General features: G+C 37.1%; 1 protein-coding gene across 1 annotated transcript; it reads left to right on the top strand.

Moving 5' to 3' along the window:
• Positions 1-15,900: 15,900 nt before the first annotated feature.
• On the top strand, positions 15,901-71,477 carry RRP15 (ribosomal RNA processing 15 homolog). Its single transcript, XM_020982254.2, has 5 exons — positions 15,901-16,094; positions 36,190-36,461; positions 39,607-39,702; positions 45,715-45,918; positions 71,267-71,477. Exons 1-5 carry the CDS (start codon positions 15,941-15,943, stop codon positions 71,381-71,383), a joined length of 843 nt encoding a protein of 280 aa, XP_020837913.1. The 5' UTR covers positions 15,901-15,940; the 3' UTR covers positions 71,384-71,477.
• Positions 71,478-72,089: the final 612 nt, after the last annotated feature.

Below are 72,089 nucleotides of genomic sequence, written 5' to 3'. Positions count from 1 at the left end.
GTGCTTCAGCAAGATAATTTTGATACCTGAGTGGAGGTTGGACTATAGTAAAGAGAGACAAGACAGGGGTTGACCCAAGTATGTTATTAGTCCAATTAGTCATTAGTCATTAGTATGAGGTAATGGAACAGCAGGATGACAATGGCAGAGGAGAGAAAGGGGTGACTACGAATCTTTACATACAGGTGCTATAAAGACATGACAGCAATTAATTTTCTTAATTCTTTTATAAAGAACATTCATAGTGTTAAAAAAAACTTGTCTTCTTTTAAAGAACTGTTGTATTTTAATTTTTTGTTTAACTTCCTGTTTCCCTACCTAATTTTTCTTAATAATGAATCAATAAGTATTTATTTTAAATTTAGCTAATAATAGAAGAGATACAAAAGAATGGTAAGACATGATCTCTGACCTCAAAATCAAAATCTAATTATGGAGATAAATATGAAAATACTAGCAAAAAGAAGAGATAATATGATTAAATGCTAAAAAATTTGTAATAAATAAATTATTTAAACTATATAGTCCTCAGTTTGCCCATCTACAAAATAAGAGGTTTTGAACTTGATGACTTTAAAGTCACTCCCAGCTTTAAATCTATGATCCTAGGAAAATTGCTGGTCACTTGTGGTTTGCAAACTATATTAAGCCTCTTTCAAAGTATTTAAAAAAAAAACTTTTTTAAAAAGCACATTTAGATAGATTTATTTGCATTAAACTGTGTGTGTGTGTGTGTGTGTGTGTGTGCGTGTGTGTGTATTTTGGTCTGGACTTGTGGTTTTGTTGGTTTAGGAAACTCTTCAGTCAATCAGTTTACAAGCATGCCTACCTGTGCTAGGTGTTAGAGATACAAAACCAAAAAGAAATAGTCTTTGTCCATAAGGAGTTTACATTCTAAGAGAGACTTGGAGTGGGCAACAACATTAACACATATAAGAATATACAAAATAATTTCTAGGTAGAGGCACTAGTTGCTGGGATCAGCAGGAAAGACTTCTTTTAGGGGGTGGCATTTAAGCAAAGCATTGAAGGAAGCTGGGGATTCTAGGAGGCAGAGATAAGGGCATATTGTATTCCATGCCTGTATGAAGACACAAGGATAGGACTCTTGGTGACAAAACTCCCTCTTCGTTATACAAATTTGCCACTGCTCTGCCACTTATACTTTTATTTATTTATTTGTTTTGGTGAGGCAATTGGGGTTAAGTGACTTGCCCAGGGTCACATAGCTGGTGAGTGTTATGTGTCTGAGGTCGCATTTGAACTCAGGACCTCCTGACTCCAGGGCTGGTGCTCTATCCACTGCACCACCTAGCTGCCTCCACTTGTACTTTTAGAGAGTTGTCTGTGGCACTGAGAGGTTAGGTTAGTCTACAAGCCAGTATGTGTCAAAGATAGGACTAATTACAAATATAAATTGCTGCGTAACCATTTGGTAGAGCTGTCTGGCAGGGTTTGAAAGTTAGAGGTAGAAAGCAAAAATGAAAAAAAAAACTTCCTTCTCTGGCCCCCAACTTTAGCATACAGGCATCTCTACTTTCCCTGAACTATACCTTCTACCCCTATGAAGCAAACTGACTCCCTATCATTCCTCCATGGAGCATACCCCAGGATGGACCACAGCAAGGCTCATCTGTACCCATTGCCTTCACCAGACTGTGAATAGCTAATCACTAAGGGCACAAAAACTTCATATTCAATTTAATTCTGATTTTTTTGGGGGGGAGGGAAGAGGAGTAAATTTGTCAAAACCACATATTCTTTCTCAAATTTTAAGCACAAGAGCTCCTTGTGCTTAACTTAACAACAAGAATTAAGCACAAGCTGGAGGAACTCTCACTTCAATAGACAAACAGAAAAGTTATATTTTCATTTTTGTGCAACGCAAGCCTGGCTTTTTCTCTTATAGTTTCTCTCCGCCCCCTCCTCCCAACCAAGTTCACAATTAAGGAAATACACACTTCACAGAGAAGGTATAATTTTATATCAAGTGTTAGCTAGCTTACTGCTTAGTACAATGCCTGGCACATAGTAGGTGCTTAATAAATGTTTATTGATTGATTTTAAATTAGTACACATCAGGAATTATGAATAGCTTAAAGAACAAAGGCAAATCTTAGAATAAATGACTGCCATTTTCAGACAGATGGGAAGGGGAGTTAAAACACTTCGCTGACTTTCACAGAGCTCCTGGACCAACAAATCAGCCACGTCCCTATATAGGGATTTGACCGAGGGAGGCAACAAGAGATGACGTGAACAACTGTCTATCACATCCAGTCTCTATTCTCCAGACTCCCATTGCAGAATACTTGTAAGACAGATTTATTTTTACCTTAAAAAGTAGTATTGTAATTACTATATTTAGAGAAAGACTGGGATTTTTGTGCTGGCCCTAACAGAGTCAGTATTTAGTTTTTGGCAGCTCTGCCTCCTGGTTCATTTGCATCAGGTAACATCATAGAAGCATGGGGGGAGGAGTCTCATCGTTTCTGTCCCCACAGAATTCTAGAGGGGTTTGGTTGAGGGAGTCCCTGAACCAGGATTAAGGAATACAGAATGATGAATTTGGATTTAATGGAAGTTGAAAGGAATTTTCTAGCCCCACTTGGGATAATTGGCTAGGGTCAAGGACCTAGAGTGGAGCCAAGAATAGAACCCTTCAAAGAAATAGATTTAACCTTAGTCTGAGGCACTCTGCTGGCTTTTCCTGGTAACCTGGAGAAGTATAGAGACTCACTTCTGAGCAGGGCTGAGAAATGCACTAATAGAATTTAGCTCTCCATTGCCAGGCTTACTAGCGACTATTTCTCTGGAAGACAGAAGAAAAATGCAGCAGATGGCCTTGAACAGGCTGAAGACAAGCAGTTGGTATCAGAGTGGAGCTCAACAGCCACGAGATGCATACTAACAGCCAACAGAAAGCAGAGACAGAATGCCAAGCACAATGACTGTTTTATACCCTCCCTTACTGGTAGTATTGGGAGGAGCTAGTGGCTAGTGGTACTGTGGCTAGATAGCTGGATCTAGAATCAAGAAGAGCTGAGTTCAAATCTAGCCTCAGACACTTAGCAGCTATATGACCCTGGGCAATTCCCTTAACTCTGCTGGCCTCAGTTTCCTCATCAGTTGGACATGACTGAAATGATACAATAACTGGTAGTATGGTAAACTATGAAAGCATGTACCCTTTGTGTACATGAAAGAACTTTTCTTGTAGCTTAGTTTACTATGCTTTTTGATAAAATGTCCCTTGCTTTGAAGTGATGTGCCTTCTGGTTGGCTGGTGGAAGTAAACATATCAGCGGAGGCATGCTAGCTCTGAATTTGAGTGGATGATGACTCACAGAATGCCTTGAACCCAGGAGGTTTTCTCCTGACCACGTAATAAAGAGACCCCAAATTCTACATATTATAATGGTAACATTATATGGCTTCTAGGTGGTCCAAGAGATAAAGTGCTAGACTTGCTGTCAGGAAGGCTTGAGTTCAAATCCAACCTCAGTTATTTACTATGTGACCTTGGGCAAGTCACTTAACTTCTGTCTGCCTCAGTTTTCTCCTCAGTGAAATGGGGATAACTAGAGCACCTGCCTCCCAGGGTCATTTTGAGGATAAAATGAGATATTTGTAAAGTACTTTGTATATCTTAAAACACTATATAAATGCTGGTTATTTTCCCAGTGTTTAGTACAATGCCTGGCACATAGTAGGTGCTTCATAAGTGTTTATTGACAAGATACCATTAATATTATTGTTCTGTTGAAAAACATCATCTGTTTACCAGATGATTAGATTTCTTTTCTGGGGCATATACAGTGTTCAGGGAGGAGTAGCAACTCTAGAGTGTAGGCTTGCTGAATCCTTTTCAGGGCTGCTCATCCACCTTTGGTGTTCACCTTTCACCCAATTCTCACATGTGGCTCCAAGAAGTTGTAACGTGAACAAAGGACACAGCCCAGTAAACCTCATCTTGGCAGATGAGCTAAACCAGGATGAGAGTAACCAATAGGCCTTAAACCTGTTGGTGAGTTAGGGGAATGTCTACCCCAAACATGTAAAGAGTTTCAGCAGTGGGGTGGGTAGAATGGCTGGAATGTGAAACTCTTAGAGTTTAGTCAGGCATCAAAGATTCCCAGGTCATCTACTGTATCCTGAGTCATCACCAGACATCCTGACTTTTGTCCTGCCACTGGACTTTAATGACTCAAGAAGAGAGGGTGAAACTGATGACTTTATATAACTCTGCCTCAATTAAATCCAATTTGTTGCACAAGTTAAGACATCACCCATGATGTCTCTGGGTCATTGGTCCTCTTTGAAAATGAGGGTAACAAGGGTACTGAGAGGCAACCCCAGGGTTACACAGGCCAATATTCATCAGAGATAGGGATTTCACCTAGGTCTTCCTGACTCCAAGATTACCCTTTCTATTCATTATATCTTATGAAACCCATGCGGTCATATGAAATAAGAAAAGATGAAATACCAACATATGAATTGTTGAGAATCAGGAGGAACAGACATAGAGTATTGGACCTGGAGTCAACAAGGTGTGGGTTCAAAAAAAAAAAAGGTGTGAGTTCAAATCCAGCCTTAGTCACTCACTTAGCTATGTGACCTTGGGCAAGTCTCAACCTCTGTCTGCTTCAGTTTCCTTACCTGTAAAATGGGGGTAATAATAGTATCTACTTGCCAAGGCTCTGTAAAACTTAAAGTACCATATAAATGCTAGCTATTATTATTAATAAATCAATCTCAGAACCAACAACGGACATCGTTTGACCTTCACCCACAGAAGCCTTCACATAAGATAGATAGCCATCTTTGTATGCTTCACCTGCCTGAAGATAGCAGACTAGAACTGATGACCACTTGAGATCCCTTCCAACTCTCAAAATCTAGCCCTATGGTAAATATGTGAGTTTGGAAAGGCTTATTGAACTACCACAAAAAGACGGGAGGGTGGTGGTGAATCAATCATGGATAGCTAAGGAAGCTTGTTCTCCCTCAGCGCAAATGAGAGTTTGGCTGGATCAAGTTACTGCTCTTTTCTCTTTTGTTTGCTTGATCTTTCTGAAGAGCTGGGCAAATCCTGTCATTCTTGATGAATTCTACCTAAGAGACTTCTAAGTCCCCGAGTGAGGTGAGTTTCTAAATGGAAAGGTTTTATGCAAGGTGGAATATGTCTCCTTGATACATGATAGTACCTATCTCACTAATGTAGGCTCTGAGACCGGGAGTCCAAGAGTAATTTGTTCAAATGAAATAAAACCTATTACTCTTGCCAGCATTCATCTGCTCCTTTGCTTAACACCAGCTAGATGATGTAATCTGTATCTTTCTTGTTTACAGGGGTGTTTTCCGTTTCAAAGAGGCAATAAAACCTAGGAGCTGCTGTTAGTTCAAAGTACACAGTCTGGCCAGGGATAATGAGGTTACTACCTGGGTTTTAATTATAAAGGAAGTGAGCAAGACCAGAGCCCCATGAAAGAGGTAATGATGAAGACAGAAAAGCTGCTTTCTTCAGGAGTGTTCCAGAAGGACTGAGAAGCTTACTCTATCAAGAATGAAAGCTCCGGGATTCAGGGCTAGCCTTACGAAAGGACTAAGACATTTTTCCTCTTGTAAGTTTCACACTTTCCTTCAGAGTACAAAATTACCTTGTCTGTGAGAAAATGACTTTCTGGTGACTTGAGCCTTAATGGATCTCAAAAGCCTTTAGGTGACACACATGAAAGATTATTACAAGCAATTTCTTCTGTCCTAAGGGTTAATATCCAGAGGAGACCCAGGACACCATATAGTGTGTCAGAATCCCATAAGCCCTTGTTTCTTTTAAGAAAGGTTATTTGCTGAGTCCAGAGCCATATTATCTAGACAGAATTTGGTTTTCATTTTAATTTCAACATTTTAAAAATTATGTCTCTCAGGAAAAAAAAAAGAGGCACTCTTTTTTTTTTTCAGTCAGATACTTTGAAGTGTATAGGTCTATTTACTTCATTAAGGATTAAGAGTGCCTGGCTTTGGAGGGGGTGAGGGATAGTGTGCTCTGGTAACAGAAAGCTGTTGCGTTCATCTATTTTTTTGTATAGAATCATCAGTTTCAGAACTTAATTTTAAATATTATTTAGTCTAATGCTTTCATTTTGCAAAGGAAGAAACTGAGGTCGGAGGTCTTGAGTATCTTTTGGAAGATGAGAGAGCTTAGCAACAGAGCTAGGACTGGAGCCCAGGTCTCCCAACACACAGATTAGTGCTCTTTTCATGTCAATCTGAATGACAGTTATGTCTCACTACTTCATGGATTGTACTCATTTCATTGATAGAAATCACAACCCCTTTTGAGAGCTTCTATAGTCAAAAGTACTCATCATCTTTTTTATCCTGTATAGCTTTTCTTTGTATATATTTGTTGGCTGTTGTCTCCCTCATTAGATTGTAAACTCCTTGAGGGCAGGCACTGTCTGAAATAAGTGTTTATTGGTTTATGATTGATTTATTCTGTGACCAACCCAAAGTAAGATTCTCTGAATTGATTTAGGCTAGTTCTCAGGTGGCAAACATACTGGCTGTCACATTATTTTCCAGCTTTGTAGAAACTACCTGAACTTGTCCTCCTGTAGATGAGCCTCTGAGAACCCAGAGAGCCCTCCCTCCTATTATGTGTCTTCAGAGGAGGACTTTAGAGGAAAAGGTGACAGTAATATATAAGGAATTAGAAAGAAACACCAGAAGAACAAGTGGGAAGCAGTGTGGATATATAATGGGAAAAAGCCCTGGATTTGGAGTCAGATAATCTGGGTTCAGCTTCCAGCTCTGTCACTTCCTTCTGTATGACCTTGGGCAAGTCACTTAACCTCTCTATGAACCTCAATTTCTCATCTATAAAAAAAGAGAATTGGGCTAGATGACCTTTAAAGTCTCTTTCACCTCTAAGACCTATGGGCAGTGAGGTCTTTAATTTTTCCCACTTCTAGTTTATTGTGAACAAATTTTCTGCCTCAGTCCCCCCAAATTCTTATTGTGGTTCCACCCTTTCCTGAATCTTTCTTTACTGCCTTAATGGGGATAAATAGGTTAGGTTCATTTTTTTTTTTAGCTTATCTTACTATTCTCATCTGGCACATGGCTATTGTATTGTGTTGTTTTGTATTGTATTGCACTTCTTAGTGAAATGACTTAAGTGCACTGAAGATTTCTTATGAATATCACTACAGAGGCAATATTGCTATTCATAAATTTCAAACTTCTTTTGAGCAGAACTCTGGGTTCTAAACCAACCCTTTTTTCCTTTTATTGACTGCCTTTCTTTTCTTGAGTTGTTCAGCTATTGTGTTCTCTTTTATTTACATTATTATTACTAGTATTTGAACTATGTTATTTCAGTAACTTGCTTAAAGGTTTTCAAGTCTGATTTCTAAACGTTAGGAGCTTTCTAAGCAGAAAAAAAAATATGTCTCATCTCACTCCTGTCACTTATAGCTACAATTCCAATTTCTCTATACTTTAGAATCCCTAATGAAAGGACTCCATATTCTAAAATTTATAAGTGTTGCAAAGACATGTTAGTATTTTGTTTTTCTGCATAGTTCAAAATCAAGTTGGGGAAACCATTTATTAAGTATTGCTATTGTTTTCAAGGTACTCTCTTAGCTGTTGGGGCTGCATAGAGCCTCCCAAAAAGCTAGTCTTTACTCTTAAGGAGCTTACATTATAATAGAGAGATTATCATGTACACAGATGAGTAAATACAAGGTTCTTTGAGAAGAGAAAGAACACCATTACCTAGGAGGAGGGGGGTGTGGACCAAGGAAGGATTCATGGAGAAAATAGTATGTGAACTGAGCTTTGAATAATGATGAATATTCTGACAATCTTTGGTTAGAAGTGAGTAATAGTTAATGAAAACTATTATGAAGGCATGGAGGTGGGAGATTCATGTCAAGTTTGAAGAATATCTAATATTCCAGTTTGGCTATGATATAAAGGTGTGCCGGGGATCAGTAAGAAATAAGACTAGAAATAAAGGCTAGAGCCATATTGTGGAGAGATTTAAATGACCAGTTGGACAGTCTATATCTTATCCCAGAAGCAACAGCAAGTGAATAAATGTTTTTGAACAGAGTAGTGATATGGTCAAATCAACACCTTAGGAAGATTATTTTGGTTGGTGTGTGGCAGATGAATTGGAGAGGAGATGGAAGGGGAGGAAAGCAATTTGGAGGCGATTTCAGTAGTCTAGTTGAGTGGTGAGGAGGATCTATACTAGGCTATTTGCCTTGTGAGCATAGTGAAGGTGACAAATATGGAAGACGGTGGGGAGATAGATTGGCCAAGATTGAGAATGGATTAGACATGGCAATTGATGGGGAAGGAAGAGTCAAGCATGATTCTAAGTTTATGAACTTGGATAACTTGGAAGAGAGCATTGTTTTCAATAGAAATAGAGAAATATGGAGAAGGAGAAGCTTGCTAGTGGAAGATGATGAGTTCTGAATTTAGACAGTGAGTGTGAGATGTCTCAAACATCTAAGTGGATGGATAGGCAATTGATGTCATGGGACTGAATTCAGGAGAGAGACAGATGCTGGATATGTAAATCTGGGAACTGTCTTCATAGAGCTGACAATTAAAACCATGGAAACAGATGACGTTACCAAGGGTTCTCCCTTGGTGTAGAAAGTGAAAAGAAGAAAATTCCAAACAGCCTTGGAAAACACCTATAAAGGGGTAAGAAGATTCAGCAAAGTAGATTTAGAGCAATCAGACAGGTAGGAAAACCAGGAGAAAGCTGTATCACAATAGCCAAGAGAAGAGGATTTGGGTATGTGTTTGAGGGTCAGTGGAGGACGGGACAAACAGTGTCAAAAGTTGCAGAGAGATCAAGGAAGATGAAGATTGAGAAAAGAGTCATTTGATGGGATTGTATGCAGTAGGAAGAGAATCACTAGATAGTGAAAAATTAGAGACGATGAGCATAATCAATGGGGCAAGTCTCCAGCAAGCTGATAGGAGATGGGATTAAGGGCACAAATATAGGGGGTTAGCCTTAGCAAGCAGAAAGACAGCCTGTTCCTCAGAGTCTGAAACAAAGGAGAAGAACATAGGTAAAGATCAAAAGACATTTTAAGGCAGAGTGGGGAAAATAATGGAACTTACGAAAGATGACCTAGGTGGTCTTTTCAATTAAACTAGCAAGTAAAATCATTGGTTAAGAGGCAAGGTATTGGACATGGTATCGGGATTTTGAGTAAAGAGTATATTCAGAAAAACTACTTTGGGAAGCAAAGGGGTTTGAGATTAAGAAAACCTTCCTAACAATTCATGCTGTCCCAAAGTTGAATGGGCTGCATCAGGAGGGAGGGGATTTTTCCCTCATTGTGGTGAGACTAGGGGGCCTCTGAATTCCTTTTCTAACCATGAGATTCTGTGATGTTCTAAATCTTGTGAATGACAAATCTGGGACCAGAACCCAGGTCTTTGACTCTATTAGGCAAACTATGTGCGTCTGGTTTTAGCTCATTGGTGTCTAGCTTTTTTTTTGGCTAGGCAGCCAAATGGGGTTAAGTGACTCACCCAGGGTCACACAGCTAGTAAGTGTCAAGTGTCTGACTTTTGAACTCAGGTCCTCCTGACTCAGGACTCTGCACCACCTAGCTGTCCGAAGGTCTAGCTTTTTATCTTTTTTAGTTTTATTTTTTTGTCAAGAGCTATAATTTCATTGCTGTAGAAAGCTCAATGATGAAGAAATTTTGTCCACTTACGTAGGTGAACCAGGGCTCTCCTACTTAAAGTCTTAGAGTTGGTTGTTGTCCTTTGTGCTCAGAGAGGATCACAATGACTACACTATGTCTGAGGCAAGGTAGAGTATTTGACTGTGGCTGATCAAACCAATAGGAGGTTGGAAGACTGTACCACAGGTCAGGCACAAATAGTCCGTGTGAACATTTGGAGGGGAGATGTCTCTAAATTTGCTCATCTCACTTTTCTTTTGAGCGACTGCAATTCTGCTTTGCTCATAGAACACGGTGCCTTCTTTGATACAGGCATGCCATGCTGGGTGGTCCTGTGCCAGTGTCTCCCATGTTTCACAATCAATTCTAAAGTTCTTCAGAGAGACTTTGAGAATGTTCTTGTATTGCTTCTTCTGACCTCTACGTCAGTGCTTGCCTTGTTGAGTTCTTCATGAAATAGTCTTTTAGGCAACTGTACATTTGGTATTTTAACAACAGGGCCAGCCCATTTAAGTTATGTTCTCTATAGTAGAGTTTGACTGCTTGGCAAATCTGCTCAAGAAAGGACCTCAGTGTCCAGTACCTTATCTTGACAGACTACATATATGTACATACACACACACACACACACACACACAATTATATAGACTCTATATGTACACTTATAGAGTTATAGAGACTATAGACTTATAGCCTATAGAGTTTTTTGGATCACTAAGTAACTTACCCAGGGTCATGTAGTCAGTATGTGTCAAAGGCAGGATTTGAACCCAATACAATTCTAATAAGAATAGTTCATATTTCTCTGACTCCTTAACAACACAGTCTTCTTCTTCTCCTTCTCCTCCTCCTTTTTCTGCCTTTCTTTGTATCCCCAGCACTTGGCACAATGTTTGGCACATTGTAGGTATCTAATAAATGCTTATCAACTTGTCTTGACTTCCTCACAACAAATGGGTGAGGTAGATATAATAATATTATTTTCATTTTTACAGATGAGCAAACTGTTGTCTCAAGTAAGTGACTTGCCCAAGGTGACACGGCTGATCAGTAACAGAAGTGGTGCTAACCAACACTGTGGTGATTGTAAGACTCTGATTTAACCTTCCTTTTTTTTAAAAAAAAAAAGTACATTTCCCCCCCAATTTCATGTTTGAACAATTTTAACATTTTTTAAAAAATTTTGAGCTCCAAATTCTATCCCTTCCTCTCCTCCCCCATCCCTGAGATGGTAAGCAATTTGATATAGGTATATATGTATGATCATGTAAAACATTTCCATATTAGTCATTTTGTGCGAGAAGACTTGAATGTCAACAAAAGAAAGAAGAAAGAAAGGAAGAAAGAAAGATAAAAATAATATGCTTCAGTCTATATTCAGACAATACCAATTCTTCCTCTGGAGATGGATAACATCTTTCATCTTGAGTCCTTTAGGATTGTCTTGAATCATTGTATTTCTGAGAATAGCAACTTATTCACAGTTCTGCATTGTGTAATATTGCTGTTACGGTGTACAATGTTCTCCTGGTTCTGTTGACTTCACTTTGCATCAGTTCATGTAAGTCTTTACAGGTTTTTCTGAAATCATCCTGTTTATTTCTTATAGCACAGTAATATAATATCACAATCACATACCACAACTTGTTTAGCCATTCCCCAATTGGGTACCCCCTCAATTTCCAATTCTTAGCTACCACAAAAGAGCTCCTATAAATATTTTTGTACAAGTAGGTTCTTTTCCTTTTCTTTTTAATCTCTTTCAGATATAGACCTAGGAGTCGTATTGCTGTATCAAAGGGTATGCACAGTTTTATAGCCCTTTGGTATAGTTCCAAATTGCTCTCCAGCATGGTTAGATCAGTTTACAACTCTACCAGCACATGCATTTATGTCCCAGTTTTCCTGTCTCCCTTTCAATATTGAACATTTTCATTTTTCATCATGTTAGCTAATCTGATAGATGTGAAGTGGTAATTCAGAGTTATTTTAATTTGCATTTCTCTAATTAATAGTGATTTAGAACATTTTTTTTTCACATGACTATAGATAGCTTTGATTTCTTTGTCTGAAAACTGCCTGTTCATATCCTTTGACCATTTACCAATTGGGGAATTAATTGTATTCTTACATATTTGACTCAGTTCTCTATATATCTGAGAAATGAGGCCTTTATTAGAGATATTTGTTGCATAATTTTCCCCTGGTTTTCTGCTTTCCTTCTAATTTTTGTTGCATTGATTTTGTTTGTGCAAAACATTTTTAATTTATATGATCAAAATTATCTATTTTATATTTTGTAATTTCCTCTATATCTTGTTTTGTCCTATTCTTCCCTTATCTATAGATCTAACAGGTAAACTATCCCATGCTCTTCTTATTTGCTTATAGTATCACCCTTTATGTGTAATGATTTATTATTCTTGATGTGACCTAGAAGCCTTATTTTAAATATTGTATATTTTAAATACTGTAAAAAAAAAACCAATTCTGTATACCCAGTAGACTGTCAAGATTAATTAATGTTGCTTACACTGCATGTATGGTACCACATGACATTTAGGAATAAGAACTGAAAGACAGGCACAATATTTATATAAATCAGTAAGAACCAAGAAAGAAATGTTTATTAGTTAGTTAATGTGTTTATATGCATGATTCATTGTCTTGACAACTAGTTCATAAACTCCTTCTGGGCAGATGTCCTTACAACAGGATTTGAATAAAAGCTTGCTGAATAAATAAGACATAATTTTTTTTTAAAAAAGACTAAGTTCCACTGTCTTTCTACTGTTTCTCCTCAATTTTCCTTTCTCCAGTCCTACTCCCAAGCTTCAGACCACCACTGAAGAAAGTCATTCATTTCATCTAGGCAAGTAGGTAGAGAGGATGCTAGACTTGGAGTTAGGAAGAACTGAGTTCAAATCAGACCCAACACTTTAACAAGATGAGTGATGCGAAGCAAGTCACCTAACTTCTGCCTGCCTCAGTTTCCTTACCTGTAAAATGGGGTTTTCTCATTAATAGCATCTATCTTCGGTGCCATGAGGATCAATTGAGATAATCGTTATAACATACTTTGCAAACCTTAAAGTGCTATATGAGTGCTACATATTATTATTATGAAGTATGACTATGAGGTATAGAGGAGGTGCAATAAGAACTGATCAAATGTAATAAAGGAAATGGGGGGGTAAAGAAAATAAAAGTGGGAGGAGGGGTCTAGGGCAGGAGAAGGCTCATCTCTGGGGCCAAGGGACTGCAGGTGATGGAGGGCAGGGCTTGGGGAGGAGAGGGGGACAGGGTCCTGACCTCCTGGCCCAGGGTGTGATTGGAGGAAAGGGCCCTTCCTGGGGTCCTCAGAGGCCGGGCAGAGGCTGGGAGGACCCTCCCAGAGTGGACTGGCTGAAAACAGGAACTTGTGCTGAGATCTCTCTGCCCTTGGAATTGGGATCTCCCTGCCTTCCTGCCTCACAGTTGAAATCTCTGCTGACTTCTCTTGGACCTGAGATCTCTGCCTTCCAGACACCAGCTCTGTGGGGCAGATCCCAAGGAGGTCTGAGCCAGCCCCTCACAGATCTGCTGCCTGTTCAGGCCATTGGATCTCATCCTCCTTCTCTGAACCCTTGGCCACCCTCCTGCCCTGGGATCCTTCTCCCTCCCCACCTCAGTGTGGGAGGGAGTTCAAGACCAAGGCCTGAACAAGTAGGGAGGCTGGAGCCAGAGGGAATGGCCCCTGGGAGCTGCAGATCCCCAGCCAAGCTCATTTTACAGATGAAGCTACTGAGGAAAATAGAGTTGAATGACCTGCCCAGGGTCACACAGTAATAATCTTAGGCCAAATTTGAAGTCAGATTTTCTTGACTCCAGACTCAACATTCTATCCACTCTGCCCCCATAATTGCATTATTATAGAATTAAAAGTGTAAATATCCTTGTTAAGTATCCATTTAGGTTTGTATCTTTTGTGGTCCCTGAACCAATTTCCACTCTTTATTATGGAATGAAAGGATGTACAGATAACTTTTTACCTTTGTTCGCAGTATATCTGTGGCCTAGTCTAAGGTTAATTTTTGTAAAAGTTCAATGTGGTGCAAAGAAACAAATTATGTCTTCAGTTCTGATTTTCTAAAAAGATTTCAGATTTTATCATTGAACATCCACGTTTTGTCCCACATTGCTAAGCTTATATTTGCAAGATAGGTCTCCCTTGGCTGCATATTGCGCTTCACTGCTCTCTGGAATACATTCTTCTATTCCCTCTTCATTTCCAGAGGGTTTGGAATAGTTTTGCTTATTGCACTATTTTTTCCATTGTATTTGAAAGTCTTTCTCTTGATAGCTTTTAGGACTCACTTAGCCTCAAAGACCTGACAGTCTAATAGTAGAAGACAACACAGGAAGGAATGATGAAAATGTGTTGGAGTGAGGAGAAGGTACCCCAATACAGGGGCACAATGGAGCAGTCAGAGAAATCCCAAAGAAATCGAATGACATGAGTAATGAGATGTCTAAATGAGCTTTCTCCATAGATGGAAGTTTGGAGGTCATAACCCCATCCCATGGTGGTGAGAGATGGTTGTGAAAGGCTTGAAAAGGAAAGAGATTTGGAATAGCTTTTGTTGGGTGTGAGTAAAGGAATCAGAGGCCAGCTATCACTAAGAGGACTGCCTTCCTGCAATGAAAGCCCACATGATGAGTACTATCCAATGAAGAGACCCCAGTGGGGGGAAAATTATAAATTCGTGGGAATCTCAAAATGTATAAAAGATCAATAAATACCCCAATTGTTCCAAACTAAAATGATAGAATACAAGGAGTGAAAAGTGTTATATGGGTAAAAAACAGACCATGAATCAGGTGTTTTAAAGAAGGGATCAGAAAGATAAAAAATTAAAAGACAATTTTGTACATATGGTGGAGAATTGTTCCAAATATCAGAATTTCTGGTAAAGTGAATCATATCCCAGTGATGGAAATGAAAGACTTTCACAGGCCAAACACACATTGTGCATGTAACAGTTTGGAAATATAGATAACTGCTCATAAATAAACAAATAAAGTGGGAGACTAAGATGTATAAGCAGAGAATGAAGGGAGAGGAGATGGGAATAGAGTTCAGAAAGGAGAGAAGGGATAAGAAGTGACCAAGTGGACACAGAGAAGATGAAATGTGAGGAAAGGAAAAGTGGAATAATAATAATAATAGCTAGCATTTATATAGCATTCTAAACTTTTCAAAGCACTTTATATCTCAGTGAGGTAGGTGCTAAGTGAAGATAGTAGGGAGAGAGGAGCTGAAGAGAGAGTCATTCAAAAAGTATTAAGTACTTGTTATGAGCATTATATAGCTTATCCTCTAATGGTGGAGAAAATAGGCAAATAACCTTGTACCTACAAGATAGTGTAAATGAGAAGTAATCCCAAAGAGAAAGCTCTAGAAGACTTCTTCATTCCCTCTTAAAGCCAGTGTCTTCCCTCTCTTATTTCCTATTTAAATCTTATTTGTTGCCTCCCTGAGTAGACTGTGAGTTCCTTGAAAGCAGGGCCAGGACAGTTTTTTGTTTTCTTTTGCTTTTTTTTTTATGTGCCAGGCACTGTGCTAAGCACTGAGGATACAAATATGAAAAAGACAGTTCTTGCCCTCATGGAGTTTACAATCTAATGGGGGAAGACAACACCCAAAAGAATGCTGAAAAGTAGTTTGGAGGTTTATGAAATCAAAAAAGGCCAAAATAATAAATAAATTTTATTGCTTTATAAATTATAATTAATAAGCGTTAGTTGACTTAATTAATGTTAGTTGACTGACTGGGGGAAGAGAGGAGACAGGGAAAGGCCTCCAGAATTGGGACGTTATAGAAAAGTAGAGGAATTGGTGAGAAGGGAAGAGAGGGTATAATTTGGTGGAACGAATGTTCAGCCTGGGCAGAGAGAAGAGAACAAGGGGAGGAAGAGGACGTGCAAGGGCACGTTCAGCCTCCTAGAGCCAGAAGCCCTTATGTTAAAGTAAAACCAGTCATGGGTAATACATTAAGGTGACACTGGGCGCAGTCGCACCTTTCCCCTTTCCTTACACCGCCTCCCCCTCCGGAACCCAAGTCCTGGAGCCTGGGGCTCCACGGTGTCCGGAAATAGAAATTGAAGGCACTCACTTCCGCCGACGGAGAAGAATTCAAAAGGAACTTCCGCTTGGGAAAAAAATGGCGGCGACCCTTACAGACTCACGTGTTGGCGTCGGGAAGAAAAAGAAAAAGTTACGGAAGAGGAAAAGGGTGAAGATGATGGAGGCGGCTTTGTCGTCGGAGTCGGAGCCGGAGCCAGAGCAGGGGGGAGACAGTCCTGGCGGCCGCCGCGGTAACGGGCTGGAGACCTGGAGGGCTGCGGGGACTGGGCTCCCGGCACTGGGAAGAAGGGTCCGAAAGGAAGCTGTGTCGTGGGGGGGCCCGGTTTGGAGACCCCGGGAGGTGGTGCGAGGGAGGTGGGGACGGCCGCGTGGCTGGGGGGTGGGAGAGGAATGGGAAGGGGGGGGTGAGGAGAAGGGAAGGGGAAGTAAGAAGAGAGGAAAGGGGGGAGGAGGGTCCCGTGTGATGGCCTCGAGATTCCAGACTTGCCAGCGACCCGGGCACCGGAGGAAATGGCCTGACCCCGCCAGTCATTTCGACAGTTAGGACTAGTGGGGCTGCAGTGGACGAAGTTCTGGATTTGGCGTAGGGAGGATCTGAGTTCAAATCCACCTTCAGAAGCTTACTAGCTGGGTGACCCTGGGCGAGTCGCTTAACAACTCTCACAGCTTTCTCGTCTTTCAAATAGGGGTTAATGATAATAGGTCCCATGCCTGGAATGCACCGGTATTCCCATCTCACAGATGGCTCAGGCATTATCTTCTACTTGAAATCTTTCCTGACTTCTCCGCAACTGCCTGTTCGCTTTTCCCCAAACTATTTCGTATTTAATTGTTTTGTATATAGGGAGTGTGTGTATGTGTGTGTGTGTTCGCATGTATGTATGTATGTATGTATGTATGTATGTATAACTGGATGGCACTCTAAAGGGGATAGAAATATATAAAACTATATTTAACATATTGTTTTGCATGTTCTCACCCCCCCCCCGTCTCCATTAGAAAGTAATCCAGTAGATATTGTTTCAGAGAGGTAAGCACTTCCTTGCACAGTGCCTAGAACATAAGGATACATACTAAATACTTGTTGAATAATAATACTGTATAAGTACTTTGAAAACTTTTAAGCTCTGTATAAACGTTAATGGTTGTTATTACTAGCCACAAAACCCAGACAAGGCCTTCCCTGTCACAGAAGTTTTAGGGGAGATATCAAGGATGACGAGAAAGAATTCATCCTACTTTTAGTAGCTCATATGTAGGGAAAGGTGAAAGGAGAGCCAGGGAAAAGATTTTAGGGACCAAATAAACCTGTGTACAAACACATGTCCACATAGCCTTGCTTGTAGGATTCTCTTGTTTGCTTACTTGAGATATAAGTGTGACTTTTCTGTTATGTGTCTTACCTGAATGTTATATGTAATGCTCATTTATATGCATTTTTTTATATAGAAAATAGATTGGTGCTTTTATTATCCCCATTTTTACAGATGAGGAAATCAAGGCTGAGAAGTTAAGTGACTTGCCCAGGGTCACATAGTAAGTGTCTGGGATAAGATTTGAACTTGAGCTTTCTGGTCCCAAGTTTAGCACTCTATCCCATTATGCCACATAACTGGCCATATTGGGATTATGAAGAATAAAGGAACTTAAAAGTCGTCTGGGGGAAATTCACTTCAACCCAGAAAGCATTTATTAAATACCTCATGTATACAGAACAGTGTGTGTAGGGAGAGGGATCTAAAGGTTAGGGGATTGAATGAATGAAAAAGTATTAAGCACTTACATCATAGGAGCACTGTGCTTAAGCACTGGGAATACAGATAGAGCAAGGATAGTTCTTTCCCTCAAGGAGTTTACTTTCTAATGGATTATACAGTACATATAAGCAAAAAGAAATGGGAAGCAAAGAAAAGCTTTGGTTTGGAAAGTTATTCGGGGGATATTTTAGGGGAGTATGTTGACAAACCCCATTCTGCTACAGTGGTAGCAGACTTGATTTCATCCTCTTTGTGGTTACAGAAAGGAGGCAAGTAAGTGGCAGGAGGAGGGGCATGAAAGGTAGTATGTGAACAAGGTAGCTGCCCAGTAGTAGTTGGGGGACAAGACCATGCACCTTTCAAATTCAACATGTACAAAGTAGAATTATGTTCTCCACATGTAGTCAGTTCCCAAATTTTGTTATTCTTATCTCTACATCTCTTATATACATCTACTCTTTACTAACACAGCCACCACTCTTCAGGCCCTTATCACTTCTTTCCTGGACTATTGCAGCAGCCTCCTAATTGGTCTTTCTGTCCCACCACAATCTTCCATATATAGCTGCCAAAAAGCACAAATTGGACCTTACTTAAGCTACTATGACTCTCAATTAACTCCAGAATCAATAATTAGAAGCTCCTCCTCTGAATGGAAAACATTTATTAAACATCTTTTGTGTACAAAGCATTTAGCTGAGTTTTAGAAATGCAAAATAAAATGGTCCCTTCTCTCCCAGAGCCCACATTCAAATCCAGAAAGAGCCTGTAGGAAGTATCACCGTCCCATTACTCTTTAGGGTGCACCAGCAAGTCAGATGATAAAGCGTATTTATTTAGATAATTCAGTAAAACCATATTTGTTTAGCTTTTAAAACACTTCACAACCTGACTCTGTCCTCAGCCTTGTTAGACCTTACTGCCTTTAGCCTTGTTGCTGTTCCTGACCTGATGTTCCAGCTGTCATCTTTGTACAGGTTGGTAATGTACTCCCTCTTTATTCAGCCTCTTGGAATCCCTGAGTTCCTTCGAGACTTGAAGTGACAACTTCTCTGTGAGACCTTTCCTGGTCTCATTGTCTTCCCCACTTCTGCATCCCCTAGACTAGTCCTTTTCCCCTTCTTAAAAGTATACAAAGTATGTATTTTGTATCTTTTGTATGTGTTTATATTTGTGTGTGCATATTGCCTACCTCTCTAAGAATATAAGTTTTCCATTGCTAGACATATACCCTACAGAGGTCAGTGATAAAAAGAAAGACCATATATACACCAGAATATTTATAGCAGCACTTTTTGTGCTTTGTGGCAAAGCACAGGAAACAAAGTAGGTGCCTGTTGTTTGGAGACTGACTAAAAAAGTTGAGGTATTAGAATGTAATGGCATATTACTGTGTTGTAAGAAAGGATAAATATGAATACAGAAGATGGAAAGAACAGGTGCAAAGTGAATTAAGCAGAACCAATAAAACTTTATAAACAATGACACTTAATAAATGGAAAGTGCAATAAAGCATTCAAAACTGAATGACCCCCAGAACAGAAATGAGCAGGCACCTTCTCCTGCTTCTTTGTAGTGATGGGAGGATAGTGGGGTGGAACACTGTATGTGATGTCAGAACTTTTCAACATATTGACTAGTATCTTTTTAAAAAACAATTCTTTATTATAAAGAGATGATTCTCTGGGAGTGGATGGGTGAGGGAAATGTAGGTGATATAAAACAAAAAATATTGATAACATTTATTTAAAAAAAAGGAATGTAATCTGTTTTGAGGGTAAGGAACTATTTCACTTTTGTCTTTATCTGCAGACCCTAACAGTGCCTGGCACACAGTTGGTGCTTAATAAGTACTTATTTATTAATTGAATACTTCTATTATTAGCTGTGAACTTAGACAGATATTTAATTTCTCAGTTGGTTTTCTTATTTAAATTATAAGAAGATCATGATTCTTTTATTTATATGTCTTACCTGAATGTTATAAGTAATGCCCATTTATGTGCATTTTTTTAAAATGTAGAGAATAGACAAATCACTTAGAATTTAAAAAAAAATTAATAAGAGGGGAAACAAAATAGCTTTTTACTGTGTTTCATTTTTAGTTCATGCCAGATGTTAAGTTTGGAACAATCAAAATCTAGCTTGCTGTTATTTTCTAGTTTTCTGACTTTCCACTGTCTATCTGTCCTTTATTCTCCTGTGAAATTTTGCATTCATTTGTCAAATATTTATTGAGAATAAGAGGAGTTTGTTAAATCTGGTTGTATAGGTGACCCTGAGTTCTTGAAGCCTATGTCCCCAGTGGAATTCAAGCTCTGGAAAGTCCAACCAAACTGGAAAATTTTCAAGTACAGCCCCAGTGATGGACTGTATTTCTGTTTTTCTAGGAACAGCCTAGCTAAGTTTGAAGAGGCTTATCATCAGGTTGACTGGAGAGTGATAAATTTTTCAGCCACACCAACTCTTGAAGACATCTCCTAAGCTGTATTGAGCTTGCAATTTGTGTGGCTAGAGGGAGTACTACATTGACAAAACCTCGAATACCCGAAATGTTGAAGTAAGAAGAGGTGGCAGGTGAGGCTTCTCCCCCTCCCACCACCCTCACAATTAAAGACATGCTTGAGGTCTTCAGAAAATTGGAGGAAACCATGGATCTGTTTGAGGATCAAAAAACCCCCAACTCATTAAGTACTACATCAAACTCCATTGCTATTCTAAAGTGCCTTCTCATGTTTCATCCTTCAGTTTTTTCTGACCCTGTTATTCTACTAGCAAGCCTCAGTACTTGTCTCATTAGCATGACCAACTAGATTTTATTTTGTTTTATTTTCTGCTCTTGCTATCTTTCCCTTCTGTCCTGGGCCCCATCTTTTGAGTTGAGATTCTTACTTGCCATGTTTCAGCAAATGGCACATAACCCTTCTTTAGTGTGTGTTTTTTTAAACTTTACAAACATACGCTATAGCAAATAAAATCATTTATGTTATAACAATATGTAATCCTGGTCTCATGCCAATTATCTGAAAGTAGATCTTGTTCTTTCTTAAGTTCCATTTCTTTCTTCCCTTCTAGAACTTTTCCATGGTCAGCCAGTTCATTCCTGTCTGGGTTAGATTTTAATTCAGTTTAAGTTTTGTTTCTGACAGATTCACTTTGCAAAGTTATTGTTTTACCGTCAGTATGCTACCCTGATAACTTTGTAACTATTCTGTAGTGTCACCCTGGAAAAAATAATAATTGATATATGTGTATATATATGTCTTTCTGTCTCTCTTATCTGTCTGTGACTATTGTTCTTCCTAGACAAAGTGCCAGATTTGGAGTAAGAAAGGTCTAGATTCACATTTGACCTTTGATATTAATCTTAATCTCTCTGAACCTCAGTTACTTCTTCTGAAAAAATGAAGAAAATGACACCAGTAAGACCAATTCACAAGGTTCTTCTAAGGTTCCAGAGAAAGAAAATACATATGTTTAAAGGTAAACACTTTACATATGTCATCTTTTAGGAGCTTTACAACAGCTCTGTGAGTTGGTAGTAGAGGTGTTGTTATCATCATCCCTATTTTTACAGAGAAACTGAAGCTCAGAGTGAGTAAGTATCAAAGGTAGGATTTGAACCCAGGTGTACTTTACTCCAGTCCAGCGTTCTGTCCATTGAACCATACTGTTACCTTTACTGTGTGGCCTCCTAAGAATTCTACTATTGTATGAAGACCAAGGAAGTAGCCTATGTCATCTGCTCATGGAGATGTAGTGAACATTTTTTAAGCACCTAATAAGAGCAGGGCTATTCGCTGTGTACACTGTTTGGTGCTGGATATGATATGAAAATACATAGTTTTAAGGAAATTGTGATGCTTGTTCTTGGAAATTGCTTCTGGGCTTTCTTGGTGAAGTTACCTTCTCCACCTATATCCTCCTGGACTTCAAGGACCTGTCTTTAGGTGCCATGTGACTCTAGACCCAACATGTCTAAAACAAAACTTTTGATATTTTTCCTGAAACTCTTCCCTCTTCCAGACTTTTCTGTTAGTGTCAAGAGCACCCATCATCCTTCTACTTACCCACACTCAAAATGTAGGTGTCATCCTCAGTCTCTCACCCAACATATCCAATCTGTTGCCAAGTCTGTAGGTTCTACCCTCATAACATCTCTAGTGTTTGATGTAGCTGCCATACTGGTAGAGGCCCCCATCACCTCAAGCCTGGACTTTAGCTTTAGCTTTCTGGTTGGTTTCCCTGCATCAAGTCTCTTCCCTACTCCAGTACATTTCACACTCATCTGCCAAAGTGATCTTCCTAAAGTTCCAGTCTAACCATGTCACCCATCTACTCAGTAAACTCCAATGCCTCCCTCTTACCTCCAGGATCAAATATAATACATTTAAAACCCTTCACAACTATGTCTCTTTCTGCATTGCTAGTATTACTACACTTTACTCTCTTCCGTGTACTCTGCAGTCTAGTGACTGGTCCTCTTGCCATTCCCTGCATATGATATTCCATTTCCTGACTCTGACTCAATCCCTTTTCCTTGGCTTTCTGCCATGCTTGGAGTGCTTTCCTTCCTCTTCTTCTACTCCTGGCTTCCTTCAAAGCTCAGCTTAAATCCTACCTTCTGCATGAAGTGTTTCCTGGTCCCCCTTAATTCTAGTGCCTTCCCTCTGAGATTACCTCCCATTTAAACGGTATATATGTGGTATATACATACTTGTTTGTGTGTTGTCTCCCGTATGAGAATGTGAGTTTCTTGAGGACAGAGGCTGGGTTTACCTGCCTTTGTATCCCCAGTGTTTAGCACAGTGCCTAGCACACTGCTTAATAAATGTTTGTTGATTTATTGACCCTGACTTGACCAGGAAGCCAGGTTTCTGTGATCTCTTCCTAAACTGAGCTGTTATTTTAGCTGTGTCCTTGTTTTACTTCCTTCGGTGTTCAGTTGACTGGTCCTAGGATGACTGGACACCTGTTTCTGGTCAGCTGATGACTCCAGTGAGGTCTGCTTCATTTTTGCATCATTTTTCAGACAGCATATAATAATATCTCTTTCACATGGCCTGACAGTGTAACATTTTATAACATGTCACAATAAAACTTTCCTGAAGAAATGATTGTCATTAACTTGCAAAGCCACTAAAAATACTAGACACTCTTCAGGATCTCCACATAAATTAACTAGCATCGTTTCCTGCTCTTGTAATTAAAATGGGCTTTTCTATAAATAGTAGTATTGGAGAAAACCTATCTTTTGGTTTTCTGTTTAATTTTTTCATAAGATAAGTACTTGTGAAAGAGTTTCTGACAGCTTGCAAAGTTAAAAATAATGTATGCAAAGACAATTGAGGATAAAAGGAGAACAAAAACTGTGTAAGAAGAGCAGAGGGAATAACTTACCAGGCCCTTGAGATGAATTAATTGCTATTGTTGGGCACTGACTTAGCTTCTTAAAATTTCTTGGCCAAGGCAGAAAGGTGCACGTTTTAAGTTGTGTAATGTTTGTTGGCCTGCAGAGACAAACTTTTTTCCAGAACCAAATTCAAAGGAGAATATGTTGTATGAGCCCTCGTATAAATGGTGAGAATAAAGTGAACAGCATCTGCCAGTATGGTTTTACAGAAGACATGGAAAAGCTCCTTGGATTTATAATCTTGTATTCGTCTTCTGTGAAACCTGAGGGCATAACATTAAATTAATGAACTCGGTCACTAAGGTCAGAAACAGCAGGTTGTAGAGGTCTGTCTTGAAGTTAGTAGCAAGGACTTAGAGCCCCTAAGTACTGTGCTTTTCTGGAACATTATAGTTAGACTAGAAAAATGCATCTGAGAACATTAGATTGGGAGTGAGGAAGACTTAGGTTGGAGGTCCAGCTCTGCCTCAACTCATGCTATGACTGTGGGCTAATTGCTTTATTTTCTTAGAAATTCTCATCTGTAAAATGAAGTGATGAAATGATTTTAGAAATTCTGTAAGTCTTAAGACCTTGAGGTCCAAGGGAAAGTGGTTGAGAAAATAGAGTTCAAGGACTTTTTTTTTTCCTCTAGTCTATATCCAGCTTTATCCTTATATTAACAAGGATACAATTTGGGGAGTCTAGAGGAATGGATAGTGAGCATGTCTGTTGGAATGTTTTCACCTATGTTATCTTTCACTAAATGTCCTTTCTTGGGAACTTAAAGTAAGAGCTGTTTTCTTTGGATACTAGTCTTTCTCTAGTTGCTAATCTTGAGCAGAACCAAAGTTATCATTGTGTTATATTAATTTAAGAGCTGGACTCATGTTCTTGCTTAGCTAGAAGCCATGGCTGTGAAAAGATAGAGCTAACATCTTCCTTAGGAAAATAAATTTTTTTCTTTTAAGATATGTATATACATGTCTGTCAGAGACTGCCATCTATCATAGACTGTTTTAGCCTGAAAAAATTGGGGTGGGATTGGGGCATGTGCTACCAGTTGACCACTTTTTCCATTGAAGAATCTTAGTATGGCTCCTATGGAATGTCTGGTTTTAAATATAAGACTGTATCTTGATAGGAAAGAACACTGGACCTGGAGTTAGAAAGACCCGAGTTCAGATTTGCTTCAGGTACTTAACTAGCTATGTGACCCTGGGCAAGTCATTAACTTGGGACTGATTGAGTTTGCTAATACATAAAATGAGGATAATAATAGCACCCATCTTGAAGTGTTGTTATGAGGATGAAATTAGGTAATTTTCATATAGCAATTGTAAACCTTAAAATGCTATATAAATGCTGTCTGTTATTATTATTAAGGTAAAATAACTTCACCGCTAATTAGATGAATAGATTGACTTGTTCCATAGGTTTATTTGTGATTGATTGTGATCATTTGCATCTTGGAGAATGTCTACCTTATACCGCTGTTTCAGTTTTGGGGTTAATGAGATGCTGCTTTTGAAATAGTCAGCTTGTATTACTGCTGCTTTAAACCTGTGACTAATCAGATACAATAAAACTACATCATCAAGGCAGAGGAGAATGTTTGCCTTAATAAATAATAATAATAATAATGACTGATATAGAATATTTAATATTTGCAAAGTACTTTACATACATTATTTCATTTAATCATCATAATAGCCTATGAGGTTTTCCTGTTTGCTATAGCAGAAAGACATCTTAAATTCATACAATATCTGTACTGTGTTGCTTAGATAGATATCTCTATTTTGTACTATTTAAGTTTGGAATTGAACATCTCTTTTCATCTCAACTCTTATTTTGGAATTATATAGTATGCTAGAAATCTGAATATATATTGATAATCTATATTGAGATTGTCGCGTTTGGTCCGTATGTGTTTCCTACATACTGAATGGATTGTAACCTTCATTGTAACCCATACCTGAACAAGAACTCCACAGCATGCTGGGCAGGTAGTCCTCATCCAGCCTTTGCTTGAATAACTGAAGTGAGTGGGATCCCACCACCTCCCAGTGTAGCCCATTCCTCTTTGGATAGCTCTAATTTTTAGGAAGCTTTTCCTTACAAATCCAAATTTGCATTTTGTAGCTTCCTCTCATTACTCCTAATTCTTCCTTCTTGGGTCATACAGAACAAAGCTAATTCATATTAAAAATATTTGAAGATATTTCTGTAAGTCTTCTTTCCAGACTAAAGAAAATAGCCTTTCCTTATGTACCATGGTCTTAAAGCTCTTCACCATAATTTCTGCTCTCTGCTGGACATTGTTTAGCTTTAGGTTGTAGTTCCAAAACATGGCATCCAAAACTGCATACAGTAATTCAGATGTGAGCTAACCACAGCACAGAATACAGAGGATCCATCACCTCCTTAGTACCTCTCTTAGTGCTGCTTAAAATCTGCCCAGTCGCACCCGTTGTTTCATTTTCACACCAACTGTTGTCTAGCCATGCTTCCTCCCTTTTGGAGTTGTGAAGCTCATATTTTTAGCCCAAGTAGAAGACTTTACATATCTCTATTAAATTTCATCTTATTAGATTCAGCCCAGTGTTTCTGGTCTTTCAGTATGTTTGAATCTTGCTTCAATTTAGAGCTGATAGACATTTAATCAGCCTCTTCGTTTTGCAGATGAGGAAACTTGAGGACCATTGCCCCAAGTCAAATAGGTCTGCAACTTCAGGATTTAAACTCTAATCCTCTCACGCCAAACCTACTGCACCTTTTACTGCATCCAATGTGTCCAGCTATGCTTTGCAGCTTTGGGTCATCTGAAGATTTAATAAACATGCCATTTATTCTTTTATCCAACTAATTGATGAAATGTTTAAGAGCATAGGACCAAACCCACATTCCTAGGGCATTGTGCTAAGAGACTTCCTTTCAGCTTGACTTTGAAACATTTCTAGCTAAGGTTAAATTCTAAACCATAGATCATTTTGGGGGCCTTTTGCAGTTTTAATTTTGGCTAGATCTCCTGGTTCTCAAGCGTGGAGGTGCCTTGAATCTACAGAATTTGGAGAGATAGTCATGGGATTGTAAAGTTGCATGAAGTAAGCTTGTCTGTCAGTAGAGATGTATACCTTTATAATTTAAAGGGATGGTGGGCAGAGTCTTAATCCTTATATCTCAATCGACTAATCAAGAAATTGTAGTGATCTTGTATGTCAACAAGTCATGTCATGTACCTGTAATTTCTTTAATTAGTTTGGGAAGTCCCACTGCCGATTATAATATTAAGTCTTAGAAATCTGCCTGATACCAAGAGAGGTTAGGTTACTTGGACATGATCATATACCTAGTGAGCTCAAGAGGCAGAATTTGCACCCACATCTTTCTGACACCCAGTCCAGCAGTCTGTTTAGTACATAATACTGACTCTTCAAAGCCTCTGCCCTTCTTACCTTAACAGTCTTTTTACGCTTTAGTCCCTTCTACACACTGTGGTCTAACTACAGTGGCCTACTTGCTCTTCCTGAAACACAGGACTCTGTCTCGTCTCCATGCTTTTGTACTGGCTGTCCTCTGTGCCTAAAATTTTCTGTACCCTTGGGTTACTTAAAATAGCAAGGAAACATGCCCAAGAAATGAAGTATATCACCATCCTACTTGAAAGATTTAGGGGTTTATAGGATAGGCTCCAGGAAACAGACTACTTATGCTATATCTCCTCTGCCTCTTTAGTTTTCTGGCCACTTTCAGCTCAAATTCTACCAGCTCAAATTCCACCTCTTGAAGAAGGATTTTCCTTAACCCCTAAACTCCCCAATAGCTTTCGCCTTCCTCTCTGAAATGATCTCCTGTCTATTCTGTATCTAGTTATTTACATGTTGTCTCTGCCACTAGAATGTGAGCTCCTTGAGGACAGGTACTGGTCTTGCCTTTTTTTGTATGCGTGGTGATTAGCACAGTGCCCAGCACATAAGTAGGCATTCAGTAAATGCTTGTTAACTGACTGCCTCTCATTGGAGAGATGCTTTTTCTCCATCAGTCTCTTTTTATCTTAATTCTTTATACATACAATTAAAACTGTAGAGTATAATTAGAGGATTAAGGGTTCAGAGTAAGTTAAAGAAGAGATGTTCATTTTATTTTTTTTAAGGCAGTTGGGGTTAAGTGACTTGCCCAGGGTCACACAGCTAGTAAGTGTCAAGTGTTTGGTTTGAGGCCAGATTTGAACTCAGGTCCTCTTGACTTCAGGGCTGGTGCTCTATCCACTGTGGCACCCACACAGATGATCATTTTCAACTTTAGCTCTAGGATATCTGTCCCATAGGTAGAAATATAAACAGTTAAGTACTGATTTGTTATATAATTAATTCTGACCCCTTGATTATAGATTCATATGCTGTCATTTAAAGGTTTTAGTGATGAGTTTGACCAAATATTCCCTTTTTAATTCATCAGTTATTACTGGAGAACTGTTTAGCCATACAGTTTTGAGCATGTCATCAAACCCCTGAGGCACAGTTTCTTCAGTTGTAAAGTTAAAGGAGGTAGGCAGATATGAAAACTTAGGTTTTATAATGGTGAGTTGACCTGTGTGGTGTATTTAAAGTTTGTTGTAATGTCTACTACATATGTGTGTGGGTGTGTATGTATACACATACATATACTATCAAATTTGTTTAAAATCAGTCAACTCAAGTTATTGACTAGAAAAATAAATGTGAAAAGTTTAATAGTTAATTAGGATACAGTTAATTAAATCTGAAGTATTTCATTATGAAAATATTTCTGAGTTATGAAATAACTCATGTCTCAAATGTAGGAAGTTGATATGTTTCTAAAGGTTTAGCATGACAGAAACAACTTTAAAAGTACACTGTTCAGAACAAAAACAAAAATTCCACTGCTACTAAATCAAGCCAGATGAACTAAAATAGTGGCTATTTAATGTCATGCTATGATTGTCCCTAACTGTACAACCTACATGGAAGAAATGAGCAATGTTAATTCCATGTGCTTTGGATAATTAAAAGACTGAATCGTTCTGGGTGCACATATGAAAAATGACCATATGCAATTAACATATCACTTAATAATCGTACAGTTAACTGTCCTGTCAGGCATTTCTACATTTTTGATAAACTTCAAAGCGGTGTTTAGGATGTAAAATGCTAACAGATAAATGTGCTTTTCATTTAACTGTAGCCTACAGAGTCATTCGTATTTCGTGTTACTTAAAATAGCAAGGAAACATGCCCAAGAAATGAAGTATATCACCATCCTACTTGAAAGATTTAGGGGTTTATAGGACAGGCTCCAGGAAACAGACTACTTATGCTATGTCTCCTGTAGCTCTGCTCAAACAACATATGTAATGACATCTGATTTTAACACTGTTATCCCATGGTGGCGCTTCAGTTATATTTTTGGTAGTTCCATGGAATCTGGATGACTTCATGCCTTTCAAAAGAAAAAGTTGAAATTTAAAGCAACCATTAACTTTAAACATCTCAAGTTTAGCAGTAATTGGTAGAAGAGACCATGTGACAAGATCAGAACACTTTGCTATTGTGATGGTAGTAGAGAACTGTAGAATCATAGTTGTCACTGTAGATACTTGCAAGTATCAGATATAGCAAAATATTAATTAGAATATATATGATGGGGTGAGGTCCTAAATTCCTGTTGCTAGTCTCCAGTTGCTGTTTGTATATTTTCAATTGGATGTCCCAGAGATATCTCAAACTTAATATATTATTATTTCTGAACTCATTATTTCTCTCCAAGATGCCACCGTTGTTCCAAGCACCCAAGTTCTCAAACTTATCTTTTCTTTGTCTTCTTGCTTCCTCTCATGCTACGTGTGAAATCAGTTGACTAATTTTGTCATTTTACTTCCAATTCATCTTTACATTCACCCCCTTTTCTCCACTCACAAAAGCACCCTAATTCAGACCTTTGTTATTTCTCACCTTTACTATTACAGTAGGCTCCTAACTGGTCTCCCTGCCAGACTTTGCTAAAGACAGCTGCCAAAGTGGTTTGTTTAAAGTGCAGGTCTGACCAAGACACTGAGTAGCTCCTCCTTGCCTTTACTATCAAATGTAAACTTCTCTTTGGCTTCTAAAGCCCTTAACAATTGGGCCTTATCTGTTTTTCTAATCATGTTATACATTGTTCCCCTTCTTGGACCCTGTGTTGAAAAAGCTGGTCATCTTGCTATTCATCGTGTATGGCACTACATCTCCTTTTTCTGGGCTGGTGTACTGTCTCTTGCCCCTTTAAAATTTTGCTCGTGCACTACCTTCTCCATGAAGCCTTTTCTGATTCCTTTAGCTGCTAGTGACCTCGCCACAAAAAATTTACCATGTATTTATGTACCTGTCACGCCAGTAGTATTTTTTGGGTCAGGGACTGTTTTCATTTTTTGTATTTGTATTCCCATTGATGAAACCAGTGTCTCACACATAGTAGATAATTAATAAGTGCTTTTTGATAAGTCTCTACTACTTTTTTTTCCCCATTGATAAATTTGTTGAACAGCACAGGGCCAGGCACTTGGTCGCTCCCCTAGAAAGCTCCCTTCAAGTTGGTCATCAACCATTTCTGAACTTAACTAAGTTAACTACCAGTGGTCTAGCCCATTATCTCTCCATATTTTAACAAGAATATCATTCCCCTCATGTCCCAGTTTAGTTACCCTGTCACAAAAGGAAATGGGGTTAGACTAGACTATCATGTCCTTTTTTTTTTTTTGATGAAGCCATTGTTTGCTCTTTGTGATCCCTGCTTCGCTTCTACGTGTACATTAACCATGTGATTAATACATCCTAGAATCTTGCCAGAAGTTTAATTCAAGCTCACTGGTCTATACTCCCTCTTCCTTTATTTAATTTGGGGGAGAGGACCTGGGAGCCCATCTACCCTTTTCCAGTCCTGTAGTGCCTCTCTTATTCTCTGTGATCTTTTGGGGGGGGGTTAGGGCAGGGACAGACAATAGTCATTTTAAAAAAATGAATTACCTTTTTCGTTGTTAATTTAATCTTCAGCAAACACAAACAGATCAATATGAGAAGAATGAAAAAGGATTGCATATGAACTCACCAACTTGTCAAAATTTCTCCATTTATGTCTCCTTCAGACCTTTTGTAGTTTTTTTCTAAAGTCAAGATCACTGACTAAATTCACTGCCCTGATCAGAGGCCGGAAATCTTTTAAAGTTGTTTTCTTTTACATTATTGTGGGTCATCATGTAAATTATTTTCCTGGTTTTACTCACCTCTATATCAGTTTATACAAGTCTTCCCAGGTTTTTGAATCAGTTTTTATATTTGTTGTTTTTTTAAGGTACTATAATATTCCATTACATTCAATTGCTAGTTTATTTAGCCATTTCCCAATTAATGGGCACTCATTCTCCCCCCCCCCATTTTTCTGCTACAACAATTTCTGCTATAAATATGGGCCCTTCCCCTGTCATTTTGAACTCTTGGGGGCATATGCCTAGTAGTAACACCATGTTAAAGGGTATGTACAGGTTAGTCTCTGTCGTCTTTCAAGGATCACCACCAGTAGCTCAGCAGTCAGATTTAGGACCAGAAGTGAACTCGGAGGTAGTATAGACTACCTCCTTTACAGATGGGAAAATTGAAGCATGGTCTGTATCTAGTTAACATACCCAAGGCACACAAGTGTGTTAAATGGTATCATTCAGCTCTGAATCCATGTAGCTTCTCCACTGTACCACAGTATCATTTCTGTTTTAAATATTTCAAGTGCTGTCACATGGATGAAGGTTACACTTGTTATGTTTGGCCTCAAAGGGAAGAGCAGGGAGCAAACAGTAAAAAGTTACAGAAAGTCAGCTCCTATAAAAGAAAAACATCTTGGGGCAGCTAGGTGGCGCAGTGGATAGAGCTCCAGCCTTGAAGTCAGGAGGCCCTGAGTTCAAATGTGGTCTCAGACACACAATACACAACATGTACTAGCTGTGTGACCCTGGGCAAGTCACTTAACCCCAATTGCCTAGCAAAAAAAGACAAAAACAAAATAAAGAAAAACGTCTTTACAGAGCTGTTCAGAGGTAGAATGGGCTACATGAGGAGGCAGATTAACTAGGTAGAGGTCATTGGGTAGATGCTGGTTTATCGCTTAATGGGGATGTTATAGAAGGGATTCTTGATCAGGTATGGGTTGAACTCAGTGACCTTAAAGGTCTTTTTAAACACTTAAATTTGTTTGAAAGCTGGTTCTTCATGTAAAAATAAAAGGTTTACGTTTAGCTTTTCTAGTTTGGTTGTACACAAAGCTATATTTAAATAGAACACAGCTGGTAAAACTGGTTAAAAAAAAGTATGTAAGCTAGAAAAATATTTAATCTTATTTAGATAGTAGGTTTGTCTGTCTCTTTGCAATGCCAGTGAAGATGGTCCATGACAAAATTTCAGAGAAAAGTAGAATGAAATTTCTTGGTGCTTTGTGAATTGTTTTCTCTACAGAGAAGACCTCAGTGTCTTCCCCTCTTAGTTTATTTGTCTGGGACTATCTCTCTCTCTTTCCCCTTTTCCTTGCTATTCATTCCAGAAAAAGCTTAAAGAAAGTTTCCTCAGCACCCAAATAAGGTAAGGGCAGGGAGGTGAGGAGATGATTGACTTTTTCCTCTTTCTGTACTTTCCTCCCCATTAAATAAATAAACAAACAAACAAACAAACCAAAGCACAAACTTTTCAGTTTTTTTTTCTTATTGTCAATATTTGCTTAGAGTCTGGGAGTAACAAATGTGATATAAATCCTTTTTCAGGAAGTGAGCTTAAGTAGAAGATAAGTATTTTCTTTTCTAGTTTATAACCTCTCTTCTACTCCCCCCCCCCATTTGGAAATAGACCTAATTTTTTATTTGGGAATTTCCGGGAATGGATGGCAAGAGGCAACTACTTATATCTAAATAACACATTTTTGAAAAAAAATGTTATTTAGGAAACAATAATTTAGTCATCATATACAATAACTGTTGTTTGTATACAATGTACATTATAATTAAATGATAGTTATTGTATACATAGGGAGTATGGGGCAGTGGAATTGGAAAATAGGCTTTTGAAAATACTGAAGTATTTCAAGGATCTATGACTTCATAGGTAAAGAGTATTTACCAACACAGATTGTAAACCTTCTATGTTTTTGTAGACTAAATTGCTATGGTAGAAACATCAGTCATGCAGTTTTGGGCTGTCTAGTGGTGAGCTCTCCAAATATAACTATGCTGACCCTTAGATGAGTGACATGTTTCTCTGTTCCTAGGCCTGTACTCAAAACCTTTCTAACTTTGTATCTTCATGGCCACAGACTAGGATTTTAGTTTACAGATATTGAAATATTGGGCAGCTAGATGGCACAGTGGGTAGAGTGTGGGGCTTGGAGTCGGGAAGACCTGAGTTCAAATTAGGCCTCAGTTGCTTACCAGCTTACAAGTCACTTAACTTCTGTTTGCCTCAGTTTTCTTATCTGTAAATTGGAATAATAATAGTACCTATTATCAGGGTTGTTGTGAGGATCAAATAAGATAATAATTATGGAATGCTTAGCACAGTGTCTGGCACGTGGTAAGTGTTATATAAATGTTAGCTATTATCATTATCATCATCATTATTATTTGATCTATTGAGTGATCACAAAGTGTTAGGTATAATGTGCAAACATATAAGTGGGTATGCTGTGCACAGTGTCCCAGACATTGTTTCAAAGGTAGATAGCCTTGATTTGAAAGAGGAAAATGAGATGAGAGGAGGGGTAAAGATATGGGGAAAAAGAAAGGTGCAAGAGAGAGAAATTAAGCATTAGATGATATATAGTCTTGAGTATTAAGCAACTTTCACAGTATAGCTGGAAAGGACTACTTTTATTCAGAGTCCATTTGTGAATTGATCAGGACAAAACACTAGGTGTCAGTGTTGTAGTTTTAACATTTTGCCAGAAACTGTTCGTCAGGGATGTTTTTACTTTGAGGCACTAGAATATACCTTAAATGACGGACATGATCTCTTAATGGATCACTTGACCTTGCTACTTAAGAAGGGAAAAAGCCTATTTACTTTTTGATTATTTCTGGTCTGGAAAATGTCCTCTTTGACTGTGGGAAATAAATATTAGCAAATTAGTTAGCCATATGTTTATACTTAAGCTGCAGATTGTGTCCTTTAGTTTACTATATTCATAAGTACTCAGTAAAAAAAATAGTGTTTGAATTTCACATGTCCCTGTGAATTAAGAGTCATTGTAGAAAGGTTTCTCAACCAGTAGGCCTCCTCTTCAGGAGTGGAGAACCTATGGCCTCAAGGCCATAGGTTCCCCACCACTGCTCTAGATAATTAACTTTTGGGGCATTTACCACATGAAATAAACCCCAAAAGGCCCTCATTTCATTTGAAGAGGTCAGGTTGAAGCTGTTCAATGGCTGTTTCTCACCCTTGTTCTTTCTCCTAACTTGATGCTGATCTTGACTATTGCTCTTGCCAGTTAATAGTCTGATTGCGTATAGACAGTTAATTCTGATAGGGCTCCCACATCAGTAACTGGTCCTTTCTTGTCATTGAGATCCAGTCAAATTCATGCATTGGGATATTTGGCGCTCACAGTGCCCAGCAACTTCCAGTTCTCTTTTGGTAGATTTTTATCTGCCTAGGTAAAAAGCAGACAGATGTATATTCTCCGCATGCGTTAGCTGATGTCATATAAAATATCTTGTTTAGCATTCCCCTTGACAATCATATCCCTCTGTAGAGGGTGAAGTCCTCATGATATACCTGTTTAAGCGTGATACATATCGATTGCATCAAACCTCAAAATATCTCAGGGCTTCTTCAGTAAGATCTTCAGTTATACAAAGGAAATTAGTCCAGTGATCTCTGGAAAAACTAAATGGAGTAAGAACTGCTTATTTTCCAGGATATGACAATATGTAGTTTTAGAGTCAGTCCATTGAGTACAGAGGTACAAACCCTTTTGGAAAGATACTGTATTTGGATAGCAAACTGCCCCAAATTGAATGGTAAGAAGGGTGGGAGCATGCTGGATTGAACTTGGGAAATTGCAGTCTTTTCAGTGATGCCCAGCCACTGTCCAGTGGGAGAAAAAAAATCCATCTTTATAACAGTAGTGTTCCTTTGGTGTGGTTGTATGGCTACAAATCTTAGAACACCACCAGTACTGAAAAATTGGAATTGCACTGGAGAGATGCACAGTGGACACATCTCACCCACAGCACATTTTCAATGACCTGTGTGCAGAAAGTGGTATTAAGTGATATAGGTGAGGAAAAATTTGCAAACAGATGTAGGCTGGTCAGATAATTTGAGGGTTTATATATGAACAGTTCATGTTACATATGGTATCCTTAAAATGTAAAAACATCTAGAGGAATGTTGGTTAGATCCTCTGGAGAATTTGTAGGAGTACATTGGTAAGAATCATGCAGAAGGTTTCTTCCTGTACCTTTGGAGGGAATGGATAGAATAAAAGCTTCATTGCAGTTTGAAAGTATAGATTGTGGGATTTCTTAGTATTTCTAAGCAAGGACTAAAACTTCTTGTTTTCATTATGTTGGAAGCTGCATGATGCCAAAAGGTACCATACCTAAAAGTTAATAAATGAATATCTTTTATTCCAGAACTTAAAAGTAAAACCCTAGTTAATGAGATTTACTGTCATTTTAGTTACTCTCTAGTAATATCCATATTTAGCCATTAGCATTTGGTAATTACTACTAGTACATTTATATAGCTGTAACAAACTACTTTAACTTTGTGAATTAGATATCACAGTTAGATGCCATATCACCATTTTATTATAGATGATGAAAATATGAATCAGTAAGATACTGCTGATTTTTATACATGTATATGGTATAAAGCCCAGACTCAGAATCATAGAAAGACCCAGGATGGATTTTAGAAATTATCTCGTTTGGCTCCTCCTCTCTCTCTACCTTCTATTTCCATTTTACAGATGAAGGAACTGAGTCCCAGAAAGATTAAGTAATTTGCTTAAAGTCTAACAGCTAGTAAGTGGCAGAGCTTAGAGCCAGGTCTTTTGACTCAAGTCCAGTGTTCCTTTTGCTACTTCCAAAGAGATATACAATATCATTTTGAATCTTCTTTAGTAAGTTGGCTATAATTTGGCATTATGATAGTGGCTCTGGGTAGTTTTCTTGTGGAAAGTAAAGCATAACTGAAAGGTTTTGTAAAACCGGAAGTTAACTAATATTCATATGGAGTGTTTGTATTAATAGCTCAGAGAAACCTTTGTTGAAGAGTTTTTAGATTTCCTTTCTGTTTTAGAGAAAAATCAAAACTTATTGTGTTGGGTACGAGATGTTGAATGAAGGATCTGTACAAGAGGGTTAAGATCTGGCTAGTGACAGAAGGTTTGGGAAGAGACCTGGCTTACCTTTCATTATGCCAGTCTCCTTTTCAGCTCCGAGGTGATGACCAAAATGTTGATCAGTGTTACTAGATTTCATTTCCAATCTCTTACCAGATTTCATTTCAGACTAAAATCCTTAGGCAAATATAAACAGAAGTAGAATGTTCTCCAGCTGGGAGCAATTTCTGCCTCATCTGAACTCAAAATACTTTATGCTCACCTTAAGTGGTTGCCACACATTCTTATTTGTTTTATATGTATCTGCCTACCAACTGAAAACTCAAGGGCAGGAACTAAAGAGGATTTAAATTTTTTTTTACCTGACCAAGCCCTTGATGTTTGTCAGACGAATGAATTAATTTTCATAACATATACAGAGTGAAAAAATAATAAGTTCAAGAGTCTAATATCTAAAGTACCTCCATTTTAACAAACATGAGAATAGTATATTACAAACAATCAAATTTAAGCATACCTGGCAAATGTGTTTGCTCTAAAATATTTTCCTTCTCTGGTCAGAAATAGTCTCCTTTTCTAACGAATTTGGCATCTAACTGTTAAAATTGTGCTTTATCATTTTTAGCCATTACAAGACAACTTCAAGGGGTATAGCTGATTTTCCACAGCTACTCAGAGATTTCTGATCTTGAACTTAGACTGTCTGCTTCCATTGTAGCGCCTTTCATAATAGATTGCATTCCCTGAGTCTTTACGTAGGACATCAGTGTTTAGTATGTTTTCTTCTCTTTTAAGGTTCTGTAGGAAGTTGGGAAGTTACCAAAGACCATTTTTCTTCTGATGAAGCAATTGAAGGTGATAATGAAGATGATACCATAGCTTATGACAAAGAAAATGAAAGTGCAGCAGAATCTAATGTTGGGACTAATGCAGGCTGGGCAGATGCCATGGCTAAAATTCTTAACAAAAAAACTCCTAAAAGTAAACCTACTATCCTCATCAAAAACAAAGAGCTGGAGAAGGAAAAAGAGAAAGAAAAACAAGAGAGACTGGAGAAAAGAAAACAGGTATGTCTTACAGCTGTCTTGTACATTAAATTGTGTCTACTTCATTTCTTAGTAGTACCAAATTATTTCTTGCAGTGTTTGTCTAATTGACATTATAGTTTTTAATTATTTGGTGAACACAAATTTTCAATGTAACTAAATTGCCCTGTTGATAATGTTGGGCTTTTTTTTTTTTAAATCACCTTCAAGATTAAAAAAAAAATTAAATTCCAAGGAAACTTGACATTTGTTGGTTTTAAGTTTATAAACATATAAATGACCCAGTTTAGAGCTAAAATTTTAGTTCCTGGCAATAAATAAGTTATTCATTGAGCTGTGCATATGTTTCCTGAACTTGATTCTGAAATGACCTTTTTAATTCACTGTGTATTCCAAGGGATAGCAGGTTGGTTATTCTCTTGAGTTGAAAATGTATTTTGTAAGATTAACATGTGAGGCCCCACAAATCAGAGGTGGCTTGCAATTTTGTGAACTTGACTTGTTCACTGCTAGATAAACTTGAACAGAGTCTGCCTTTCATTACATCAATGCCAGTAGAAGTTTAAAAAATGTAGTTCTTTGATCAGAGGCCAAAACTAGGTCATAAACTCATGAATTTATATTCTGGTGGCTATTATAAATACACCATAGTTTTATGAAGATTTTTAAAAATCTCTTTCATACTTGGTGATGAAAGTTGACTATGTGAAATATTGGATTTTCCAAAAGATGTTGCTAGTTTTCTGTCGAAGAAAGACAGCTTTGCACTGTTGTATTGGAATTTTGTAAAGAGTCCCCTTATGGTAATGTAAAGGGCTTTTACAAAGAAAGCTGTGTATTTTAAAAAAAAAAGAAAATTAGAAAATTCACAGGGTCACTCAGGACCTCCATGCTTGGTAAAGCATCTGACCCTTTGCCATATTTATGTTTATAATGCCAATTGCTGTATTTGAGACTCTAGAGTGGCAAAAATCTTCCGTCTTACATATAGAGGATACTCTGAATTTGTTTTTCTGTTAGACACAACCATGGGCTCATCTTCACTGTAGTTTTTTTTTTTTTAAACAAATTTTGCTTTTACATTCTTGCTGAAGGGAATAGAATCTGAATCTTATCTTGCCTGTCAGCTGGAAGAACATTGTGGTGGTTTGTTTTGTTTTATATAAGAATTCATCATTACCTCAAATTCCATTGAGGGTGAGAACAGCTTGAAAGTTTTCAAGGTTAAAGGGATGAGAGACAGACAACCTTCTTTTGCAATGTGCTTTGAATTGTTAAAAGATTTGTTTATTCTCATCATGGAAATAGAATAATTGATCTCCAAAATTGGAGACAGGGTGGAGAAGCCTGAAAGGCTTTCTGTCTTTGTCTTAGTTTAATTTATAAAGGGTGGCTTAATTTTAAATGTGAAAGTATCTTAAGTTTCCAGAATTTTACCCACTTGAAAAACATTACAAAGTAAAATACATTTTATTTTTTGACCCATCCAGGTCTTTGTTCCCTTCATCAAGGCAGATTGTTGATTTTTGATTGTATCATAGAATGCTATGTGGCAGTTAAGTGGGATACTATGTGATTGGGATGGGGGTGGGAAATTAGTATGCTTTACTTCAGAGAGAAGTCAGGCAGATAGGGAGAGGTGTACTGGCCAAAAAATGTTTGCCACCTTGATGCTGTTATGGAAATTTAGTGTAGAGCTCTAGTTGAAAAGGGTTTTGCTGTGGATTGTGAGGTCCTTTAGATGCTTCTGTTTTGAATAACCTTGTACTGGTGCATCAACTGGAACACTACAGTGCTGCAAATTTTCCTGAAAGAGAGGTGTAACAATTCAAAAGAGTTGGGCCTTACTATCCACATAGGAAAAACTTAAGTGGATGAAGAAATATTATTGCCCAGGTGATGACGACATACAATTGGTTGGGCAGCCTATAGAGCTTGTCCATTAGGATATATATGTGAGACAGACAGACAGTACAGATGGACAACAAGTTGAAGCCAGAGTTGAACAAGAGGAGGCTAGATTGCCCATAGGAAATTGCAAAGTCCTCTAGTGAACCTAATGAAACAAAATCCCATCTTTTTAATACTAGCATTCTAGCTGTACTGCTATATGACCATAAGACAAAGAATGTAGTTGGTTATGAAGAATTTTTAAGTGAATGTCACCTAGGATGATGGGGAGGTGAGCAGGTCAAGACGTACAGGTGTTGAAGAAGAAGAAGAGCCAATGATATCATGAGGGAAATGTATGACAAGAGAAGATTGACTTTTCACCTTGTGAGGGCAAGAGGAGATTTGGACAACCAGAAATTCCCAATGGCACCCTTGTGATGTCAGAAGGAATTAGTAAAGGTCTCTGGAACATAGAAGAACCTCTCTGTGGTAAACTTATAGGAGGAGACAGAAGTCTCACAGGATGAGCAAGCGTGGATGTGTTGTAGTCTGCATTGTTGACGTGAACTTTCAAGTCAGAAATACCAGATCCACTTCAGTTTTTCAGAGTTGTAAAGTACTTAGGATTCTGAATTTTGATGAATGTCTAGGCTGGAGTTCTTACCCATCATCGTGTTATGAACCTTTTGGGCAGTCTGGTGAAAACTACAGGATAATGTTTTTAAATGCATATAATAGTAGGATTACAAAGGAAACCAATTATGTTAAAATACAGTTATCAAAGTATTGGGGTTAAAGCAAGCCAACTCATGGACACAGGTTAAGTACCCTGCATTAAGTCCTTTTGGTATGTACTCATAATGATGTTTTTTTTAAACTTTGATGAAGATATGACTCTTGATCCTCCAGTAGATATAGCGGTCCTGTTCTCAGATCATCCAGAGGGCTGCTGAGTTGATGTGGGGTACTTACTTACCTCACACCCTGCTCTGCCTTACATGGCTAAATATACTGGCAGCCCTCTAGGCCCCTGCTGTCCAAAGAAGCAAAGGCCCTGATAGAAACTCACTTGATAGTCTTTGTGTGACACAGCTGAGTGCTAACCACAGGCCCTGTGAGCTGAACCCCTAAAAATGCAGGTTTTTAAAACCTCAGCAGCAAGCTAAGCCAAAGTGATTTATTACCTTTGTCCCTTTTCAGAGTATCATATCGAAGTATGCTATACTTTCAAAAATGTCTAATGTTCTTTCACGTAACAATATTTATAACACAGCTTGATAAGAAGAGGGAATGGGAAATGATGTGCAGAGTGAAGCCAGATGTTGTCAAAGACAAAGAAGTAGAGAGAAATCTTCAGAGAATTGCTACAGGTAAGAAAATGTTTTTGTGCTTTTTTAAATAGATATATAAAAACTAGGGCAGGTAACCTGTTTCTAATTAGATTTAACTCTTAACAAGTGACTACCAGGAGCCAAATGATTTATACATAAGTCTGTTTATTTGGTACTGGATTTAACCAAAGATTTCTTAAGTCTTATGAAAATACTAGAATTTACACAAGAATATGTAATTTGCTTAGTGCTCACTTGCATGAACAGTCTTTTATTTTTTATCATGTTTTCGTATTTCTCTTGAAATGGATCACCAAATTCATACTACTCATCTTTTTTCTGTGGATTATGTTCATATTAAGCACATACTACACTGATTTTATTCTGAACATAATGACAATTATTTTAATACGAGTGAGAGTCATCTTTCTCATGGGCCCTTTAAAACTGGTTAGGGCCTTAGAGTTCATCTCTTTCAGACTCTTCATTTTATAGCTGAAGAAAGCTGAGGCCCAGAAAGTTTCAGCAACTTGTTTAAGATTAGTAGGGGATTCTACTCCTCACCTTGTGTGTAGAACACCCATATTGACGCTTGCTTTAAGTGAAGCCAGACTTGGAAGTTGCAACTAAATGGAAGGGCTACTCACACATTCTTCTTGGACAGGCAATTTGGAATTGACAGAGTTGGTTTTATTGTGCATCTGAAAAGAAACATCTTTTAATGGGATAATTACTCAACCATTTTTGACTTGGGGTAATAGTTCAGCACTTTTAGGTTTGCAGAATTACAAAGACTTTTCTTAAAACACATCTGATTGAAATAATGAATTATTGTTAACTCCATTTTGTAGATGAGAAAACTGGGGTACATATCTAATAAGTATCAGAGTGGTAAATCAAACCTTAGTCTGCCAACTCAGTCCTGTTCTCAGTGATATACTACATTGCCTTTCTCATGCAGTGCTTATGAGGAGTAAAAACAAAGAGGTCATCATAAATATAATTTTAACTTATGCATCAAAAGTTAGAGAAATTCTGTGAAGAACTTGGTAATATCCTCCAAACTTAAGTTATCATTAATTTGATATTTGGTAACTTCATTGTGAAGATAGAGACAAGACAGTATGGTATAAAGTAGTGTTAAAAATACAGTTTTTAGGACAAAAAGGTGAAAGAGTCCAAAAGCTTGTAGACTACTCAGAAGCTTGAATGTACTTGATGTCATGAATACTTTCTTGAAAAAGACTAGTCAGAGAAGCTAAGCAACAAATTATAAAAAAAAATAAAAATAGCAAGAGACATCTGGTTCCTCAGTAATTTCAGAATCAGCTGTGTCGGTGCAGTCAAACTGCCTACTAGTTCGAGCAAAGTTCAGAATCAGTAACAGAACAGGGAGAAAAAGGATAAAGATGAGAAGATGATAACTCATGAAATTATATTGCACCCAGTCTGATTAAACCAGCTATCAGCAGAGGACTGAGAAATGGCCAAAAAAGATGACTATTGACTATCACAGTTTCTTAGGGAAACTTAACAGTACCATACAGAAATCACAAGGAGGAGGCTGTTCTCAAAAACTGTTTCAGTCAGCAAACACATTTCCTTGCCAAACACATGGCAGGTCAATTCAAATTTAGAAACTAACTTTTTTTTGTAAAACATTGCAGAGGAGACTAACAGATTGTATCTTCTTATGCTAAAAAAGGTAAAAAAGTGATTATGGGGACTATGAGTCCGCCAGGAGGTTGATGTGAGACCTTGCTAAGATGTCAGCACGAGAATTTTTGTAGATGAAAGTGAAAGGAGGGTTGAATTGAGCATTTAACTTAGCATAGATGAAGAATATGTATAGTCTAGATTATGATATGTGGTTGGATGGGTAACCATTAGTATATATATTAAGTTCTATAAGTTGTTAGAATGCTGGGCCAAGAATTGAATAGTAGCAGGAGGAGAAGCTTAGGTTGCATTATGTTGGGGAAAATGCCTACCATTTTCATTAATCTCAATCTTGTTACAATTCATGCTAGTTATTGTTATGGTTTATGTTTATGACAAGGGAAAGGGGTAGGAGGGGAAGAGAAGAAAGTCGTATTTGTAGTGTCTGCTATGTCAAGCACTGTGCTAAGCACTTACAAATATCATCTCGTTTGATCCTCACAACAACAGTGCTAGTTAGGTGCAATTATTGTCATCATTTTACATACTAGGAAACTGAAGCAGACAGAGGTTAGGTGACTTGCTCATGGTCTCACAGCTAGTAAGTTTCTGAGGCTAGATTTTTTTGGTTTTGTTTAAAAAAAAAATTCCTGAGGCTAGATTTGATTGCAGGTCTTCTGACTCCAGGTCTAGAGCTTTATCTGTTGCGTCACGTAGCTACCTCTACAACACATGACAATACGTGCTACTTGGGCTGCCTGCTGTTGCAGAAGTCCCATTTTTAACTCTTGTATTTCCTTTGTTAATTCTCTGGTTAAAAGAATCATGTCAAATCTGGAAATGATTGAGAATTGGAGACACTGGGAAACCAAAAGGCATGTAGTAAATGTAAGTAGTTTACAGCATGGTACCAACAGTGGTTTGTACATGAAAACTGAGCAAAATATCTCATTGAGTAGATATTACTGGAAAAGGGAATAGAGTAGATGGAGGAATGGTTGAATGGATGAATAATGAGTCACAGATGAATGAATTGCTCTAGGGCTGTCCTCATATCCTGGACATATTATTTAATAAATATAGTGCATCCTTTGGGGCATTAGAATTAGCCTTTGAAAGATTTCTGTGATGACATGGATGATAATGGCACAGATAAGAATGGGTTGTGGAGGGATTGTGATTTGTGCTGGAGTGGAGCTGGAATCTATAATGATGAAATACTTTTTCCTTCCATTCATTCATTCATTCATTCATGGAACCATTGAGATTTTTTTTTCTTTTTTGAGGAAAAGATTTCCCTCCTTTTTCTTTCTCCATGCCTTGTTTGTAAATAGTGATTTTTTTTTTGACCATCAGTCAGTCAACAAGCATTTTTAAACACCAACTATTTGTGAGACTGGAGAAATAACCACAAAAGAAGATATTACCTGCCCTCTAGAAACTTAATTTGCTATGCAAAAGACAACATGCGTGTTATAAATATAAACAATATAAATACCTAGGCAGCGTGAAAGTGAAGGGAAGATGTTATCATCTGGAAGGATCAGGAAAGACCTCACACAGAAAGTGCAGCTGGAGCTGAGCTTTAAAGGAAACTTGGGATTTTGAGAGGTGGAGGTGAGCAAGGAATGCCCTCTGGGCATGGAAGATACTCTGTGCCATGAAGATGAGAAGATGAGACTTAGAATGTTGTGTGTGAGTAGAAAGAAGGCTAGAGGATTAGCTAGACAATAACTTACATAAATGGAATAATACGTAGTTATTGTATTGCCCTGCTCCTGAATCTCTGAATTTCTGCCCCTCCCTAGAGTGTTCTCACCCTAGAAGATTCCTGTGACCCCTTCCTCCAATTGGTAAATTCCTCACAAAACCTCTATGTTGAGAAAGTGATCAGGCTAGCCATTTCCATTTGCAACAAGGGAAACCACAAGGACATATATAGTATAGACAGAATGAATGTAAAAAAAAATTACAAATACATGTAAAGTAGTTAAATACGAAGTACTATGAGGGAGAGGGCACAAGCAAGGTGTGTGGGGAGGAGAATGAGAAAAGCTTCATATGGAAGATGGAGCTTGTGTCTTGAAGGAAGAAACCATTGAGGAGGGAATTATTCCAAGAATTAAAGATAATAGGGAGCCATTAGGGTTTTTTGAATAGGACAGAGTGGCATCGTCAAACCTTTGCTTTATGAAAAAATCCCTTGGAAAGGTGTATGAAATATAGATTGGAGAAGGTGGCAACCTGAGATAGCAAGACCAATTGGGAGCCTCACATAATGGTGTAGGTGAGAGATGATGAGAACCCAAACTAGAGGAGTAGCCAGTTGGATAGAGAGAAGGGTGCAAGACTTGCTGTGGATGTTGAATTGATGACATAAATAGTAACTGAAGTGATCCATTGCAACAGTGGCAGCTCATTTCCCTTGGACACAGATTGACCCAGTAAGAAGAATCCTCAGAAATGATTTCTAAAAAATGATTTCATTCACATCAGAAAAAGAAACAAAAACACTTAAGTGGAGGAAAAAAAACGTTTAAGTTAAAATTTAAACAAAGCACTTTAAACTACAGACCAGGTTTATTTCTTTGAAATTGTAAAGACTCATTTTTTTGAAACAGGTGTCCCCTGTGATGTTCTAAAGTTGTGAATTTTATACTATTACAACTACCAAAGGCTTAAAGTTGGAGATGATCTAAAGGACAGTGCAGGAATTCATGGTTGACTTAAATAAGCTGAAGCACATATTTAATAAAGACCTTTGCTCTACAAGTTGTATATAGGAAACCAATGAGGAAATGTATTTTACCCCATGGCTCAGACCTACCCATCCTCTTCCTCTCAGGTGACTGGCTCACACTGACTAGATTCAGTTCTGGGGACCTGACCCAAAAGGGTTTAATTTTTCTTCCTTGTTAATGTCTCATCAGGATTTCTCCAGGAAAATGCTAAAGAAAAGCTTATAGATATATGACTCATGTGTGGATGACAGAGTCTCTTTTCTCATAAAGGTACACAGTACATAATAGACGTATTGGGAATGGACCAATTTTTATTTCCTCAACTAGAGAAAATGTATAAGACAAAAAGGGCTCAAAGGGGAGCCTAAAGACATACAGATATAAACCATTTGAAAAGTCTGTTGTGTGTCATTCTCCAGAAAATAAAGACCCTTGTAGGACTACTAAACAAGTATTTTTATTCACCTCATAACAGTCTGAGCATTCTATATTAATTTTTCGTGGAGGGTTGGCAGGGTCCAGATTTCTTGCCCATGCATGGCAGCCCTTCAGCTATAGGATCCTCCTTAAAGTGTGCTGTTCTGGAAGGTTTTTCCCTCCAGTTGTCTGGTGCCCAGATCTTGGACTCAGGACTATTCATTAGGTATCCATTCCAAGACTAGAAAAGTCAATTTCTCAATGACTCTCATCACTGACATCACTTAGAAAAGGAAACAGAAAGGTATCTGGAACTCAAGATCCCAGAAACTCTAATCTCTGTCTTTTGTGAATAACCATGTCTACCATGGCCACATGCTTTTGCTCTAAGTCACCCTTGGTGTTGGAATGGGGAGATAAATTTCTTACTGCTCCCATTTCCAAAACTCTAGTCTAAAAGTCCCTGCAAGGGGCTAGGAGGATGTCTAGTTAAATGACAGATGTCCACTTCTGATAAAGGTCTAAGCTCTGTAATCATAGTGAGTGGATTGGAAAGACTTATCAAATTGTGCACAGGTTCTCCTAAGCAACCCTACTGGAGAACAGTGGAGTAGGAGGTTGGTCATTTGGTCATGTGGTATGAGCAGGTAAACAGGTAAACAGATCTGTTTGCCATAAAATATAAAAAGATCAAGAGAAAGACCTTAAACAAAATGGAAAAATATTGACAAGAATCACAAAGAATGACATGAAGGTTTATTATTGACTTTGGTACAGAGAATATCCATGTCTAGAAAGTCACAGACCCATTGAAATATTACATAACTCTTCAATTACTATCGATAATGAATAGCCTAATGTTAACATACAAGTTAAATTCCAGCATACCATTTATACTTTGAAAACCACATAATTCATTCTAATACTGATTTTAATTTTTTTTTTTTAAGGCAGTTGGGACTAAGTGACTTGCCCAGGATCACATAGCTAGTAAGTGTCAAGTGTTTGATCTGAGGCCAGATTGGAACTCAGGTACTCCTGACTTCAGGGCCGGTGCTCTATCCACTGCGCCACCTAGCTGCCCCAGTGATTTTCATTTTTAACAGCACCAGATTTTGACTTGGAAAAAAATGGTAGCTAGAATTTAAAAAAAAAATACACCCAAGTACAGTTTTCTGGTTGTAATTGCCTTTTATTATTACTTAATTAGAATGGGGGGATTGCCTAATCCACAGGGGTGTGGTGCAGTTATTCAATGCTGTTCGGAAGCACCAGAAGAATGTTGACGAAAAAATGAAAGAAGTTGGAGGTTCTGTGAGAAAACGTGCAAAGTTGATGTCGACTGTCACCAAGAAAGATTTCATTAGTGTTCTCAGAGGAGTGGATGAAAGCAAAGACAGCAGGAGTCCCACAGGCCAGAATCCAAAAGATAAACAGGTAAGAAGAGTTTGCTCTCTAAGGTGAATGTTTTTGTATTAATGGATAAGATTGACTCCTCTGTCTTGTGGCACTCTAAATAAGTACGTGTGACCTAAAGACATTAGTGCAGTAATAAATATGAGTACTTCAGTGACAATGGAAAATGTAACCTTATTATCATTAATAATACTTTGACAGTTACTGTCCTCTCAGTCGTGTTTAGTGGATAGTAGGGAAGGATATGAAACATACACATTATAGTATCAAATTTTTAAAGCCTTTCCTTGTTCTTTATGCCTATCAGTGTAAATTCATGATGCATATGCTAGCAGTTATTACTGATAAGCACAAACAGATAAGCATACTGATAAGGTGCAGAATGCCATTCCTTATTTTTAGCATTTTTTTTTTGGATTTCTGGTCCCATACTAATTTGTATACTCTTTCATTGGCTTTTTAGGGAGATTATCTTCTACCATCACTAAGAAGTAGGTATATAGAAGTAGCTGCAACATTTATTTGATTTCAGATCCATGAATTACAGGGCAACTTAGTTTCTTATTGCTCTTTACTTAAAAAACAAAATGACAACATTGTAGACTTGTGCAATTTGCTCATTTAGACATGCAGAAGTAGATACACAATAGAGCCTCATTTTTTTAGTATCTTAGGAAAATAGCTCGGTATATAACTTAGAAAAATAAAAGGAGTTGAGTTCTTGGAGATCATGATGATAAGTTGTCCTATATTGTTCATCAGTTAGTTTATGCGTATTTTCGTAGATGTTTGACAGAGGGAAAAATGTTAGAAGTTTTTATCCATTTACCTTAAAATCACGAACTGGATTCTGCAGGCTTGTTACAAAGACATAACACATATAATTTTGGTTATTATAAAAATATATGACCCCTAGTAGTTTGCTTTCTAAGTCACATAAAATGAGTGCTTCAGATACATGTTCCTATCCGAGAAGTTGTACTTTTAAAAAGCACATTTTAAATATATATTTGCATTTATATTCTGACTTTGATGTGCTTGGTAGTAATGGAGCAGTTCTTCTGTCACTAATCCACTGCTGTGAGCTAAGTGCTTTCTAATGCCAGCCAGAAGCACTTTAATCAGTCAGGACACTGTCATGTGTTTCTGTCATGTGTTTTTTGTTTATATTTTGATGGAGCGTGCTGAAACACTCTGTGGCACACAGAACATTTAGGAATTTCATGCAAGCACAATGTTGAAGTGTTTTTTTAAAGTTCCTTGATTAAGTTACCATTTGGCTTAATTTTTTGCAAGCATTTCTCAACTTTTAAAGTCTGTCGATCTTTTTAATTTCAAAAGAACAAAATTGTGTGTTTATGTAATAGAGGTACCCACTAGTACTGTTATTGTAAAGTGACTGTCAGCAGTAATTATAAACATCACGTTTGAGAATTTATACTTTTCATTACTCAAAATTGCAACAGACTGAAGATTTGTCAATGATATTTTTATTGAAAGAAGTAAAAAAAATCATTTGGAGTTGTAAGAAAGGAGGGAGTGAGGAGATAGGATTTCTAAATGTTTGACTTTTCTTTTTCCCCTTATTTAAGAATAATTTAAAAGAAACTTTTGTTCTTGCTTTGATATTTGGGGTTTTTTTGATATAAAATACAGATTTTCCTCTAGCAAATATTTTGTGTTCTATCATACCATTGACATTTTATCTTACTTCCTATTATACCTACCCCAAGTTATCACAAGTATGGTATGGTATGGTATGGTATGGTATGGTATGGTATGGTATGGTATGGTATGGTATCAAGGATAAGGACAAAATTGAGATGAAGGCATATTGACCTTGTGCTAAGGGTCATCTGTTTCCAGTTTTTCCCTCATTTCTTCCTCACTTTTATTCTGATATAATAGCCATGAAGTAGAAACCAAATTCATTTTCATTGGTTTTACTTGTGTTTTTTTAGCTCATTTAAAAAGTAGGATAATATTTTTGTGACAGTATCACAGTATTCATTGAAAGTTAGTTTCCTGATCAAGAATTCTCTATACCAATGCAGTCATTGGTGCTTACCCCCCTCCAACTTCATCTTCTCCCCTGTTCCCATTAAAAAAAAAAAGTTTAATGCAGTCATTGTGAAGAATGAACTTCAGGAGTTAATAAAATTTAGAAGAGAAGGATTGTTCAGCATTGTAGATCATAGGATCATAAATTTAAAACTGGAAGAGATTTGAGAGGTCATAGGTTCCAAATCTCATTTTATAGAAAAGGAAACTGAAGCTCAGACATTAAATGATTTGACTAAGGTGACAAAGCTATTAAGTGGCCAAGTTGGAATTTGAACCCAGGTCTGTCTGACACCAAATCTAATGGTCTATCCATCACACCAATAAGTTAGGGCCCAGTTTATATATCAAGAACTTGGCACAGGTAAAATTGACTTGTTTTTTCCAGCAACACTCAGAAGCTATTTAGCAGTAGAAACATTGAATAGTAGGGGTTACCCAGGGATGAGAATTTGGCTTTTGAGCCTGGCAAAAATTGTGTGAGTAGAGGAGTGAGATGCAGAAGGGAGACTATTAAGGTCAAAGAACTTTAGGGTAGTAGGCAGTAAACATTCAAATGGCTGACCATTTTATCTCAGGTCAAAGATGATAATGTAAACAAGTGAAGCTGTTTGGGAATAGGGAGATGGGTTGGGAGAAGAGAGATGGACCATGAGATTGAAAGGTAAACAGTAGGAGGCTGTTGTCAGAGAGTGGAATTAGAGGTTAGAAATTTTAGCCCAGATGAGGGTAACTTTTAGGAAGAAAAGGATGCATAAATATAAGGAAATGGATCTTTAACTCTGGTCCAGGAAAGAGAATGAACCAACATTATGAATCCTCCCTGGAGCCTTCCCTTTCCTGTATTTTTGCTTTGTAAACCTCATTAATGCTTGTTGGCTTACCTTGCCACTGGGAGCATAATACTCAATACCTTTATCTCCCTGCTGCCGTTACTTTATAAGAAATGCTACAGTGAGAGACTCTTGTTAGTTATGACAAGACTGCAACTCCAGTGAGATTTTGGGTTAGAGGTATGGTATGGAGGTATGGGTAAGAATGGCTTATAGAGAGTGTTCTGGGACCACTTCCCCTATCATTGTATAAATGAACTACTATTATTGCTTTATAGCAAAACACTTTTCTTACAGTAATCCTGTGTGGTACACAGTGAAAGTATGATCCTTCCCATTTCGTAGATAAGTTACCTGAGGCTCACAGAGGTTAGGCTATGAGGTTAGATGTGAAAAGCTGGGCCAATCCATTGTACTGCACTGCCTATTCTGGGGCATCTCTACATAATAGATGATAACAGACTATGCACAGTTTTCTAGATTTGCTCTAGTACAATAGCTAATGTGATATAATTACCTACCCAGGTAGTTTTCATATTAAATTCATTTATGCTATGGAGAGGTTATTCTGTGCTATTTCACTGAGAGGGAATATTTTGAAATATGTTGCTCATCACACAGGACTCTCACAGTCCTGGTCAGGGTACGTCAGTCGTCATGAAATATCTGGGAAGTATGGTACCCAGATACAATGGCAGTAGAAAAACTGGTGTACTCACCTGTTGCAGTCCTCTGATTGGTTAGTATAAAAACCCATAGATAAGGGTACAGTTCATGAACTGCTTTTCTGTTGTCTGCTTGGACTGCCTAGATTCCATGGAGCACCAGGCAAGAAGAATGACGTGGCTGCTCACTGTGCTTGGATGAGCTAAAGCTCACCATCTTCTACCTTTGGATGACATACAGGCCTTACCATTCATTGCCCTGCCATGCATGGATATCACCATTTACTCTGCTACTGTGCCACCAGACCTCTAAGCAATCCCATCTGAGCTCTGATTGGCGCCCAAAAGACCCCTGGGCTTTGCCATCTGCCCCACTCATGCATCCTTAGGATTTCTGGATCTTTCCATCCACTCTGCAATTGAACTCTGTTATGTGTTATTTCCTCTGAGAGTAAGGACTGTCTGATTTTTTCTACTTCTATCCCTAGTACTTACCAGAGTGCTTGGCACGTAGAAAGTGTTTTTAATAAATACTTTGATATTCATTCATTAACTTTGCATCAGTTCATATGAGCCATTCCATACTTCTCTGTAGTCATCATAGTATTCATTTCTTATAACAGTAATTTTGCAATACATCAGTGTACCACAGTTTGTTTGGCCATTCCAAGATGGGCATCTACTATCTACTTTGTTTCCAGTTCTTTGCTGCTATAGAAAGTACTGCTATAAATGTTTTGATGTATATGAGGCCTTTTTTCTGTTATTTTTGGTGTATATATCTAACATTGGAATCTATGGATTATAGGGTAAGAACATTTTCGTTCCTTTCTTTGCATAATTCCAAATTGCCTTTCAAAACATTTAGACCAATTTACAGCTCCATCAACAGCACATTATTGTGTCTCTTTTTCTACAACCTCCAACATGTATTATTCCTATCTTGTCCTCTGCATATTTTCTTAGGTCTGAGGTAAAACTGCATAGTTGTGGTGATCTGCATTTCTCTTATCAGTGACTTTGAGCATTCTTTCATATGGTTGTTAAGAGTTGAAAACTTTTTTTCATTTCCTTTGAGTTTTTATCTGTAGAGAATGGCCCCAAGATTGGTTTTTCTACTTATCACACACATCTACTCTTTGTGAATGTGTTCTTGGGCTATAGGTCATATGTATTTGTGTCATATAGTTGTTTTTGGTCTCTTACGTTTTACTTTATTGTACATGCTACAACAACAAAAGGAAGAGTTTCTATTAAATATTTGCTTGTTTCATTTGAAATCAGAGACTCTGCAAATTTTTGGGATCCACATGGGAGTAATTACTTTTCTGGGAATGTGCCAAAAGCTTTTTATTTCATAAAATTAGCTATTTATCAAGGTATTTCTTAATCCTCCTGAGACTGGGATAATAATATGTTCTGAGAGAGAGAGAGAGAGAGAGAGAGAGAGAGAGAGAGAGAGAGAGAGAGAGTGTGTGTGTGTGTGTGTGTGTGTGTGTGTTTCTTTTCCATACTACTGTATATAGATATTTCTGCAATGTTATCCTGAATTCATATCATTAGAAAGCCTTAGTGGCAGAAAAGTAGAGTATTAACTTTTAAAAGTGATATTTTGCTAAAAGTATACTGGTTTTGTAAAGGAAGTATCTGGTATGTTTTGTTACTCAGAGGCAGTTGGGAAAAGTATTAAGCTTGACATCAAAACAAGTCATAGCTCCTAAAGTGAGTCATGTCCTTAATCCTCTTAACTTTGTTTCTGTAATATCTCTCTTTGTAATAATGAAATATCAGTGTGTTATCTCCATAGAAATGTTTTGAGGATAAAAGTTTCTTGGAACTTTTTTAAGTACCCATAAGAATTTTTAGAGTAGTATAATAGTTTTGATGGCATTAATAATAGATTTATGTGAACTCTTGTGAATTGTCATGAAAAGAGATGGTGGATGAAGATTGTAATAAGAATAATAATGAAAATGTAATAGCTGTCCATTAGAATATGGATTTTCCCTTTTAACTTTCAGATACTGGTATACTTATCAGGAGGAATAAATGAGATGTACATTGGAAAAATATTTTGCTTTGGACTTAGAAAATTGATTACTATCATGTGACTGGACAAATCACTTAACTTTGTTGGGCCTCAGGTAAATGAGAGGATTGAACTAAATAGCTTCTAGGGTTTCTTCAGACTCTTAAGTCTGATCCATTGATTGATAATGATGAAAAAACATTTACTTCATTTTCTCATGCATCAAATTGCAAGCAAGGTATAAGATAGGAAATAATTTTTTGTTGGTGTCTATAGTTAAATTGCCATCAGGCTAATCTTCAAGAAAAAGTTTTGGTAGATTTTTATTTTGTTCCATTTGATATTCATTCATAAATAAGCACTGTGTTTTTGGGCATTTGGGTATGGTGGAGGTATGTGGAATACCATGTATCTATTGAAACAGTTGAAAAGATTTACACAAAAGATTGTCAGTTTTTAAACATCACGAAGTTGATGGGCATGGATTTAGCATTCATAAACTATTTTGGGAACAAGAAACTAAGGGTTAAAGTAAATAGAGAGACACCGAAATTACCCCAAATCTAAAGATATCAGTTTAACTTTCTCCTAAATCATTGTTGGAAAAAATGGTTTATTATATTAGTCTTGACAGGTCTTTTCCACTTTTCATTTGTTTGTTGCCCTCCTAGTATCATCCTTAAATGTACTTGGGATTATCTGGGCCTAATTGGGTTCCTCACTAGAGGATCTCAGAATTGGAAGGGACCTCATATATTATGTTATCTAGACCAGGGTTGATTGAGGCCAGCAAGCAAAGAATGGCTCTTAGTTGTATTTAAAAATGTAAAAATCATTCTCTGGGAGGACACATTTAGCTCTTGGGCTGTAGTTTGCTGACCCCTGATCTAGACTAATGAGTCTTCAACAGCAGTCTCATCTTTAGCGTCTCTGGCAAGCAGCCATCAAGCCTCAATTTGAAGACCCATAGTGAAAAAAGTGGCATCCTGAAGAAGCCCATTCTACTCAGGACAAGTCTCACCATCACTTCTTGCAATGAGATACTACTCATAATCTTCTAGCATACTTGTCTGTGATATCTTATAAATGAATTTATATTTGAAACCGTTGTTGATCTTGGCTGACAAATTTGTCTGTCAAGGCCAGGATGTTTTCTAGGCTTTTGGCCTCCTTTTTGTGGTTATTTCTTTGCTTCATTTAAACTTAGGAAATTGTAATAGTTTATGACACTTTTATCCACTTTTTCCGTTGTACTTGCATCTACAAGTAACCACAAAATATTAAAGAACTAAAGAAATTACTCCAGCATATTAAAATTACTCAATATATGTTATTATTGATAATAAGCATAGATATCTATGTGTGTATACGTATGCATATACATACACGTGTATGTGTGTATGTCTTTATATATACACTTTTTCTTTGTTTAAAATATTGTTTACAATATTTTGAGTGAACCAATTACCATCAGTCAACTTCACACTCTCAAAATATTGATGGTTGCTTGATTCCTCTTTATCTGTTGAGGAACTCATGCTGAAGTCATCAGATAATGATAAATCTCTTAATATTTTTCCTCAGAATTAGTTACTTCTCTTAGTTCTCTTTTCAGTAAACACAGGAAAGTCTTTCCAAAATACATTATACTGTAAGCTTCTCAAAGGCTTTTCATAAAGTTCTCTTTATAAAGTTACACAATACAGTGCAACAATTTGCAGAAATACAACAGCTAGACCAAACTATTGCCACTGACTCAAACTACAACCTTCACTTAGATCCTAGTGTAGATATCCTAGGACTCTGTGTCCTCAAACCCTAGGAATACCAGTGCTTCCAGACTACCAGCCTTCTTAGGAGCCTTGCACTTGCAGTCATCATCAAGAGGAAGAGGTCCGCCATCCCTGCCACCTCCTACAACTGCTAGTGACTCTTTGGTAAATCTAGGAGCTTCAGACTGCACCCTGCTTCTAACATGGTTTGGAAGCCAGAGTTCAGGAAAGTTACCCTTTTGGAGATGTAGCCTAGTAACTGTTTCTGCAGGTGCTGGATCTCCAAACTCTTTATCAGCCATAGCTTCTGGAGACCAGAAAAAAAGTTCTCCTCATCAAAGTCTTTGACATCAAATAAGTTAGTATTAAAATGGTTATTTTTTTTTTCAAATGGGAATACCATTACAGAAAATGCATTACTCTCTGCTTTGCCACTGTAGCCTGTGGGCTACCGGACCTTTTCATCTGTTTTGCAGCTGAAATCTCCTCTATATGTTATTTCCTCCTATTAGAATGTGAACTCCTTGAGAGGAGAGTTTCATTTCTGTTTCATTTCTGCTTGTGTTGCCAAAGCTGAGCACAGTGATTTGCATGTAGTAAGCGCTTAGTAACTACATTTTCATTTATTCATTCCTTTTGTTGAGCTTTTAATTTTCATTAAATAAGTCATTATATATATTGTTCTCTTGGCTCTACTTATTTCGCTGTACCATTTCTCACAAATTGTCCTGTGTTTCTCTTAATTTCTCATTCAGTTCATTATTTCTTATTTCACAAGAATATTCCTTTATATTTGTATAGCCATAGTATTTCACACATTACCTAATAGGTGGATGTGTACTTTTTTTTTACCCCTTTCTTTTTGGTGAGGCAGTCAGGGTTAAGTGACCTGCCCAGGGTCATATAGCTAGTAAGTGTCAAGTGTCTGAAGTTTGAACTCGGATCCTTCTGACTCCAAGGCCAGAATTCTATCCGCTGTGCCATCTAGCTGCCCCGGATACCTACTTTGTTTATAGTTCTTTGTCTCCACAGAGTTGTTATAAATATTTTAATATATATTGATTCTTTATCTCTATTATTTTATTTTCTTAGAGCATATGCCCCGTAGAAGGATCACTGCATCAAAGTATATGATCGATTTTTTGAACACTTACAAACTGATATCCAGAATGGTGGAATCACTTGACAGCTCTACCAACAGTGTATCAGTGTGCCTTTCTTCCCACAGCCCTTTCAACCTCTTAATAAGTTGATTTAATAATATGGGCCCCTGGTTTAAAAATAAATGAATTGGTCATGGAGGACCAATATATAGGTCCTCTGTATAGGTCCTCTGACTAAAAATCTGACACTATGATACTGTACTTTATAGCTGCATATTATTCAGAGAGATTTATGTATGGTTGATTTGGGGAGGAAGAGGATAGAAAAGAATAATTCATATAGCATCTACTGTGTGCCAGGCAGTGTGCTAAACACTTTACAAAAATCTCTTTTGATCTTCAACAACCTTGGGAGGTGGGTGCTGTCATTATCCCCATTTTAGAGTTAAGGAAACTGGGGCAGAGGTTAAGTGACTTGGCCAGGGTTACATAACTACTAAGTGTCTTAAGTGGCAATTGAACTCAGATTTTCCTTCCTCCAAGCCTGGTGCTGTGTCCACTGTGCTACCTAGTGCCTTGTTGAGGCAGTGATGAGACATACTTCTTAGGCATGTGGTAGAGGGGATTTATTTTCAGATTGGACTTTTTAAGCTTCTGTCATCCTCCCAACTTTGAGATACTGTGCTTCTTATTTTGTGACAGTAAGGGAAATATATTAACTTTTTGGTGCTTTCAGAGTTCAGTTTTCATTATCTGGCAAAATATATTTGTCCAGAATATGTTCTTCCTTGGTAACTATAAATAAATAAAGGTGTGGTATATATTAGAATCTGATGATTAGGTCTTGTCAATAATGATTTACCACTTTAAGGAGCTGAACAATAAGCGGATAGAGCACCTGCCCTGAATTCAGGAAGACCTGAGTTCAAATCCGGCCTCAGACCAAGCACTTGACACGTAATAGCTGTGTGATCCTGGGCAAGTCACTTAACCCCAATTGCCTTAAAAAAAAAAGGAGCTGAAAAATGTACATTGTGTTCCTTTAATTCATTTTTCCTAATATGTTAGTATTTTTAGTCTTATGTCTTAGTCAACCAAACAATATTTTTTTGTCTAAATTTGCCTTACTTGTTCTTTCCTTAGAGATCTAAATTATCTGATTTGAGCGCAAGCTAACACCAGTACACTATTTTTAACTGCAGAAGGTTTTATTTTTTTTGCTTTTTGGTGAGGCAGTTGGGGTTATTGTGACTTGCCCAGGGTCACACAGAGTGTCTAAGGCTGGATTTGAACCCAGCTCTTCCTGATTCCAAGGCCAGAGTTCTATCCACTGCGCCACCTAGCTGCCGCCTACATTAAGGTTTTAAAACCACCATCAGGTCATATGGCGTAATCATCAGAGGCGAGGTATGAACCCTGGTCCTATGATTCCAGAGCCAGTTTGCTTTATATTTTGTTATTCTATCACATTTATATACCGAAACTTATTTAGCCATTCCCCAGTTTATGATCACTCTCTCAGATTCCCATCTTTTGCCATCTCAAAAACAGCTATAAACATTTTTGTATAATCCTTACAGTTTGTTTTGCTTAATAGTCAGCCTTCCTTAATCTACTCTTCCTTTAATTCTCCATACTTCTCCCCTTTTCTCTCCTCTTTTCCTGTTAAATAAGTGGGTTTTGGACATGTGTGTACATGTGCACGTATTCTTTGACTACTTCAGATGAGTGAGATGTCAATTGTCAGCCACTTCCCCTCACCTCTTCTTCCTTGTTTGTATGGATATTTACTGATTTACTCTGATTATGTGAGATAATTTTCCCTAACCTTCCTTTCCCTTTCCCCCCCAGCACATTCCTCTTCCTTTTACTTTCCCTTCTTTCCTTAAGATCATTGAAACATAACAGAATTGAACTCTCTGTGAAACCTGATATTGATGAGTCAAAGGGGACACATGTATCATCTCTTTGTATTTGAATATAAGCAGTTTATTCTTGTTTAGTCCTTTTCATTCATGTATTTTTTTTTATGCTTCTCTTCATTACTGTGTTTGAACTTCATAATTTCTCCACAGCTTTGGTCTGTTCATAAGGAATGCTTGTAAGCCCTCTGTTTTATTAGAAATCTGTTTTTCTACCTGTAGGATTATACTTAGTTTTTCTGGCTAAGTTATTCTTGGCTATAAAGCTATATCCTTTGCCTTCTAGAATATTACATTCCAGGTTATCTACTGATTAATAGTGATGACTGTTAAATCATGTGTAATCCTGATTGTGGCTCCTCAGCACTTGAATTCTTTTTTTCTGGCTACTTGAAGTATTTTTTCTTTTATCTGGAAGCTCTGGATTTTGATTATGACATTCATAAGAAATTTCATTTTAGAGTTTTCATTCATGGGTTTCTTTCAGGAGGTAACCAGTAGATTCTTTCTGTTTCTGTTTTGCCCTATGGTTCTAAGAGATCTTGGCAGGTTTCTTTTAAGATTTCTTGAATTAAGATATCTAGGCGCACCCCCCCCCTTTTTTTTTTGGTGATAGTGTTCAGATAGTCTAATGATTCTTACATTTTTTTTATCCTTGATCTGTTTTCTAAGTCACTTGTTTTTGCTGTGAGGTACTTGACATTTTCTTCCTTTTTTTTCATCCTTTTGACTTTGTTTTAATATTTCTTGTTGTCTCATAGAGTATAGGGTTTTTATTTGGTCCATTCTAAATTTCAGAGAGTTTTTTGCTTAGGCAAGGTTTTGAACTTCTTGTGACAAGCTGTTAATTCCTTTTCCAGTCCTTTCTTCCATAACTCTCATTTCTTTTCCAGTTTTTTTTCCTTCAAGCACTCTTATTACATATATAAAAACATTTTTTTTAACTCTTGCTTCATATCTTCCAGGAATTCTACTTGAGTTTGTGCCAGTGCTGTTTTTGTCTGAGGGATTGCTTGTATATGTTTTGAAGTCATTCTCTTCTTCTGCACTTGTATCTTGAGACTCACTGCCACCATAGTAGCTAATTATGGTGGGGTTCTTTTTTTGTTTGCCCATTTTTTTAGTACACTTAATGATTTTGGACTTGATATTAGGGCTAGGCCCTGTGGAACTTCTGGAGGGAATGTCTGGGATGTTTCTGTTGCTGTTTTCTTGTGGTATTGAGTATTATGTTATTCCTAGATCATAGGGATAGGCTAGGGACTTGCAAACTTTTAGTACTCCCATAGAGGTCTGATTCTGGGCATATTTTGATTGCCGTTCCCCTGGTCTGAGCTCTGTAAGTTCCTGACTTGGGTTTCAGTCTATATATTTATCAAGCTCTGATAGACTCCACTTCTTATCAGCCAACTGGAAAATTGTTGATTCAAAGTGGCAGAATTGCAGGCCGCCCCTTTGGTTTGGATTTCCTGCCTTGGCTATTTCTATGTTGGCTGGGCTAGATTCTGGAAGTAAGATCTTGCTGTAAGCTTGGGGTCTGAGCCGCACCACTGCTACTGCTGTCTTCTGAACTTTCTCCTTTTTTCAGTACATTGCCCAGGACCTCCTTGCCTCAGAAAGGCAATACCACAGTTCTGCTTCTCTTCCCCCGAATCTGCTCAGGATTGGGGTAGTAGGCAACATAGCTGCCATTTGAAACCTATCACCATTGTAGTTCCTGAATACAGTCTGGAGGTGCCCTGGTATGTGTCTCAGATCTCCTTTTGTTCTGGTTTCTAGCCTCTCCCAACCATCTCAAGTTCTACATAGATCAGGTGTTTCTGCCACTACCCTCTTCCCAGTCTTTGAAGACCTCTCTGTCTCTCTCTCTGCCAGCATGGGCCAAAGGACTCACTATGACTATCTTTGAATTTCTTCACCAGGATTGGATCTGGTGCATTTCATAGATCTGTTTGGAGAGTTGTGGACTGAAGCTCAGCCGCATTGCTTCCTTCTATTCTACTATGTTGGCTCTTCCCGCTTTCCATTTTTTACATTATGCTTTGTCCCAACTCCAAATATTTAATGAAGAAACTATTACTGAATTCCCAGTGACAGTAAATAAACATCATTGAGAAGAGTTGAAGACATGAAAACTACAACTGATCAAAGAAAAAAATGTTTATTAAAGAAATATGATCATACTCTGCATGAAGTTTCTGAGAACATCACTGTCATGTTGCATATAAGTTCATTTTAAGCAAACTCCTACCTTATCATTGTGAAAATCTGCATAGGCATTCCCAAGGCCATTTAGCACTTACAGCTGTTGCTTGACTCTATTCAGTGTTCACCCCACTGTGCTTTTGCCTAGGACTTCCCTAGCTCCTGTTCCCTCTACTTCTGAGTCCGTCCACTGAGACTTTGCTCCACTTATTTCAGTCCTGTTCCTTCACAGATAACCCTGTCTTCTCAGGGCTGCCCTAATTTCTGGGTCCCTTTGTGTCAGAACTCCCCAATTCTGACTTCATTTCAGTTTGGTCTTTGTGGTCCTTTGACCCTTCATTGCCAAATCAAAGAGGGGGCAGTACCCTTATTAAGTACACATACAGAGACCCAAAAGTAATGATAAAATGTCCATTTAAGGCTTCAGAAGTCTCTTCTCATACAGCTGTCTGGCGTTCTGGACATCATCTGGTGAAGTTTTCTGGTCTAAGTGCTGTTCAAGCAGTGTCCAGCAGACTCTCTTCTTGTAGAGGTCCTCCTTCTCGTGTCCACTCTCCTACAAGATCAGTCTTAACACAATTTTTAAATTACCTTGCAAATAAGGAAAGTTAACTCAACCCTTATGTCCCCATTATTATAAGATCAAAATTAGAACCTTGGCCAACTGTCATGTTTAAGAAACTCAAATTAGAAAAGTAACAAAAAGATTAGAACCTAGCCTTATACTCTGTATTACTTGTAGTTTTATACCTTGCATTAATTCATTATTCATATTCCCCCATCAGGAGGATGACATTCCACTAAGCAATGAATAACAAACTCCAATATGTAGTAATCAACTTAAAAACAGTACATATCAAATAATAAAACAGTTCTAACTTCTGGTCATATACAAATAAATAATCCTTAATTAAAATGGATGCTTCTTTTAAGGTATTTACAAGATAGGCCACAAACCATTTTTCTTTTATCATTAACATAAGATTAAAGGAGACTTGGTAACCATTTATTAGGGATGTTAAAGATGGGGTTCTTTCAACTAACAGATGACCTCTGAAGTGCCTTCTGATTTTTGTTTCTATATGTGTCCAGGTGTCATTAATGATCCTTTGTTTATATTAAATAAACATATACTTAACTCTAATAGAGGAAATCCTTAAAATACCTTAATAAAATTAAAGAATCCCTTTAAGTGTGTATGTGTGTTCTGTGCTCATTTATATATTTGACAAATATGGATTTTAAAACATTGCGTTTTCTTAAAATAGCATGCAGTAATGCCTTCATTGCATCTTAGTATTTTCTCCTCAAGTTATCTTCTATTTACATGTGTACACATTGTGTCCTCTTATAAAATGTAAACTTTTTTTGGGGGGGGAGGCTAGGCAGTGGGGTTAAGTCCCTTGCTCAGGGTCACACTAGCTAGAAAGTGTTATGTGTCTGAGGTCACATTTGAAATCAGGTCCTCCTGAATCCAGGGCCAGCGCTGTATCCACTGCGCCACCTAGCTGCCCTAAAATGTAAACTTCTTGAAAATAAGGTATTATCTTTGTATCTCCAGTGCGCCTTGTATGGTTCCTTACATGTAGAAGTTATATAATGTTTATTGAATTGAATAAGGGAAGAGATATTAAACAACTGCTTATTGTGTGGAAAGCATCGTATTAAACACTGGGGATACAAATTTAAAAAACAAAACAAAAAAAAAACAGTTCAGCTGCAGGATAGAGAAAAAAGCCCAGATGTCCTTAGGTATAGCAGCAAGTCAAATGACTCTTTGTAACTGTAAGACCTGGTAGGCTTTCATTCACTGAAAGGCTTGAAGTTGATGACTGCCAGTTTATCCAGGTGGTATGAACAGGGAAACGGGGACTTCTAAGAGAGAGGTAAAGGGAAGACTATTCCTGAAGCTAGTTCTTCCTTCCTGTTTATCCTTACATGTCATTGGATGAAAGAACTGCTCCTAGGAGGCTGATGGGAGATGTATTATCAGCATAACATCAAGCTCCGTATCAAATTTAAGAACTACAAAGCATTTGTTGCATTTAAAGTTTTATTTAGCATTGTGTTTGACTTGTCTCAATTACTATTTCATTTTACTTTAGGAGAGGTATCTTGATCATTTCAACCTATTGTCATTCTTATTAAGAGAATGTCATCAGTAATGGATTGAGTTGATGCCCTCTAAAAGTCAGCTTTGAGAAGCTGAGCTTGTGAAAGGCAGTAACTTATCTTAGGACCCACACAACAATAACATGAATTGTGACCCTTTGAAGAAGGGAAAGAAAGGGCAACAGTAGAAGTCAATTATTTTTCTATTTTTCTTTTCTGTATCTACAATAAAAGAAACATGTTTTCAGTAGTACTGAGTTCTGAACAAGATAGAGTTAGTTTATTTTAAACATGATGTTAAGAGCTCAGAGTCACAGGATTTTAGAACTAGAATGAACTTGGTCTTGTCTGACTTCCTCACATTACAGATGACGAAGCCAAGCCCCAGAGAAGTGGTGAGTTAGATAGCAGAGTAGTAGCATGGCTATGAGTATAACCCTGGTCTCCTGATTTGTAGTCCCATGTATTTTCTACTCATCCTGTTTAAATCTATCTATACTTCTATTTTTAAAGTACTGCTTAAATTAATATAATTTTGGGGTGTGTTTTTCATCCTGGCCTCCCCTGCAGGGCCTCCTACCCCACCCCCACCCCTGAGTATCATCTACTGAAGTCTTTTGTAGCTTTCTTGGTACCTTAGTCAACTTAAAATAGAATCTGGGAAGTTATACAAACAGTAAACAAAAAAATGAAGCCAGAATGGGCTTATTGCCCAGAAAGCTAGCTAAGTGCAAGAGGAGGGCAAAAATTAAAAGTAGGTAGAGGGGAGAAAAGGACAGGAAAAAGGATCTAAGGCACTTGGAAAACCATCACAGAGTACTCTTTGATAGAAAAATTTTGCTGGATCTGCAGTTAGGATAAGATCTTCATGTGGTATCATAGAAATAAAACAAGCGGCCCCCCTCCCACACACACCCCCTCCATACCTCTGCACCATTAGCATTCTCACATAATTCAGATCCACCGTCCCCCTACACATTTTAAACTAATGGGATTTTGTACTATGTTGCTACTTGTACTCATTGATGTTTATATTGTTGAATATAGGTGTAGTTCATGCCTATTTTTTATGAGTGTGTGGTTAATAATAAAGGGGGTACCATATTCATATGGGGGTACCAGATTCTCAAGAGGAATTATCAGAGTAAGCTTTATATTTTGATGCCAAATTTGACAGCTGTAAAGTACTTAGTAAAATCTTGTAAGGGGTACTAAAGCTGATTTAGCAAGTATTAAGAACCAGGTTTTCTGGGTTTTTTTTTTTATTTAGAGCAAACTGGATTATACCTTAAAAAATGAAAAGCATGAACTTTTTTTGTGGAGTGAAAACATAATGAAAATAACTCATTAATTGGTAAATATAGAAGTGGATTTATTGCTTCTTGTCCAGCATTTAATTTTATTTTTCCATTCATAGCAGAAATGAATTTCTTGTTTCATGAAAGATTAATAAATTAAGCCCAAATTTGTGTTTTCAGTTTGCTTTGCCAAAATCTATGTGTATGAACAAAAACCTTTTATACTATGAAGCAGAAAGAATATTGTTTGGGGTGTCATTGATGAATGCTTTTTTTTTTAGAAGGGTAGGCTTCATCTTTTCAATAGATATAAACTGCTTATATTATTTTAATTAAATATTTGTGTAAAACTGGGGCTGGAGGGAGGATATTATTTTGTGGTCCTGTAGCATCTGGCTTTCATTTAAGTCCTGCCTGGGTTTGCTTTTCAGTTGGTGTTACAGCAGAGTCATATCGGTTGCTTGAGGTCAGTGAGAATCTGTGTAGTTTTTTTTGTTTGTTTGCTTTTAAAGCAAAGCTCAAGCATAAAGCCTGCTAAAATTTCACTATAACCTTCTACACTTAGTTGTTAGGACAATTTCCCATCTGATGGAAGCAAGTACCAGTGTGGTTTAAAGTCCTAGTATTTTTACTTTTCTTTGAATACCTCAGCCAGTAGTAAATCATATGATAATAATCTTAATTCTTTTAGGTTCTGCTCTAAGACTTTATAATTTTCATTGTTAGAATCAGTAGCTTGAGTTTAACTTTTCCTTTAAAAATGAGAAAGGGAGGGACAAAAAAAATTCTCACCAAATTTTAAAGTATTAAATATTAAAGTAACACAATCTTTTTTGGGATTTCACTGTGTATTACTATATATACCCTTTTTGTGGTATATAAGATGTGCCATGAACTTTCCAACATATATTAGGGGAGGAAGTATCTCCTTCCACTTACCTAGCCATTTGTCTGTCTGTGTTGTATTTTTTTCTAAGCAAACTTTAGGCCACTGTGTATATTGTATACCTAGTCTGTTCCACTGATCAGCCTCACTATTTGATAATTAGCTATAGTTTGAGATCTAGTAATCCTAGATTCCTGTTCTTTCTCAACTTTTTTTAAATTATTATCATTATTATTATTTCCCTTGTGCTTCCTGATCTTTTGTTCCTCCAGATGAATTTTGTTGTTTTCCTTTGGTAATTTGATTGATATGTTAATATTAAATTAATTTTCTATTATTGTCATTTTTATTATACTTGGTATGGCTTACCCATAAATGATTAGTATTTTTCTCATTATTTAGGTCTGTGATTTCTGTAAAAAGTAGTTTGTGTTGTATTCATGTAGTTCCTCTATGTCTTAATAGGTAGACTCATAAGTACTTTATAAATTCTGTAGTTATTTTGAATGGATTTTTTTCTCTTGTTGCCAGGTTTCGTTGGTAACATACAAAAGTGCTGATGGTTTATCTCTTTTTATCCCCCTGGAACTTTGTGTGTTGTTTCAATTAGTTTTAGTTGATTTTTCATAGTTTGCTAGATAGAACATCATATAATCTGCAAAATTAAAAATGACACTTTTGTTTCCTCCTTGCTTATTTTTTTTTGCCCCTCAATTTCTTGTTCTTGTCACTAAAGCTAGCATTTCCAGGTGTATATTAAATAATAGTAATTAAATAATAGATGTCTATTTAAAAAATGGTTTAACCCTTCAGCATTACATATAATGTTTCTCTTGTTTTTAGATGGATACTATCAGGTTAATGAAAAGTTTCTATTTCCATGCTTTCTAAGGTGTTTGTTTTAATAGAAATAGGTATTGGATTTTGTCAAAAGCCTTTTTTTTAGCAACTATATGTTGGTTTTGTTACTAATAAAATCTTATTATGTTTATAATTATTATATCAAACCAGCTATGCATATGTTGTCATAACCCATTTTTGAACATTTTATTTAATTTTTTGCATCAGGGACATGGGTCTATAATTTTCTTTTTCTATCCCTGATTTAGGTATTAAGATCCCCCCCCCCCACTTCTACACACATATCATGAAAAGGGTTTAGAAGGGTCCTTTTCCCCTTTTTTTTTTCCAGTTTGTGTAATATTACAATTAATTGCTCTTTGACTGTTTGATAAATTTTATTTGTAAATCCCTCTGGTTCTTTCCCCCTCCCCCCATTCCTCCCCCTCCATTAGGAATTTATTTATTGCTTATTCAGTTTCTTTTTCTAACACAGGTTATTTAAATAATTTGTTTCTTCTACATCTACTTCATCTATTATTGGTAACAGTTTTGTTACCATGTAATTGGGCAAAGTAATTCTGATAGTTTTCTGTATTTCTTCTTTGTAATGTTACTTCTTCATTTTGTTTTTTGATACAAACAATTTGGTTTTCCTCTTATTTTTTTTAAACTGAGACTTTTATTCTTTTATTAGTTAAAGAAACTGCTTCTAGTTTTATTTATCAGTTCAGTTTTGATAAACTATTTGATTCTTAGAATTTCTACTTTGGTGTTAAGTTGCTTTTCCAGTTTTTTTTACTTTTTAGTTATATCTAATTCATTTATTTATTCTTGTGTTGATGGAAGTATTCAGAGAGTAATGCTTAATATTTATCCATATTATATTTCATCGTATTAGCTTTCATCCTTTAGGACTCTAATTCTGTCTTCTATTGTATTAATCTGTATCTCCCAGCTTTTCATCATGTACCAATTTGATATGCTTGTCATCTATATCCACATCTGAGTTGTTGATAAAAATCTTGAACAGAACAAGACCAAGAATGTTTTCCTGGGGCACTGTGCTAAAGAAATACTTCCAGGTTAACATCAGTCCTAATTATCACTCTTTAACTTCAGTCATCCAACTGACCTTCTTATCATGCATTCTATATTTTTCTGTTTTATCCACGATGATCTTATGAGACTCAGACCTTGCCAGTTGCCTATTGAAATCAAATACTATATTCAGCCTGTTTCTCTGGCTTATTAGTTTAGTAATCTTGGGGGGGGGTATTGTGGGGGGAAAGCAAGTAAGTTATCTTGTTCTTAATGAACTTATTATGATTCTTAATGATCACCTTTTCTCTTTAATGAAATACATCAGAAAATGGAATGGGTAACATAGATTCTAGATTTGGGAAGGGTAAATTTCTAAAGATTCAGAGGAAGGATAAGTAGGATCTTATGAATTAAAATTTTCTAGTAAAGTAAGTCAAAAAGGGATGAGAAACTCAAGAGAGGAAATTCTGAAGATAAGGAAATAATTCCAGTAACAGAGATTCTTGAACAAATGAAACATCATAAAATACAATCTGGGTTAACATTTCAGAATTGAGTAACTCTCCTATTACTCCTCTACCACTCCCCTACTCCTGCAATTGAACCAAGGAACCTCTTCTCTTCCATTGATATCTTAATCCTTTCTCTAGGGAGGTTACATCTTAGCTTCTGAAGAGCTCAAGGTGACTGTGACTGGAACCAGACTAAATTAGTCTTTATCATCATCCTTAATTCCCTTGAAGGCAGGGATTGTCTCTTGTTTCTTTTTTATTCCGAACACTTAGCAGAGTATCTGGCACATAATAGGAATTTAATAAATGTTTATTGATTTGTCCGTAACCATCACCAGCTTTCTTTTAAAAAATACATATGTTTATCATTCTTTCATTAAATTTTGAGTTTTAAATTTTCTTCTTTCCTCCCTCCCAACTATCCCTCACTTATTGAGAGGGCAAGAAATATTATATAATCATATATGTGAAATCGTGCAAAACGTGTTATTGCATGTTACAAAAAAACCCCAAGAAAAATAAAGAAAATGAAAAAATTGTGCTTCATTCTGAACCCATTAGTTCTTTCTCTGGAGGTAGATAGCATTTTTCATCACAAATCCTTCAGAATTGTCTTGCATCCTTGACTTGATCATAAGTCTTTTGTAGTTGATCATAGTATATTTTCTGTTACTATGTACATTTTCCTGGTGCTGTTCACTTCACTTTGCATCAGTTTATATAAATCTTCCCACATTTTTCTTAAACCATCTTGCTCATCAGTTCTCTTATAGCACATTAGTGTTCCATGAAAATCATATATACCATCACTTGTTCAGCCATTCCTTAACTGATGAGCATTCCCTTGATTTCCAGTTCCTGACTACCACAAAAAGAGCTGCAATAAATATTTTTGTACATATAGATCCTTTTTCTTTGATCTCTCAGGGATACAGACTTAGTGGTGGTATTGCTGGATCAAAGGGTATGCATGGTTTTTAGCCCTTTGGGCATAGTTCCAAGTTATTACCCAGAATGGTTGAATCAGTTTACAACTACACCAACAATGTTTTAGTGTCCCAGTTTTTCTGTATCTTCTCCAACATTTGTCATTTTCCTTTTCTGTCACGTTAGCCAATTTGATGGATGTGAGGTGGTACCTCAGACGTGTTTAAATTTGTATGTAGAGCATTTTTTTTCATATGCCTAGAGATAGTTTTGATTTCTTCTGAAAATTGCTTGTTCATGTCCTTTGACCATTTGTCAATTGGGGAATTACTCCTATTTTTGTAAATTTGATTTCAGTTCTCTATATATTTGAGAAATGGGGCCTTTATCAGAGAAACTTTCTGTAAATTTTTTTTTTGCCCGTTTCCCATCATCAGCTTTCTAAGAGGTTTTTTCTAGGAACCTGGAAAGGACTTTAGAGGAAAATATAATTTCTTATGTTCTTAGAGACACTAAAAAAGTTTTTTAATATACTTCCACAAAATCTAGAATGGAACTCAAATAGAAATAGATCTCAAGGGCCACATATTGATGTAGAAAACCACAAATTAATATTATCTTCATTGTTTTGTATTTTTATTTTCTTAAACATTCCCCAATTACATTTTAATCTGGTTGAGACTGTAATCAGTAGTTTTGCAGGCCACTTGCCACCTGCAGCAAGTTTGACATCTCTGGTCTAGACCATTAGGTTGAAATTAATAAAATGAAATGTGATGGATAACTGAACTTGAGATTTCGTTGGCTTACAGAATTTCTGAGTGAGGAAACTTTCGTTACCAATGCAGCATTGAGATGTTAAATAACTTGCCCAGGGTCATATGGCCAATATGTATCAGAGATAGAACTGGAACCTAAGTCTTTCTGGCTTCAAGACCAGTTTTCTGTCTACTAAAGTTGCCTCTGAAATTTAATAAGGAAAGTCTTAGATTTGAATACAAAAGAAAAAAAAAACCAAAACTTACTAAGCATAAGATGAAGGGAGCATATTTAAACAGAAAAAAAAATGTGGTGTTTTATCTCAAAGATAAAATATTTTAAAATGTAATCTGCAGATTCATTATGAGTTAATAAAATGATATAGCAATCCAAAAAAAAGAAAAAGATTTGAGGTTTCATTAAGAGAAGTGTAGCTTACAGGAATAAGGATTTATTAGTTGATTAGCTAAGTAGTACAGTAGATAGAGCACTGGACCTGGAATTAGGAAAACCTGAGTTCAAATCTGGGTCCCAGTGATCCAAGGCAAGTCACTTGACCTCAGGTCTACCTCATTTTCCTCAGTTTGAAATAGGACTGCCCTAGCCCACAGAGTTGTTGTGAGGATCAAATCAGATTAATATTCACACAGTGCTTGGTGTGTAGCAGGCACTTAATAAACGTTTGTTTTCTTCTTTCCTTTCTACTTTGATATGGTGTGATCTCATCTAGAATATGGTGTTCAGTTCTGGAAGTTGGAAAATATCCAGAGAAAGACAACAAGAATGATTAAGGACCTTGACTCTTGCTAGATTTAAAGTCAGAGGACTTGGATTCAAATTCCAGTCTTCCATTTACAACTGGTATGATGTTGGGCAAGTTACTTAACCTTTGTAGGCTTCAGTTTTCTCATCTGTAAAAGGGATTGGACTAGATGATCCCTCAGGTTTCTTCCAGATCTAAATCTGTTTTCTGTATGAGGGTTAGTTGAGTGAACTGAGATTGCTTAGCCTGAAGAAGAAAATACTCAGGAAAGGTAAGTATTTTTGAAGGCTATATGTCCCTTGTTCTATAAGAGAAATTAATTTGGTTCCAAATTGCAGAACTAGTAGTAATTTTCTTAGACATTACTGAGAAGGCAAACTTACGGCTTGAGCTCGTGAAAAATTTCCTAACAGTTAGAGCTATCCTGAAGTGGAATGAGCTGCCTAAGGAGGATAGTGGTTTACCTCTCACTGGAGAGATTTAAACAAAGATTGAATAATTGTTTGTTGAGGATGGGGATTTTTGGGAGGGGCTTAAGTTGGAATAGATGTCTACCACGGTTTCCTTCTATCTTAAGTTCTACAATGATATTTATATACATACTTCCTAACTTCTGTGTTGAGAAATCTCATGCGATTTAAATTGGTGTTATAGCTGCTGAAGTCACATTGCTTTGGCTGTCAGTGTACATATTGTAACCCTGAACCTGGGGTGGGGAAGTATGAGAATTGTATTTAGAGATAATTTACCAGCCAAATGATGGCATTAGTTTCATTACTTTTTAGCTACTGTATAGTACCTTTCCCTCCTACTCAGGCGTAGAGTCTCAGAATTGCAAGATTATATTGTTAGAAGAGACCTTAGCATGCTCCTAGTGTAACTCATCACCAAAAAAGAATCCCAGCTACAACATGCTCAATGAGTAGTCTTCTGGTCTCTCTTTGAAAAACTTCATATGACAGAGAATTCACTGTTTCCTGTAACAGCAGCTCATTCTTCTTTTTAGACAGCTCTAATCAGTAGGAAGATTTTCTTGATGTCAGGCCTACATTAGCCTCTTTGCAGTTTCTGTACCTTGCCTCTATTAGCATCTTCTGGACCCAAACAGACCAAATCCAATTCGTCTTTCATGTGACAACCCTGCCCATCAAGGACTTGATAGCAGCTATCACATGAATCTTCTCCCAACTCTATTTTTCCAGTTTTATTTTTTTAATTCTCCCCACCCCAGTTTCTTTAACTGATACTTATAAACATAGACTCAAGGTTCTTTCCCCTCTTGATTGCCCTACTTTTTAGCTTCTTAATGGTCTTCCTAAACTGTGGTACACAGAACTGGACGGAGGCCTCTCGATGTCTCTCTACTTTATGCACCTTACTTGGATTTCTCTTGCTTTCCTTCCTGGCACCTGAGCCCTCAGACCTACTGGCACTCAACTTTGAAAGTTTAATCATTAGCTGTGGTTTTAATCATTTGGCAGCTGATGTGTTAGAGGTGTATCTTTTTAATGAAGTACCTTTAAATATTGAACATGATATCTTTTTGTTGTTGAAATGCTGTAAGGATGAGAACTGGAATCTGATCCGAATGTTAGCTGAAATCTGTCTTGTCATGTCACCTAAAGGAAAGGAGTAAGTCATAGGCTTATAGGATTTAGACCTAGAAGGAACCTTAGAGACTATCAAGTCTATCCTCTCTTTACCTTCCAGGGAAAGTGGACTTTCTTATCATCTCCCATCTAGCAGGGAGTTGACTGGGTGCTTGGAATCTAATTTAAGTGTTCTTTCCACAACGTTAGGTAAAATGTGAGGTTTTTGCTATTTTATTCTTCATTTATATGTCATGAGCCTCTTCATATTATATAGGCATAGTACCCTTTTATGTTTTTGTATTGGTTGAATTATGTAGTATCACTTGGAATTTCAGTTCCTAGTCATTCTCTGATATTTTTTCTAGTATTCATACTTACTAAATACAGATTCTCAGAATGTCATTATAGTGTTTGACACTACTATAGACAAGTCTCAATTCCTAGAAATCTGGAAATACAATAGGACAGGGATTTATACATTTAGATTTAGAATGAATGGTGGTAGTGGTTTTTTGTTTGTTTGGTTTTTTAAAGGCAAGTATAAATGAAAGGAAACTTAAGTTGATATATGGGGGAAGGGATTCAGATCTTTGTTTTAATCAGTGCCTGCAGCTCCAAATCCAGAGGGAAACTCATTCCAGTGCTGGTAGATACTTGTTCTGAAACTTGTTTTTGGAAAATTATATGGGAGTACTATGAAAAGGCAAGATTTACCTAGTGAGCCACCGTGTTGGGGCAGCTATTGAATCCAGACCTTCCTGACTCCGGAGGCTTGCCCTCTCATCTCTGCCTCTAAATCACAATATCACCTCTGCTTTAATCATGACAATGCCCATCTGTCACTTGGAATTTTCATATTTGGTTTGGGAAATTGGTATTTGGAAAAACATGTCCCTTTTAAATCTTCTAGCCTTCTACTTCATTGGCAGGTGTCTTTGACATAGGAAAGGTATGTAAAAAGAGAGTTATTTGGTCTTTTTCTTATTTGCCATTGTCATATTTTTTGTCAGATTAGTAGTGCTACATTTATTTAAAACTGAACAAAATTTTAGCACTAGTGAATGAGCTCCAGTCATATAATAATTGCCAGAAAAAAATATTTTACTAACCTCTTTGGATATAAATTTACACTAATTAAGAGGACTATATATTTTTTAAAATATTTGCATTCATAGAAAATGTTTTCATCTTCTTTGTACCTAATATAGAGTGCAGCCTTTATAGTAGCTTTGTAAAGATTTACTTTCTACCAAGTTTTTGATAAGTTGTATTTCATAAATAACACCACAAGGTGGTACTATTGCATCACAAAATGGCCCATCTGATTTCTTGGCCTTTGTAATAAGGTAGCATTTGAATGCCAGAGACAAGATGAGGAATTGTCCTTAGTTAATATATCGTTGTCATTGTTCATCTCAGGTTGATGTAGTTTCCAAGTTTGTTAATCATTGAGCAGAAGCAAATTTGGAATACACTGATGTGCTGAATATTTTTTTAAAAAAAGTATGACCCCAAATTCCTTTAGAAACAGCTTTGTTTCATATAGTTCTGTGCTTGGCCCAGATAATGAGGTTATAATTTACAAAAGGAGATTTAATTCACAAATAAAAAAATACATAAAATGTTTAATGTGGGCCATATTAAAAAGACTTTATTAACTCCATATTTTTGTTTAAATAATGTGCCAGAATTTTTTTTTCCTAATGAATTAGCACCTGGAGGTTAATAAATGATATCACAAGTCTATTTTGATTGCCAGAAAAGACTTTAATAAAGGAAGCTTGACTAGGTCTGACTCTTTAGTTCGTGAAAAATAAGTGTTTTGTTTCCATCTGTCTTTTATTGGATTATCAAAAATAAGTTTTATTAGCATATAGGCTTTTAAAAATTTTTTCACATGTGTGATCATAGGATACAAAAAAGTAAATTTCAACAATTTGTCTATGTTAGATGTCTGTTGTAAAAACTGTGTAAGGTAGAGAGGAGCTTGTTTTGTGGTTTGGGTTTAATTGCATTTTCATTTCTGATTATTTTTTCATTTTCCAGGCTAAAGGGAACTCAGAGGAGGGCTCAAGCTGGAACATACTGCGTGATGACTTTATGATGGGAGCAACAATGAAAGACTGGGATAAGGAGAGTGATGGAGCAGATAACGCAGAATGAAGCTGCAGAAGCAACTGACAAATGACACCATAGAGAAATTGGAATTCTTGATAAATTTATTTTTCTGAATAAAAGCCATCTGAGTTTTACAATATAGAGATGGTAATGCAGATTCTGTTTAAAGAGAAAACAACAGACTACCTTTATTTTCACCAACTTCAAAATTGTTCTTTCACTTAATTTTTTCTTAGTCTACATCAGAATCCAAAACTATTGTCCAAAACAGTTCTAATTTTTAGCATTTCCCCAAAACGTTTTATATATCAAAATAAAACAGTGCCTCTTAATATATTTTGCCAAGTTCATTACCAGTTTAAATATTAGTTGTGAGTCTTGATCTATTCTTGCATTTCCAAGTTAGTAATATGCCTAGAAATGTTATTATCCTAAGGTAATGAAGATGACCTATATTTAATTTTTAATTAATATTTACTGCATAAAGTTTATGCTTCTACAAGGTAGTGTGTGTGTGCTTATTCTGAGTAGATGTCTTTTGTATTTAGTATCATTTTTCTTTTAGAGGGAGTCAGGAAAAATATAGGTAATAAAACATAAAGTTAGAACTATAGTTCTGGCTTTGAGTGATTCAATTTGAGAGCCATGGAAATTTAATTTAAAAAAAAAAATTTACAGACCTGCAAGTCAGGGATTCTTTCTCATATTATGCTCTAGGTTTATTTTAAACATGATATCAGTTTGGAGACAG

Source organism: Phascolarctos cinereus, unplaced genomic scaffold, assembly GCF_003287225.1.
Source record: "Phascolarctos cinereus isolate Bilbo 61053 unplaced genomic scaffold, phaCin_HiC Scaffold_5;HRSCAF=322, whole genome shotgun sequence".
NCBI classification, from domain to species: domain Eukaryota; kingdom Metazoa; phylum Chordata; class Mammalia; order Diprotodontia; family Phascolarctidae; genus Phascolarctos; species Phascolarctos cinereus.
This window is presented reverse-complemented; position numbering and strand designations above follow the sequence as displayed.

Coding starts and splice junctions, on each gene's coding strand:
- RRP15 (XM_020982254.2), top strand. CDS start 15,941: ATGGCGGCGACCCTTACAGACTCACGTGTTGGCGTCGGGAAGAAAAAG. Junction 36,462..39,606: donor GACTGGAGAAAAGAAAACAG/GTATGTCTTACA, acceptor TTTATAACACAG/CTTGATAAGAAGAGGGAATG. Junction 45,919..71,266: donor AGAATCCAAAAGATAAACAG/GTAAGAAGAGTT, acceptor TTCATTTTCCAG/GCTAAAGGGAACTCAGAGGA.